At 48.7% G+C, this 71,173-nt stretch overlaps 4 protein-coding genes and 1 pseudogene across 4 annotated transcripts; 2 read left to right on the top strand and 3 right to left on the bottom strand.

Moving 5' to 3' along the window:
• Positions 1–24,199: 24,199 nt before the first annotated feature.
• Positions 24,200–25,993, bottom strand: LOC141020713 (putative F-box protein At1g32420). The gene is made up of 2 exons (XM_073495652.1): positions 24,865–25,993; positions 24,200–24,321 (listed from the first exon to the last, which is right to left on the bottom strand). Exons 1-2 carry the CDS (start codon positions 25,991–25,993, stop codon positions 24,200–24,202), a joined length of 1,251 nt encoding a protein of 416 aa, XP_073351753.1.
• A 3,469-nt stretch (positions 25,994–29,462) lies between these two features.
• Positions 29,463–32,213, bottom strand: LOC120976231 (uncharacterized). The gene is made up of 4 exons (XM_045233856.1): positions 31,895–32,213; positions 30,705–30,732; positions 30,195–30,267; positions 29,463–29,610 (listed from the first exon to the last, which is right to left on the bottom strand). Exons 1-4 carry the CDS (start codon positions 31,921–31,923, stop codon positions 29,513–29,515), a joined length of 228 nt encoding a protein of 75 aa, XP_045089791.1. The 5' UTR covers positions 31,924–32,213; the 3' UTR covers positions 29,463–29,512.
• Positions 32,214–35,877: 3,664 nt separating this feature from the next.
• LOC109770652 (UDP-glycosyltransferase 76B1) lies at positions 35,878–37,568 on the bottom strand. The gene is made up of 2 exons (XM_020329378.4): positions 37,007–37,568; positions 35,878–36,910 (listed from the first exon to the last, which is right to left on the bottom strand). The coding sequence occupies exons 1-2, from the start codon at positions 37,449–37,451 to the stop codon at positions 36,012–36,014; spliced, it is 1,344 nt and encodes a 447-aa protein (XP_020184967.1). The 5' UTR covers positions 37,452–37,568; the 3' UTR covers positions 35,878–36,011.
• Positions 37,569–60,344: 22,776 nt separating this feature from the next.
• LOC141020712 (uncharacterized) lies at positions 60,345–61,202 on the top strand. Its single transcript, XM_073495651.1, has one exon. The coding sequence runs from the start codon at positions 60,345–60,347 to the stop codon at positions 61,200–61,202; it is 858 nt and encodes a 285-aa protein (XP_073351752.1).
• An 886-nt stretch (positions 61,203–62,088) lies between these two features.
• LOC141021063 (uncharacterized) lies at positions 62,089–62,689 on the top strand (annotated as a pseudogene).
• The last annotated feature ends 8,484 nt before the right edge of the window (positions 62,690–71,173 follow it).

Below are 71,173 nucleotides of genomic sequence, written 5' to 3'. Positions count from 1 at the left end.
CTTCGTCGTCCGGCACAGAGGTGGGGAACGGTGGGGAAAGAGACGAGACGAGGGGCGATTCGATGGTTGGCGGCGAATTAGGGATTTGAGCAATCTGGGCGCGGAAGGGGACGGTGGAGAAGAGAGATTTTGCAGGGCTGGAATTGGGGCCGCCAGATATTTCAATCCGAAACGTGGAAGCGCGAACTTATATTGTCGTCATCCTTTTGGGGGGGGGGGGTGGGTGGCTGGGTGCTACGCGTCCGTCCGACACACGCGACCACCCCGACAGGACTATGCTTCGGTGCCTTAAGGCACCTGCCTTTGTGTCCATGACATGTGGGCCCAACAGGTGGCTGGCCCACATGTCAGTGACCCAAAGGAAGTTGCCTTTAAGGCACCGAAGCAGCGTCTACCCCGACACGACCCTGGTCTGCCTGGTGCGCCTACATTTGAGAATGCAAACAAATCTTCTTTCATTTGCAAACGAATCTGTATGTATTACCATGCTCGTGTTTTCCTTGCAATAATTAGTCATTCGAAACGAGATAATCCATCCGTTCACTTTTGTAAGTCGTTTCAGACAACTTAAAATGAACTGTTTTGCACATTGTCTGAAATGTCTTCAAGGTCTTATAAAAGTGAACAGAGGGAGTACTATAAATTAATTGATGAGGAGTTATTTGAAAAAAAATCGAAACGGTACCCACGCTAACGTGGATTAGAGTGTGTGTCACATAATTAGTTATTTGAATTAGAGTGTGTGTCACGTAGTTAGTTATTTGAATTAGAGTGTGTGTCACGTAGCGATCTCCAATTCTAACGTGGATTTCGCATTTCACTGTATCCACGCTACTTTTTTAATACAAATTCATATGTATATGATGAACACCATGGTAGTGAGAAAACTTTTGGATGGATTCAAACATATGACCTACAAGATAGCACAACAAACTGAGTCAATGTCAACTTTTCGAAACTTAGTATGGCACAAATTCGAAATAATTACCCGTATGCCTGGTCCTCAGTTCAAATCTTACAATGTACACCGAATTGAAACATCGATATTAAGTCTCGTACTATGTACATTCAAATGTTGTTTTTAGCCCCCCCCCCCCCCCGCACAAACGCTACATACTTCCTGTATCGGTCAATCTTCCTCTCCTAACCACCTTAGGAAGCTATCGGTTTCCAACACACGTTCATTCTTTCTCTCCATGTTTCGATCTCTAAGTCTCTCAACTACACAACCCCTTTTTCCACTCTGTTACCAAATGTATTTACCTCACACACCCGCCATTGCACCCCATGCCGAGCTCTCTCTCCCCCCCCCCCTCTCCCTCTCACCCTCTCGTGCTAAATACATGCATTGCCTATCTAGCCCCCCCAACCTCTCATGAGCACGCACGCACGTTGTATATCTAGGTCACTCCCTCGAGACTGTCTCACTCTTTCTTCCGCACGGCGCGCCACACTCGCTCAATCTCGCTCTCTTTATCTGAGTCTCGTTTAACCTCATTTTCTTTCACACACAAATGATATATCTCCCTGTTCGGTCCTCGATCGACACACTCTATACTCTCTCACGCAGATTGTCTATCTAGGTCAGTCCATCCAAGCCGCCGCCACTCTTTCGACCTCATGGTGGGCCACGCTCACTCAATCTCTCTCTCTCTCCGTATGTCTCGATTGACCTCGCTCTTTCTCGGACAAAAATGATATATCACCATGTTTGAGCCCAATTCGACCTATTCACATTGTATACTCTGTCACGCACATCTTCTATCTAGGTCACTCTCTCCAACCCGTCTCACTCTTTCGATCGCACGGTGACCCTATGTGATCGGTTGACCTTGCTTCCTCCCACGCACAAAATATATCTACACGTCTGTGACTGGATCATCTCTCAAGCTCTATCTTATAGCCCTCACCCTTGCCAAAAAGCTCAATCGGACAATATCTCTCCAGAGCATATATATTTGTTCAATGAATGTCGGACCACACTCACTTTGTCTCTCTATCTATATGTCTCTCGATTGGCCTCGCTTTCTCACACCGTATCTTCCACGCGTTAAAGCTACTACCTCTCCATCCCTCGCAAAGCCGGAGCTATTTACATTGCGAGGGGCACTCCAACCTTGGATTAATTTGTGTAGGCATTTATTCCGGTCGGTTTAGATTATATTTTCGTAGCATTCGGCCCACAACTACTCCAAACACCGTTGCAACCCATGCAACTCCCCTAGTTGATTTCCCTCTGGCTCGGTCATCGCTCTCTCGCACGTCCTTTCTCGCCTTCAACGTCGCACCATGGTATTATTGAAAAAACTATGTTGTTCTCTTTAATTATTATAAATAAGCTACAAAACTACACACCGATAGTCCACTTGGAATGGAACAAATTTTGACCCACAAATTAAAGTGCTACAAACTACACACCGAGGGGCCCACATGTCATGAAACAAATTTGGACCCATATACAAATTAAAAAATAAAGGACGAGGATCGAACATGCGGCCGGGCCTTCAAGCCGCACGTCAATAGGCAACATACGTAGAATAGCAATGTTTGTTGTACCCCCTTTGTTCACACAATGTTTTTTTATATTACCACAGCCTAATTAATGGATAACATATAATATTATTTTTAGTACTATTCGCCTTCACTTACTGGTGGGTTTCATGTGTGCTCTCTCTCTCTCCTCCCCTTCTGCGTTTAGACGCACGGGCAAACAGGAAGATCTCGCGGGCGATGTTGCCGTTGACCATATCTGGACGCGTTCACAAGTCACGGCACCAGTTTCACGTACTAGCAGCACTAGTCAGTGTCTACGTGCAATGCACGTTAATTTGGAAGTATATTAAGTGCATGCGGATATTAACTACTATGATATTATTTGCGTGTTGTCATGTGATTAGCACTATTTTTGGCATGAAATTAACTGCACGCTAAACGTGTTGAGCGCTCGACATTGAAGCAGTCTAGGTCGTTGGATGACAAGGAATACATGTGGCTTGATGACGTTTTATATTTAATTTGATACGGCTCTAAAAGAACATTCAATCGATCAAACCATACATTTCGTTCAGTCTGACTCCGACTTTAAATTATACGACGATCGATATAAAATAAATGGAAATGATAAACGTTCGGATTTTAAGCATGGCAATCCGAATGTTTTTCATGGCAAATTTAGATTACGCGGCGGCGGCGGGGGCGTCTCGCGGTGGGAAGCGGCTCCTCTGCCGTGCTCTGTGTGTCGTCGGGCCACTGACCGACGGCGACAGCGGCGTCTTGCGCCGTTGTTGGCGTACTCCTGGACGTTGGCCTAGCTTCAAGGAAGGCCAAAATGTTCTGGACTACGGAGCGAGTCAACTGACGGGAGGAGGCGACTGGCGTTGGTGCAAGGAAGCGGTCGACGGCGGCCATCCATGCCGCTGAGGGGGGCACTGGCACCCGCGCGGGGACAGGCGCTGTCAACGGCACGGCAGAGACATTCGTGTGCACGAGCACCGGCACGGGCGCGCACGTCAATGCACGCGCAGGCGCATGCGCTGGCAGGTGCACGGGCACCGGCACGGGCGTGCGCATCAGTGCATGCGCAGGCGCATGCGCTGGCAGGTGCACGGGCGCGTGAAAGTCGGCGGGGACCTTGTGGAACCCCGTGGGATCTAGCTCGGCGATAATGTGCGGCTCCCAGCCCATCAATGCCACGGGGATGGGCGTTGGCGTAGTCGGGGCGACGGGAGCCGGAACAGGAGCGGGGACAGGCGCGACGTCTTCCCGCAAGGCCAGTTCAAGCTCGTCCCAAAGCGCCTTATGTTCTTGAGACTCCGGCTGGGTATCTTCCTCAGGAAACTGGAACACTAAGGGCAGACCCTCGTGATGCGGCATGGCATACGTTTAGGTCAGGCTAGTTGGAAGTAGACGACAGGAGAATCGGAGAGGAAGAGAGAGGATTGTAGCGATACCGGGTAGTGCGGGGTTGATTTTAAACTGCGGCGCCGACATCATTAAAAGTGGGAGCAGTTGGGACGACGGTGGGCGGCGGAGCCTGGTCAAAGGGCTCGCCTCCCGGTGAGCCTGCACAACGGTCTGCTCGCACGCCTCCCTGACAGCCGGCGCAGCGGTCTGCTCGCACGCCTCCCGTCGACTCACACGCTTGCTCGGACGGCACCTGCCGATGAGAAGCGGGGACTCGTGGCGGCATGTAAACGCCCACGGTTTCAATAGTGAAAGCGTTCGCCTTAACGTGACAGGTCTTTGTTCCAAAATACCTTGGCTCTTCATTTGTGCAACTTGTCATAAGCAGCTTGTCTCAAATTGAAGAAAAAACTTACGAAGTAATATTTGTGCCATATCACGTGACCATGCTTAGTTTCAAGAATTTATGCTCACTTTTGGATTTTCTGAAATTTAAGATCCAGGATTCGAAACAATATCATAACCTGCATCATGCAATAAATTTACAAGCCGTACATCTGTCCTGTTGTATTTCTTAAGAAAGGATTTGGTCAAACATTTTGCTTAGTTAGACTTCAGACAAGTTATATATGTAGAGTAAAAGGATAATCCCTCCGTACCAGTGCATTGCCTGATATATTAACTCAAGTACTAGGCACGAACAAACGGGCTCAATTCTGTGCTCATCCTGGTGTAGTAGTAGTAGTCTAGTTACTAAAGCATCCCCCCGTTGTTCATCGGTAGTCATTATGGACCGGGGACATGAGGGGAATTTCCTAGGGCTGGAATTCTGGCTGCCAGATATTTCGACTTGAAACGCTGAGGCTCGACTGGTTGGGGTTGCCTAATGTGCGTACCACGCATGCCACCGAAGGACACGAGCCCGGTTTTTTTAGGATCAACACGAGCCAAGGTCTGGCTGGTACGCCGTTGGGTCCTACCATTCGAGAATACGAAAGGAACCTTTTAAATTGCCGAACGAATCTATGTGTATTACAATACCCGTATTTCCTTGCAAATACTAATCTCAACGTGGTAATTGATTTATGACGAGTTGTTGAATTAGAGTGAGTTTGTGATATAGTGATCTCAACATGGATTTCACATTTCATGGTATCCCTAGTAAGTTTTCCAATGCAAATTCAAATTTAAAAGATGAACAATATGGAGGTGAGAAAACTTTGTATGTATCAAGCATATGACCACACACACACACACAGAGACACACACGCACGAACACAACAACAATCCAATAAGTATAGTGCATCTATTTTTCCAAACCATGCATGTATGACACGAATTCAAAAATACTCCTTCTATTCCTAAATATTAGTCTTTTAGAGAGTTCAACAAGTGACTACATACAGAGCAAAATGAGTGAATCTAGACTCTAAAATATGTCTATATACATCCGTATGTGCCAGTCCATTTGAAGCCTCTAAAAAGACTAATATTTAGGAACGAAGGGAGTAAAATGTAAGACATCCATGGTCCTCAGTTCAATATTTAAAATGAACATGAAACTGAAACATGAATATTAAGTCTAGTACTACAGTACATGCAAATGTTGTGTTTAGGCGGAGCTATGATTGTCGGGGGTCAACCCCTCGACCTTAGATAAAATTGTGGAGCTCTGTTTAGGGTTGTTTAGATTATATTTGTCCCCACCCTCCCAACCACCGATTGGTTGTGCACCCCCACCCCTCCTCCCCGGGAGAATATCATGTGCCCCCATACCTTAGATGCTATATGCCGATACGAGTTGCTTGGAGCTTGTAGATCTGAGATATAGCAGCTCACATGATGTGTCTTAATATTTTTGCAGGAAACCTTGATGAGTTTGAGAATTGCACACAATTTGTACAAAAACTACTTAGATGCCCTTTGATCCCATATCCAACGACCTCGAAGCTCATATCACCGTAGCATCTAAGATGAAGGAGGACATCATATTCTCCTGTATGTAAGAATATCATGTGCTACCACACCTTAGATGCTTTGGTGATACAAGCTCTTCGGAGGCGTTGGATTTGTGACCCACCACCTCCTCGGTGGTTCGAATGGTTTTTTGCAGAAAAGCCCCAAAAAAGTTCGGCCACTGCTTACAAGCACAAAGACTGCTCAGATGCCATTGGATCTCAGATCAAACGACCTCCAAGCTCGTATCACCGTAGCATCCAAGCTGCGATAGCACCTTATGTTTTCTCGCACGGGAGAGTATGAGGTGCTCCCGCACCGTAGATTCTATGGTGATACGAGTTCACTGAGATCTAACGGCCCACAGTAGGAGGTTTGAATGTTTTTGCAATATACGACTGATAGAGTTTGGGAAATGCGCAGAAAGTACAAGTACTACGCATGTGCCATCTGATCACTGATCATACGACCTAGATGCTCATATCACCATAGCGGGTAATTAAGCTACGGGGAGCACCTAATACGAGCACTGGGGAGCCGTTGGATCAAAGATGCAGCGGCACACACGAGGCCTGAATGTTTTATTTGCAGAAAAAACCTTTGGAGAGTTTGGAAATTGCGCATAATTACAAAGACTACTGCCAAGCCATTGGATCTCACTTCAACGGTGTAAAAACTCTTATCACCATAGTATCTAAGCTGCGGGGTGGATGTGATATTCTATGCCGCTGTCTTTTTTGTTCGTAAACTTGCAAAATACGTGTAACTCGTGCCGTTACTTGTCTAACCGCGCAAAGTGTTTGTTCAAAAAAACCATCCTACACTGAAATATCGGAACAACACACGGGGGTCCCACTTGTCATTAATCAAATTTGGACCTAAAACTAACAAATCTGAAAGACGAGATTCGAACTGGCAACCTGGACTACAAAGCGTAAGTCGATAGCCTGAAAAAACGAACGGTTGTTGGCTTTGTCCCATAACTTGATTTTATACAGTACTTGCGTTGAGTATAGTAGAGGGAGTGCCTCGTCAACACGTGCATGACCGTTGTCTCACTTACTGGTGGGTCCCAGGTCTGCGATCTCAATCTCTCTTCTCTCCATCGTCTAACCTTTGCACGGGCACACATGAAGAGCGGCGCTAGCTTGCCGTGGTGTTATTACAACTAAAAAAAGCTTGGAAAATAGAAGAATCGCCTAGAACAAGAGACGTTGTGGCTGGTCGAGACGGAGCTAACCACATCTATCCTCCATGCCACGTTTGCATGATGAAGCTGTGTCGCTAGTGGGGTGTTTTCGACCGACTGGCTGGGTCCCGAGGTCGAACCATAGGTACTACGTCTGATACAGTATATTTTTACACGAACATTTTTCCTCCGTGTCAAGACATGGCACACCCTACCGCGCGGTTTCGGGATCCTCCCGGGTGGTGCACGCATATATTCTTCCTGACGTGGGACGCCCTACCGCGCGTTTTCTGGGTCCTCCTTGGTCGTAGTGCCGAAGCAAGTAAATGAGTCGTCAAATCACGAAAGACCACCTTTCCCGCCGAGTACATCAGTGAAGCACGGTGGCTAGCTAGTTGGGCTAGTTCGACCGATTAGCTAGGCCGCCGCCACATTTGTTTTTTCACCCCTTTTTTTATCTACTTGCCGGCAGGTAAATTTAAATATCCACCGCGGCGTTGCTCTGGTGTTTGGGTGCGGCAGGATTTTTTATTTTTTGATTGACGGGAGCAGGCGCGGCAGGATTTTTAATTTTTTGATTGACGGGAGCAGGCACGGCAGCAATTAGTCACGATGACTCCGCCTGTAAAAAACCCACTGCTCCCTGATGTGAGAAGTCGTCGACTGGTGTTTTACCGTGGTGAAAACCAAAAGATTCCCCGCTCCCCCCGCCTTCCCGTAGATTGCATTGCCTTTCAGTCGTTTCGCCCCCTTTGCTTTCTCTCCTCATTGCTTCTACCTGGTGCCATGGCGGCGCAGCAGATCACGGAGTCCGAGGTGAGGCGCCTGACACAGGAGCTCCATGTCAAGGATGCGGAGCTCAGGGCCAAGGACGTGGAGCTCCGTGAGCTCAAGGAGGAGAGGGGTGCCATGCTCCTCCGTTATGTGCGGGAGTTCACGGAGCTTCAAACGCGGCAGGCGTCCACCACAAAGATGCTCGAGGCGTCGGTGGCGTTGCTGCAGAAAGCGGGAGATACGATAGGTCGTCAAGGGAGCCGGCTGGAGCGCGAGCGGGCCGATCGTGACGAGGTCCAGGATCGCCTCAGCCACTTGGTGAACCAAGTTGCCACGCACGTGTTGCGGCTGCGCGATGCCTACCGTCGTGCCAGCGCGACGATGCCGGCCGTCGGGCTAAACCCGTTCGACCACCCGGTCGACTTCAACGAGCTGCGGCTTCCTGACCTGGTCTCCTTCTTCACCTATATCTCCGAGGAGCTGAGCGTCTCCGCGTGATGGTGGGGGCTGAGCTGGACAAGGAGGGGTTGCGGGCTGCTGTCGCCGTTGCCGGGCGAATCCTTTCAGTGCTCCGTCACCGGAATCCATTCGTGCCATTGGACGCCGTCTTTGACGAGCTGGCTCCCGTCGACCGGGAGCGGGCTCTGCGGGCGGTTGCACCCTGCATCACCAACGTCGTGCGCCTCGAGAAGCAGAGGGACTTTGGTGGTGTGTAGGCGCCCTCTGCATGGGCATGTCCATGTCTCGGCGCAACATCACCGTTGGATCAAACTCAGACGGTGCAGATCAGTCACTGTAGCACAAAGCGTGTGGGTGTGTTTGGTTGCATTCTCATCTCAATATAGTTGTTTCCTCTTCGTGTATTTTTGTCAACCTACTAGTGTGGACTCATGCACCCTTCATGCACTCTGCCAAACACCCAAAAGTGGGTCGAGAAGGGAACTTTTGCTCCCATCCCGTGCACCCTTCATACACCCTGCCTAACACTATTCGTGCTTCATATGGTTCATGTTTCGTGGAGTACTGTAGCACCATACTCTTCGTACGCTGTGGACCTAGTTCTGTTAACATTGATCTCACTGTTCATTCTCGACCGGACAGTCGAAAAAGCGGTACTATGTTACATATAGGAGTAGTTGACATGCGCACAACATCATTTGTTATCCTCATATCTTACTACACTAGCAACAAGATTGTGTAGTACTGACGTATGAACCACTGCACATGCCTAGTAGTAGGAGTACTGTGTATGTTCAAGTGGCTGCCTTGTTTCGCACTCCTCCGTCGTAAGAGTGGAAACACTTGTTGTAATCATTTTTTCTTCAGAAAAACAGTGGACACGCTCTACCGTGCAGATCCTCCTCCAGCCATGCTCTAATTACTCACTTTTGCCGACGTGTGGGACAGCCAGCACCTGGGTCCACCAGCCATGCACTAAATTACTCCGTAGTAGAGTGACGGTAGACTACCCCGATTGAACCGCCGCAGTAATGCCCAATGAGCCGTCAAATCACAAAACCCCCTCCTTTCCAGCAGTAAGTTGGACGGACGAAGCAACCATCATTTCACTCTTCTCTCTCAACTTCCTCTATTGAAGAAAACCCCCACTCGCTTCGCTTCTCCCTCATCTCGTTCCTCCTTTCACTCTTCTCTCTCAGCTTCCTCTCTTGGATGGACGCCGGAGCACCGGCCGACGTGATGTCTATGGCTCTGGCCAAAACCGTCGAGGCTCATGGTACGAAGAAGCGCAAGCACCCCGCCGAGACTACCGCAGACAAGCTCAAAGCCATCGCCCTGTCCAAGCCCCCCTCTTCGGGATCCCTCATTAAGCAAGTCTATGTAATGTCTCTTGTTGACGATCTTTTTCTCGATCTTGATCGTGTTTTTTCATCTAACACGCAGTACTAGTACTGGTAGTACAACTTTCTGGGTGATCTTGCATGTGATTTTAGTGTGCCAAATGACGGTTCTAAATTCCTCTTTTGACCAAAACATGCGAGAGGTTGACACCGATTTCTTATAGATTACTTTCAACTACTCCCTCTGTCCCAAATTTCTTGTCTTAGATTTGTCTAGATACGGATGTATCTAATACTAAAATGTGACTTGATACATCCGTATCTAGACAAATCTAAGACAAGAATTTTGGGATGGAGGGAGTACTTTATGAACATCAATGCTACCTTTTAAGAGGGTATATTTGCCTTAGTAACTTGTGTTATGGATATTGCATGTAATCCCTCTTCTCTCATGCCTTTGAAGACATGTTCTAGTGTCTTTGTTCACTCATTTCTGTGCGTATATGTAGTCATATATGGAGTATAATATCGAAAATCATCTTACATTTCCGAGCGGAGGTAGTAATAAAATATGGTTTCTGTTTGAATTAGAACCAGGTCCGCGGTGGAGATGAAGTTCTCAAAGTCATGCCGTGTGAACTGGAAGACCTGATGATGAGTTCTACTGCTGAACTATCCAGCTGCTGTGTCCTTGTCGCCACGTGTCCTGAACTAGTGTTTTCCTGTAGCATTGTTGTCAGGCGTGTTCTCGAGGCTGTACTTGACCACAACAATTTTCTGGCTGTGCCTTCGATTACGAATGGTGTGGTTCTTGTAAAGTTTCCCAACAAATCTGATGCGGCATGTCTTCATCATCATGTTTATGAGTGGAAAGACCACTGTGTTATGTTCTCGAAGGTTGACAAGATGGTGATGGTGCATGTAGACATCTCACACGAAGTCCATGGCCTAGTCAGTTATGCAAGGTTCATCCCGTAGGTCGGTGGCAAGAAATAGTCTGCAGAGTTTAGTTAGTGCACTTTGCTTGTCTGTAGTAAGTACTATTGTTCAGTACTTGATTTGTGTTTGTGAACCCTGTATTGTTTATTAGTACTGCCGCTTTTGGTGTGTGAACGGTCTATGTTAATGTCTGTCCACTCAATTCAGTCTGTATATTTTTTCAAGTATCCAGATCATATTTTTTGTGAGGACGGTTTATCAATTATGGTTACACTCCAATATCTGTATGCATTGCAGGGTTTATCGCACCCACCAGGATTTCCAGTCCCATGGATGTTCGGTCCATACGATTTGTCACGACCTTTGGACTGTCCTGCTTGTGGGAGTAGGCGGGGCCCCTGCATGCCACGCGTAGTTGGACGATCAATCTTCTGTTTAGTACTTCAACATAGTGATTTCCTGGTAAGGATTCACTCGTGTCACATCAAGTAAATCTTATTGATTTACTGTCTAAATCTTATTGATTTAATGTCATGTTTTCTTTCTTTTCCTGCAATTTTACGATGCAGGTTTTGCCATGTGACATTCATCACAGAATAAACCGTTTGGTTTGCTCTACGATGGCTATTTTTGCAGGTTTCACTTCTTATGTCGTGTCAGTAACGAAGGCACTGTCCAACACTTATATTACTGGAAAAAATTGGATCAGTCTGTTGTCTGAGTACAAGCTGAATCCCTATGATGAACTGCAGTTTGGTTTAACAAAAACGCCACAATTAGTCCTTCTCGCGTTTAAAAGAAATGAAGAAAAAAACTTGATCACGGTCACGGATCCAAGTCAAGTTAGAAAGCTGATCCTAGCAGACCAGACACGATCGTCGCTGTCTCGCACAGATCGAGCACCGGCAGTTGCTCTAGCACTGACAGCGGCAGCAGCTCAGTCTGATCCAGCTGAGGATTGGGCACCGACCGCGTCAGCGGATCAGTCTGATCTACGGAGGATCGGGCATCGACACCGGCACCTGCTCCGACACCGGCACCAGCTCTACAAGGAGCACCATCTCCGGCAGCAGCAGCGGCTTCGACACCTGCACCAACACTTGCACTTGCATCTGCTTCGGCCCGTGCAGTTGCACCGGCAACAGACTGGGCTGCAGTTCGCACTTCATATACCAAAGTCCTTACAAAAACCGACATGTCCACCTTCTTGGTAAGCATTGGCCGCCCAAGTGCTTCGTTCTTTTTTCTTTCCATGTTGTTTCACATGATTCACTGTGTTGATCTAACTGTTTGGGTATGTCTTCTTGTTTGCAAATAGAGAATTCCTAGAGCAACGAGGGAGTCATTCAACAATCCGGGCGACCGCGGCCAAGTTTCTCTTACCATGCGCAGCCTTGGTGTGAATGAACCTGCTCAATATATCGTAAGTACAAAGGATGGTCGCATGATGATTGATGCTAAAGGATGGTCAAGGTTCAAATCTAAATCATATCTTGCGGTAGGGGATGATGTCAAAATCGAACTTTCTCGGCAAGGAGAGCTGGTCCAAATCAACTTTGAAATTCTTCAGTAGCAGCACGCAACTGCCGAACTGATCTATCCTCCGAAAAAATTGATGTAATAATCTGGCATGGTGAAACAAGTGTCCTGTGTGTATAAGTAGTACGACAGTATTATTTATCACATGGTATATCATTGATATAATTGCAACTCTGATTGCTGGTTAGAAACTGTCGTTCGATTTCATTCCAACAGCTGCCATGCTTTATTCAATTTTGTGTATTCGCCTTGCGACAGCATCTAAAACCAGCGTCGTACCGATCGCTTGCAATATGAAAAGCGCTGAGGTAGAACACATGGGCCCCCAAACATGCAGGGTTGGCCTGCGGCCCAAAGTCCAGAACCGTGAGCCTATCTGAGTATTATATTCTCAGCTGAACCCCCATAAAAAAAGCTGAACCCCCATAATGCCCGTGCGTTGCAGAGGGAGTATATTTCTCGGCAAGGTGAGCCTGTGATATAAAAGATTTGTATATTTCTTTACAGAGGGAGTATCTCTCTGTCAAAAAATATATTTATGTGTAACTAGTTACTCCTGTCTTTCTATTTCCTTTCGCTGATATGTGGGGCAACCGGCAACGGGGTCCACGTGCCATATGCACAAATTAGAGTGCACAACTTCACGGTAGACACACCCCGGTCGTAGCGCCGCAGTAATGCCCAATGAGCCGTCAAATCACAACCCCCCCCCTTTCCAGCTTTAGCAGTAAGCTGGACAGACGAAGCGGCAATATTTCACTGGGCCTGAATCCCCTTCTCCCTCGTCTGCTTGTTCAGAGAAAACCCCCTCTCGGCGATTGCATATGGTTTTCTCATGGAGAACCAGGTACGAATTCTTCATCCATCCCTGATAAATCCAAGTCCCTTGGTCGCAGGTAATCCTAGGATGGCAGCCGCCGCCGTTGATGCATTTTTCTTCCTACTGAATCTAGTGTGTTTCATTTGCAGTGCCCAAAGTGCGAGTACCCTACAGGTTTCTGCGCCCTCGGCGAGACGTCACACTTGTTCCTTCTCATCCTAACACAGCATTTTGAAACGCACACAGTATGTTCCTAGAATCCTCTTTTCTATCCGGGAGGGTGGGGTTTTTTTGAACATGTTGTGTTCTCATATTATTTTTCCTGCAGTGTATTATTTGCTCTGCCAGAACACATGTACTCAAGATGCTCGGCCTTGCCATAACTGAATACACTATTTTAATGGTCACAGTGAAGACAAGCCATGGATATAAGTTCTGATTTGGGTTCATGAACCAAGAAGATCGCTGCTTTTTTTATGGCCGAACTTGGATAAACTTTCACAAGTGTTACGGACTGAAAGTTGGCGCATGAATGTTGATGGAAATAGCAGAACCTGGTCTCATCTTCACTGCGATCTTCCACCCCGACATCGTTCCAATTGTTCATCCATGTTAGTTTTGTATCTGGTTCTTGCTTGATGCCTCGATTACTTCTTAATCCACCTATTCTGTCTAACTAATCACAATTTAACTTTAGAAGTAGCAACGAATCTCTCACGAAGATGCTACTTCTAACTAATATTTTCTTATAATTGGTGGCACGTGTAGGTTTTTTCAGAGTTAAGCAGTCTGCTCGTTTGTTACTCTGTAATAACTCGGCTATTACTAATGGCACTGAAGTTGACTGGATCGACATCCACAAGTTCCTACACTTTATTTATCGTCTTGAGGTCCTTGTGGGGCGTTTCAATGGTGGAAGGCCACGTGGGATATGTGTGCCACTGCTGCACTCGTTGAACAGGTCCAACTGTGTCGAGAAACTTATGGTACGAGCTGTTTTCTGTTATATATGTTGTTCATAAACTATTGCTTATACACAGTTTTACAGCTGTGATCTTCTTGAAACAGGAACTGCCGAGTTCTATTGTTCCTATACAGATGCCTGACCATGGTCGGGTCAGACTTGCGCTTGGTCACAACATGATGTTTATGTCAACCTACTCAATTCCCCTTGGAGGTGAAAAGATATTTATTCATGGGTGGTCTCAAATAATGAAGGCCCGTCCATCTTGGAGAATAGGACAGAAGATTATGTTCATGCTTTTCCATGGCTCTAAAGAGAATATCCTGTTTATTGACCACGTTGCTTTCAGCTTTGGTTGTTAAGTGCCCCTGCTGGTTTCAGTTAAGGTTGTTAAGTACTCCTGCTACTTTTACAATCTGTCGTGTTTCTTCAGTCCTGTCTTCCTCCAGCCGCCAAAACCAAACCAGCGCCGGCTGGGCCGCCTGCTTCCGCCTCCCACGGCTGGCTGCGCCTCAGCGCACGCCCACTGTCTCCTAAATCGTTAACGCCGACCTCCTCCGCGCGCTTTGGTGCGCTCGCCGCGGCGCCGCCCTCTCGCGTTGTCAACATGGTCAACAAACAACAGGAATCGGCAGAAGTACGTGGGGAGGATGACAGTTGGGGCCCACCACGTTAGCGTATGAAAAAATAAAATACTTCCTCCTAGTGTTTTCCTGACATCTGGGACCCACGACATTGTGAGCGTATATAGTCAATAGACAAGAGAACAACACAAGATCGGCTGACACCTGGGACGTAGCTACTCGAGAAGTATTTGTTTTGTTTGGTATTGTTGAGACGGAGCAGGGTTTGAACTGGGCTGTGGCCCGTCTAGCCCAGGCTTATATTTTATGTTCACCATGTGACCAGCCCAGCTATTTTTTCTTTGTGAAAATGAGCCAAGTTTATTTTTTCTGAAGAATACCCAATCCAGGCCTACTTATTTTTCTACGCCCTGATGCTCTGCAACTCTTTCAAGACGCCTGCAAATCTTAAAAGTAATATGAAATGGGTTGTAAATATAAAAACAGATGACAAATTGGCAATTACTTTATAATTTCTGAATTTTTCACATTTTCAGATTCCTATTTCACAGGGCATTAACCTAATTTAAATATATCTTCAAAGTACTTTAAATCTGGCTCGACATTTCGGTATTAAAAATAGTTTGGAACCCACAGAAATATGCGAAATTGGCCCTGGCCAACCAAAAAACGACTGCAATAAATTGCATAAGAAGTTGCCATGAGCTATATATAAATTATTAAAAAAAGAGGGAGTGGTCTGACTTGTGGGCCTGTTTAGTTGACGCGTATGCAAGATTTTTTTAGTTATTACATACGTCAACAAACGATTCTAGCAGACGTAACCGTTGGATGTCAATCCAACGGCCGTCGTGTTTGTTCAATCTCTGATCTTCTTGCTCCAGCCGCCAAAGCAGCGCCGGCGGGACCGCCTACTCCCGCCTCCCGTGGCCGGCTGTGCTGCCGCGCAGGCCTCAGCGCCCCCTACTACTCCCACCGCTGGCCAGGGCATCCCTCTACTCACCCACACCCCTGTTATTCTGCGGCGACGGCAGCCTCACACCGCAGCCGAACCGGTGAACCCTCGTACTCCTCTCCGCGCCGGCTTCCACTGTCGCGTCTTCCCCGGCTCCGCGTCGTCCCCTTCCTAGGCCTCGCCGTCGTCCACCGCCGTGGTGCTCTCGGCGCGGCGTGGTCAATGTGGTCAACGACCGACTTCCATCGGAAGAGTACTGTACGTGGAGAGGCTGACAGCTGGGTCCACGGCAGCCGCAAGGAAGTGCCTCCTTATTACGTGGAAAATAATTATTCCTTCGCCTGACAACAGGGACCCACCGAACGGGCCACCAGTATTTCGCGAAAAAAAACGTTTCCCCCTGACTGCTGGGACCCACAGGACGGGCCACCGTATTTCGCAAAAAAATGTTCCCCCCGCTGTCAGCTCGGACCCACCGGAAGTGCCTCCTTATTACGCACAAAAAAATGAATACCCCCTGCTAGCTGGGACCCACCTTGGTGGGAGGCTGACTTGTGGGCCTACTAAGTTGACTGGGACGGAGGCCTTTGTCAACTTTAGTCAATATATGAACGATTCTATCTCTAGTGACCGTACGATGTCCATCCAACGGCCGTAGTGCTTCTTCAACCTCTGGTCTTCTTGCTCCAGCCGCCCAAAGCAGCGCCGGTCGTGCCGCCTGCTCCTACCGCCCGTGGCCAGCTGTAATGCCGCGGAGGCCTCACCGCCCCCTATTACTCCCACCGCTGGCCAGGCCATCCCTCTACGCACCCACACCCCCTGTTATTCTGCGGCGACGGCAGCCTCACACCGCAGCCGAACGAGTGAACCCTCATACTCCTCTACGCGTGGGCATCCACTGCCGCGTCTTCCCCGGCTCCGCGTCGTCCCCTTCCTAGGCCTCGCCGTCGTCCACCGCCCTGGTGCTCTCGGCGCGGCATGGTCAACGTGGTCAAGGAATGGCTTCCATCAGACGTGGACTGTACGTGGAGAGGCTGACAGCTAGGTCCACGGCCGCAGCAAGGAAGTGCCTTCTTATTACGCGCAAAATAATTATTCCTCCACCTGACAGCGGGGACCCACCGGACGGGCCACCGTATTTGGCGAAAAAAACATTTCCCCCTGACTGCTGGGACCCACCAGCTACATCTTCGCACGCAAGGAAGTGCGTCTGAAAAAAAAACGATTCGCCCCCCTGACGGCTGGGACCCACCAGCTACATCTTCGCACGCAAGGAAGTGCGTCTGGGCAAAAAAAACGATTCCCCCTGACTGCTGGGACCCAGCAGCTACACCTTCGCACGCAAGGAAGTGCGTCCGGGCAAAAAAAACGATTCGCCCCCCTGACTGTTGGGACCCACCAGCTACATCTTCGCAGGCAAGGAAGTGCCTGACAGTCGGGACCCACCTGGTCAAAGCGTACGTAGCGTTGTCATTCTGGTCGCGAACGTGTACATACATATATACTGGTCGATGTAGAGGCGCGCACGTGTCATAGTAGAGGCGCGTGCGTGTCATAGTAGAGGCGCGCACGTAGCATGTACACGTACGTACAGCGGCCAGGGTGCAAGAAAGAAAATAAGGCCACGTACATACATATGGGCAGGGTCTCGAACGCCTACTCGCGCATACGTACGGCCAGGGCTCGTGTACATGGCTGGGTCAGAACGGAGAAACAGCGTCGTCGTCGTGTTCATGGGGAGGCAACGGAATGCGTCGTGTTCATGTGGAGGCAACGGAATGCGTCGTGTTCATCGGGAGGCAACGGAACACGTGGGAGCCAACCGGCTGGGTCGGAACGGAATGCGTGGTCGTGTTCATCGGGAGGGCTTGGACGGAACAGGCGATGGAAACGAGGCCTGGCGTACCGCAAAACGGAGGAAACGGCCTTGTGTTCGACCGGCCACGTTCGAAACGGGATCCTGTTCATCGGGAGGGGTCTGGCGTACCGCAAAACGGAGGAAACGGACCTCCTACGGTCGAAACGGGGGACCTGTTGATCGGGAGGGGTGTGGCGTAACGCAAAACGGAGGAAACGGACTTGTGTTGGAGCGCTACGGTCGAAACGGGGGTCCTGTTGATCGGAAGGGGTGTGGCGTACCGCAAAACGGGACTCCACGGGATACTGTTCATCCCCACCGTCGACCTCCTCCAGCCTCCACGGGCTACCGTCGACCTCCTCCAGCCTCCACGGGCTCCTGTTCATCCAGCCTCCACCGCGCGCTACTCCCCCGGCTACTGTTCAACCACCCCTCCACCGTCTACTGTTCATCCAGCCATCCACACAACGGGGACCTGTTCAACCACCCCTCCACGGGCACCCCTCCACTGTCTACTGTTCATCCAGCCCTCCACACCACGGGGTCCTGTTCAACCACCCCTCCACGGGCACCCCTCCACCGTCTACTGTTCATCCAGCCCTCCACACCACGGGGTCCTGTTCATCCAGAGGCAACGCCACCGCTCACTGTTCATCCAATCGATCGGCTTCAGTTAGCAGCAGTAGCGAAGGAATCGCTCGATCGGGTTCAGTTAACAGCCATCGATCGATCGCTCGGGTTCAGTAACGCGTAGCCTGCAGTGCAATCGCTCGGGTTCAGTTAGAGCCCAACGCCTCGCTCGGGTTCAGTTAGAGCCAACGCCTCGCACGCACGCGCGTACGTGTACGAGAGAAACGTGCATCGCTCGGCCCCCGACCTCCCACCGTAACCGGGAACTCCCCGAAATTTTCCTCCCCCTCGCTTCTACCACGGTTTTTTCCGTCATGGACGGCCCAAAGAATGTCATGCAGCTGCGTCTCGGGCCCGCCCAGGACGAAAAGCCCATTTTCTATCATGATTTTTTGTCATAGAAGTAGGAGCCCACCACATCTATGATGATACCGGGTTTTGTCACAATTATCGTCATAGAAGTGTCATATGTATGACAGAAAAAAATTTCGTTCGGCCCAAAATGTCACGGATGTGTCTTTTTTTGTAGTGGAGCACGTAGCCTCAGCAAGGTATGAACATCAACACCCCACCTACCCAATTAGCGTCGGGTGTCGAGTTGGGTGATAGCGGACGGGGTAAGGAAGAGGCTCCATTAGTCACTGATGACGTCGCCATGGATGAGGATGAGGATGACGAGGGCACTCAACAATATGTCTATATTGGCGCCTACTCAGGGATTGAGCGTCATGAGTCGGTGCCTGAATTGCCGCCTCCGGAGGCTCAACATATTATAGACGACCTTCCGGCAAAGAAGCCTAGGAAGAGACCGAGGAAAGGCAAGAAAGCTGATTCTATGATCCAGCCGCCTCAGCAGCCTCGGGTTCAAGACCGTATAGATATCCCCAGTGCAGATAAATGGCATATCCCCGATCAACCAATCCTACATGCAACAGCGCTAGGGGCCAGATTCGGCGATCTAAGGAGACTTCATGGCGATGTGCTGCGGATAGAGAAAGGCCTCATCGCCTCGAAAGATCCAGGATACCCACTCTACGTGGTTAACGTTCCGCGGCAATTGTCGTACGTCGACTTCTTCCCTGCGGATAAGTTCTTCCTTCGATTCGATTACATATTCGACATGTTTCACGTGAAGAAGCTGGATTTTACGTTTGTCCGCCTTTATGCCTTGCACATGAACTGCATCATCGGGGTTGAGCAGATACCTCATATCTGTGTCGCTGACCCGTACTTCATGCACGAGGGCTTCTCGGGAGTCTGCGCAAAGCACCGTGAATACGCGAGGGAATACATCATCAATTTCATGCTCGCCAATAAGGACAAGGAGGCGATTCTCGTGCCTTATCATCCCCTGTAAGTCATCCGCGTGGATATCCTTCCTTCGATTTCAATCATTCATTTGCACGGTGGAGGATAATTAATTTGGGGTGTACTTATTTTGCGCAGCGGCGGGCGCGCTGTCCTCATCATCCTCTACCCCCGATACTCCCACGCTCTTTACTTGGACTCGTCGAAGAACATTAACAAAAAGGATTACACCCCCATCAAGGATGTTCTCGACAGTGCTATGTTTTACTACGACGCACGGGGTGGAGAGGTCAAGGACAAGAAGAGAAGGGCGGTAGGCCCGCCTTCGGCCATAAGACCGACTTCTGCTGCATCCAGCAACCGAGTGATTCTCTTAATGATGGATTCTATGTCCTACACCACATGCTAGAGTACAGACGGGATCATCAGAACCTTCGCATGTCACCTACATCCGGCGATGCCCATATTCTGCAATGGGCAAAGAACGTAGGAGATATCGAGGATCATCGACTTCGAGCTGAGTTCTATCACATCCAGCCCGAACTTGCCCAAATCATCATGAAGGAGGTCGTCGGAAAAACAAGGATGTTCTACGAAGAAGGAGAAATGTCGCGGGAAGACGTCCGAACACGGGTAGCCTCTCAGCGTCTCGACCTGAAGCCTTTCACTAGGCTCGGGGACTATCTCCCTGACTTGGATGGATGGCACGACATGTTGGAGTGATTGTCGAGATATGACAATGTGTCCGTTTAGTCCATACTTACTGTATGACGAAACTTTGAGTTATGCACAACGAAACTTTATTTGTGATGTAATTAAACCGTCCTCCTCGATTAGCGACGATCACTCTAGTTAGGGCATTTTGGGTACGATCAACTTTGTTATTTATGCTTATGATATGTTGCTTCTATTTTTGCCAAGTCTGTCTCTTTCTGTTGCTCAACTATATATGTTGCATATCATCGACTCATGTGACGATGCAGGTGCATAGATCATCGATGGGGAAGAAGTGCTACGCCAGGAGTATATATACGACGAGTGGTCGTAGTGTCAGGCCCAGGTGTACCGGTTTCCGGTTTCCGAGCGACAGGCAGTAGTTAGTTTAGGTTCACGCTAATGCGAGAGAGGGATACGAACTCATGTACTGCATAGTTCCGCTCTCACTCAAAGTGATAGCTCTTCTCGCGTATATCATTGTTTAGATATGGATGACGATGTAGTTGCAAGTATCGAGACTTGTATCGCTATTTTTGAGATGATGACGAGAGACCACTTTGTGTTGGATGATGATTATGATGATGACATGATTTGATGAGACTAGTTGTATGTATATGCTATGATTACATTTGTATGTGTATGATATGCTAAAGATTATTGTATAAAGCCTATTCAAATACAAAACAAATATGCAGAAAAAAAAACTAGCAGTAGCGAGTGGAACAAAGTTAGCAGTAGCGCTGCCTTACCAGTAGCGCTTCCTTCTAAAAAGCGATGCAGATATTAGCAGTAGCGCTCTTCACCAAAGTGCGCTACTGCTATCCATGTATAGCAGTAGCGTGGGAAGACAGGCGCTACTGCTACACGTTAACTGTAGCGCCTTATCAGTAGCACATCGTCCCGCGCTACTGATAGGCAAAATACCCGTGCTACTGATAGGGTTTTCTCTAGTAGTGTATGTGTAGTGCAATCATGATGATACATAGATAATGTGTTTGCCATATCCGTTGCATATGGTAAAGAGAAGATATTCCTCTTTGTTGTCATCATAAGTTTCGCTATGGAAACTATTCTGACGGATATATCTATAGTTTAGTAGGATACGAGTTGACCCAGACACGATAATGCATCCTTGATCCTACTCGAGTACCCATAGGGATAGTAAATATGGCTCGAGTTGAGCCAACAATATCATCGTGTCTACCGATTTTAAAATATCTCCTTTTCACCAACAAGAATGGAAACATTTCACTTCCCTGAGTATAGAGTTGGTGGCAGTCACATATTATCTTTCATCAGATTGACCCCCGTAGAAATCTATATATAGACTTGAAGATTCCTAGTATGAAAATCTTTATCAGATATATAGAATACATACAAATGTATTTGTATCAAAGTGCTGATACAATATATTGTGATATACAATATATGATGACAACAATACTTATGTTCTTATTACAACATCACAAGTGGACATAGATAAATAGATCACTAAGGAGATTGAGAGACTAACCGAAGTCTCCAAACATATCGATTTAGGTATGCTCAACCAACATGTTCTCCGTGTGAGCAAGGTCCTCTGGCTGATGGAAAGTCATGGTGTTGCTCGGTCCGAGTGGAACATCGTGCGAACAACCAATTCCATTTGCAATGTGTGGGTGAAGGTTGAAGTTGGATTCAAACCTTTTCCCTTGGGATCCTTGGCACCTTGGGATTGCTCGCGCTATCCCACAGGACAAGACGGATCTTGATGTCCATGACCCACATAGCGTAGTTGTGGCCATTAAGGGCGAGTGTCTCAAATTCTTTAGCCATCGGTTACTTATATGGACAAACCAGAGATAATTAATTTACAGATGATAAATTAAGGACCATCATGGTTGATGTTGTAATGAACTTTGCCAAATTAATGAAAATTTCAAGAAGTTGGCTTGAAATCATTAGTGTGAACTTCAAATTGTTAAGCATGACACTTTGTAGATAATCTCGGAAAGAAAATTTCGGAGTAGATCTAGCAGCTTTAAAGGAGTATAATCCGATGAAGTCCGTAGATACTCATACTTCAAATGCCTTATGTCATGACTTAATAAAATGTATGCGAGAGCACTTTGGCAATCATAATGTCAAAAATAACAAAATGTAGGCTTAAACAATAAAGATAGATAATCTGCAATGCAATAGATCTACACTCTACCACGCGATCCCAAAACATTAATTTGAAGAGATCACTTAGAATTTTGCATATAATTCTTACTCATATTAAGCCAAAAAGGCCCAATTAAGATTAATTGAGTTTTATTTGCAAGAAACTAAAATCTCAATTGCAAATAATAAATGTAAATATTCTGCAAAATTGATGCTCAAGTGAAAAACTTGAATTGTGTAGACATCAAAATATTGAGCATTACGCTTCATTATGCTTCAAATTTCGCAAATATATTGTCGTTGCATCGAAAGAATAAAAAAACATGTTATCGGGATTGCCAAAAGCAAACGAATTGAACATGTGACATATTCTAGAAAATATGTCTTAAATAACCCTTTACGAAATGTAAACATGAAATGTGGAGAAGTTAGATCATCTAATGTAAATTTGCAGTAGAGATCAGAGTCTAAACCGCAATATATGTCAGACTCCAATGCTCATGCATAAACAGCAATGAGCCTGACCGCACATATGCAGGTTACAAGTACTGTTACGAGAAATCGAAACAATCAAACTGTTTTGCTCTTCGCGTCAGTTTGGAGGGCTAACCCGTTAAGTAAATGACTTACTCACGACTCACGAGTAACAGAAACTAGAAAGACTGCAATGTAAAATATCCTGTAGGCCTAACTATCCGTGAGATTTCCATGGGGAAAAACAGTAACCACCGCTGGCCGCGGAGGGCCTGTGCGCGTTGCTGTCCAGGAAGAAAGAAAGAAAAATCGCGCGGGGAGGCAGCGATAATCGGCGTAGCCAAACCGCCGTCGAGGTCCACGGATCGATGTGCTTCCGCAGCCGGGAGGTTACGACGGAAGACGCTGATGCACCACGCTCCAGACCAAGCGCCATGGCTGGGTTGCTCGCCCGCGACGTGTGCGCTGCCGTTTGCCGGAAGGGCGCTATCTATCTCCGGGGTGGGGAGGGTCGCGCGTCGGCTGAGGGTGCTGTAGTGTCGCACCGGGGCAAACTCCGTTGCGCGAGCGCCGGGGGAAGCCGCCTCGCCGTGAAAGGGCGAGCCGCGTCAGGGCCAGGTGTGGCAGAGGCGAAGCCGGTGTCATGGTCCAGCGGGGTCGAATCCAGACGTAGCCGTGCCCATCGTCGGCGCCGCTACCGGGCGCTTTTGCCGAGACCCGAGAGTCACGGCCGATGGCTAGGAGCGCGCGTGTCCCCTTGCGCTGTTCAGCGCCGGGTCCGGGCTCACCACGCCGGCCGCTTGGGTCCAGTCTGGAGTTCGACCGTTGGCCGGGGCTGCCTCCCCCTCGTCCTACCGCCGATGATGGCCGGGCTACCTCCGACTCGTCCTATTGCTCTCTGTAAGAGCGTGCTGATAACGTGTTAGAGTAAAACGAGATTGAAAGCGAAAGGACCATCAGTCCTGGTTTTCATTGATTCTCAAATATATATACATCTGGAATAGGTGGGAAGAAGAGGTATCTGTTCGGAGGCATTCCTCCAGAACAGGTGCCTATTGGCAATAGAAAGATAGAAGGGACATGACTGTTCGGGGTTGGACACACCCCTTTGCTAATGACTATTCATTAATTAGCATGTGCTAATTCATCTACTAATTAATTCCTAACAGATACTTCCATTCATGGAAATCACTCAAAACCTGAATACTGAGACAGTAACTCGCTGAGATGCTGAGTGAAGAATTTCACATCTACGATCAGCTCCCGACTCCAAGCTTGGGAGTGTCTTTACTGAACTACCAATAAGCAAAAAAAAAAACTAATATAAATATTAACTACTTTGCCGCGAAAAAAATACGAATGTCAAAATACTTCAACAGGAAAATATGGAAGGAAAAACAGGCCCTTCCCATTTAATCTGTCAAGGGATCGACCAATGTTGCACCAGGCAAACCGTTGCTAACTTGATAGTACATCAGGTTTTTTCCTAGAAAAATATATACTATAATGGTGAGCCTAGTATCCATACTTAACCTGATACAATGAATTCATAAAGGAAAATTGACTGATGCGGTTTTTCAATTAAATGAGTAGTGCTCCAGCTCTTCTAAAAATAAGGTGAATGTGCTCCAAGCTCGTCTAGAAATCAGGTGAACAAATGTGCAATCTGCCACATTTTGTCGTTAGCTGGAAGAGAACCAAGAACATGAAGCACATGTAGATTACTGAACAGGAGGCCACTAGATAATCTCCCAGAAAAAAGAAGACCTAGATAAAAACGAACAGTCAATTATTCGTTTCAATGAAAAACAGATTGCTAACTAGTACCTACTAGTGAAGACCCCTAGAGTGCTCGATTAAAAAAACAAACCGGACGGTCCAGTTCAAGGAAATAGACACGGGCAGATTAGTTAGCCCATCTTTCAGACCCACACCAAAATGACTTGTGATTTTGGCATCGACACACACAATAATCCCTTCATTCCAAAGGGTATGGACACAAACATAGATTCATGCAACTATGTAACTGTCAGAGATTCTTGATTATAATTTTATGCATCAACAAAGAAGCTAGTAGGCTCATAGTGGATCCAATTCACCCATACTCCAGCTCATGAGGATAAAAACATCTAGGACATTACGACGCACGAGCTCACTTAACTGTCTTCAAATCACCGGGAGCAGAAAAACTAGTCTCCTTCACAAAATAACCCTCTAGTGTTGGAAAGAAGGTATGTTTAACAAGAGTTTGTTTGAGACGAAATTTAGTAGGAATGACATCCTTGCGATGAAAAGTGGTGACCAACTTGCCATCCATGTCAACCTGAATCAGCCACTCTTTAAATTTGACAAGCACGAGCAACTCACCATCCCCAGGCATGACCACCACATGACAAAATATGTCATCGTCATGATTTCCACACCGTGTCTTGATCTGTGTAACCGGCAATTCGATCCGGCACTTGAAGGTCCAGATCTCGTTTTGACAGTCCTGCAATACCCAAATATCAATTTTTGTTGCTGCACCGTTAAAGCTGGAGATGCCGAGCATGCCATCCATCTCAAACAGGTCACCCCAGCCAGAAACAACCGGAGCACCCATCTTCCGGAACGACTCGGCTGTGGTGTCAAACACGATTATCGTGCTGTTTTCGATCCAATGGTCCATTTGGTACCAATGCAAGCAACCACGTAATAGCACTGAACGGTTGCCCAGTTCATTGGCGTCGGCATACTCAATGTGCCTCGGCGGCTGGCCAGAGCCCAACGATAAGACATAGCAGAAAACTTGACTCTTAGGTTCAATTCCATATTGCCACCTCTGGCGAGGGTTCATGAGTAGTCTGTACTCGCCGGTAGCGGGGTGAGGATACATTCCGAAAATCCTGTAGCCTGAAAGCATCCAGAGAGGAGCATACTGACGAGTTGCCGGGTTGTAAATTGCCCAGAATATCCTGTTGACGGCGAGGATGAAGAGGCCGTCGCAGCAGGCCACCAGACCGTAGGAGGTGCCGCGAAATCGCGCGACGGATTGGAACTGGTCAGCGTCAGCGGCCCGGTGGTCGAAGGGGATTATATCTAGGGAGTAGCCTTTCTTGTCGAGGAGTTTGGAGTCGCAGAGGATGGGGAGGGTGGGCTGGCGGGCGTGGTGGGCGAGGAGGAAGTCGCGGGTGGATGTGGCGCAGCGCCAGGCGCGGCAGACGGCGCGGCAGCGGAGGAGTGATCTTGGGGGCAGGCGGACGAGGATCTCCCAGATGGAGATCTCGCCGGAAGGCCGCGGCTGGGAGGGACCGCTCCTGCTGTTGCGGCCGCCGCCATGGTCGCCGGCTGGGAGCTCGACCTGGTTTCTGGATCCGTCCGAGGGAACCAGGCGGCGGCGGAGGGGTGGAGTCGTGGAAAAATGGACATCGAATGGGCTTAAACCGTTTACAATGTGCATGTAGACCTCTGAAACGGACGGGCTTTATTTTTTTTGCGAGCTGGGCTTAGCCCAGTAGATTGCTGTTAACTACTGTAATTTTTTTTTTGAGGGAAGGCCATCATGGGAGCTCCTGTCTGATGACGCTCGTTAGCGTCAAGCAAAGTTTCGCTCAAGGTAGATGTAGATGGGCCGGCACATTTAGAGGTCAGGAGCTCGAGCGTGAAGAAATTTGCCAAAAATACACTGCACAGCGAGAGAACGAACCGGCCAAGTCCCGCTAGGGAATTCTACGACCTAACCAGTCGACCTGAATTGCACGAGATCATAAAGAACCGAACAAATTTTGAAATTTTTCGAACAATTCTCATAAATAGAGAACAAAAAATAGAAAATTCTAAACAAAATTTGACAAACGCCAAACCTTTTTAAAACAGTGAACAATTTTTTAAATGCGAACAAACTTTTTAAAACAGTGAACAATTATTGAAAAATTGAACAAACATTTCAAAATTTCAAAAAATATGAACAGTTTTTAAAATATACATTAACGTTTTTGTATTATACGCTGAACAATTTTAAATACACACTGAACATTTTTGGGATATATGCTGAACAATTTAAAAATATACATTGGACATTTCTGTAACGTACGCTGAACAAATTTTGAATTGTGAACAAAATTTAAAAACCGTGATTTTTTTTATGAAATTATGAAGAAAATATGGAATTTCAAACTTTTTTGTAAACAAAAGATGAAAATAATAAAAAAAAAGGTTGAAATAAAAGGAGAAGGAAAAAAGAAACAGAAACAGAATTAAAAAACAGAAAAAGAAAAAAATCAGGAAACCAGCAAAGAGAAAAAAGAAGAAGAAAGAAACCGGTTTAGGGAACCTTCTAAAAGGTTCCCAAAACTGGTTTGGCTGGCACTGGTTTAACTCGTGAAGTGGGCCGGCCCGTCGTGCGCAGCCGCTCCCGCGCTTCAGCGAAGGCGCGTTTCCTGGACGCACACAAGCGTCGGATAGGATCCACCACTGTGCAGGTAGGGGTGGGGGCCGACGCTCCAGGATTACATGCGCCAGGCACGCGTGCTGCGCTCTCTGGCCCAGACACGGCCCCTGTGCTACACGGGCCGGCACATCGGCCCGTTTGGCACGCCGGCATGTTAGACAGTGGTGGCCCATCTGCCGCATTCGTCGTTCGCACAGGGCACTGCCTCGACAGGGCCGTCCCAACCATGCTTCAAGCTGTAAAAAATTGACAAGGCTACGCAGCACCCATGCGCTGGTTGAGGCACTCGAGCAGACTTACCACATTAAGAAATATATGACCCATGCGAGCTGAGCCTGCCCAAAAAAGGAATCCTCCATGGGTCTAATGTATTCCTGGTATCTATCCCATCTGCATTTATTACAGGGATCAAAAAATTTAAAAAGTTGTAGCTTTTGATTCGAGTGCCAAAATTCAGATCCGTTTTCACCGTTGAGTTTCTCGCGGCGAGTTCTTCAAAACTAGATCCCATATGAACAGGTTTCGGTGAACTTTTTTTCCGAGCAACTTTATGTGCAACAAAGGCAACTTTAGTGCTATAGAAAAGTAACTCCTTTTTTCCCCTAGTATGACACTATGACTACCTATCAGCGGAGGATCCTTCTAAATTAGTATTAACTAGCTTCATCTCTAAGTTGTCCACCATAAGGACAACTCCAACGCGAATCACCAAATTGCCCCGAAATGTCAGGATCAACCTTTCTAGACACTTTTAACCATCCAATGGCAGTCACATAATTTGTTTGAACAAGTCAATACGTCCGAAACCCTCCAAGCCGAATGTCCAGGGGCGTTCTCAGGGCCCCTTGACGTCCATTGCTCCCTTTGGCGTCAAGTCGGATCCCATCTCCTTAGATGACAAGAGGAGAAAAAGCCGCCCCTCCTAGCCGAGGCCCCCGTGATTGAAAAGAGTCCACACTACAAATGGAGATACTAAACCAACGGTCAACCTTCGACCGTTGTCTGACGATGCCCTCTCTGCTGCTCCCGAGCAAACACAACGTCCAAAACTAGATGCCACGTAAAGGAGGAGACGTCGTTCCCACTGCGCCAACCATTTCGGTTGTAATAAGGAGGTGGCAACAACAACTTCGAATATTGATAAATGTAGCTACATATAAAAAAGACTAAGGGCCAGTTCTTTTGGTGGCTTCTAGAATAAGCTGCAAAAAGCTGCCCCTACCCAGCTTATTCTAGAAGCCCAACCAAATTTATTTTTTTAGAAGCCTAGTAGTTAAGACTTGACTAATAGGCTTCTAAAAAGAAAATTTTGGTTGGGCTTTTAGAATAAGCTGGGTAGGGAGCAGCTTATTCTGTAAGCCCAAAAAAACTAGCAAAAGAACTGGCCCTAAGTTCACCCAACTAAGCCCGTTTGGGGAAGAAAATAAAAACAATTATGTGACTTATATGATTGTACTTAAAAAAGGCAGCAACTTTTGGGGTGTTTTTGTGCAACTCCAATGTATTCATCAGACAACTCGTGTGTAATCCCAGTAGCAGAGGAGAAAACACACACACGCAGACACGCGCGTGCCCCCACACACACAGTCATGTGCCTCGTATCTCCAGCTAGGAAACCTAACCTGTTCCACCCGCTCCTCTCTACAGTCGTACGAAGGGATCCCACCTGAGAAGAGGAAAAATCTTGACTCCACTTATATGACCCAAACTTAATTACAGGTATCTAAAACCTTTAGATATTTACCAAATAATTGTGAGGATCAGGCAACTAGATACATGGTTTTAGGCAACTATTTGTTGATTGTGGGCAATTGGATACTTGGTTTTAGGCAATTGTATGATTGATTGTGGGCAACTATGACACCTGAAAAAGGGATAAAGAACATACACATGTTTATATTTGGAGGGTTCACAGATAAATTCAATCCCCTAAAATCACGTCCCCATGACCAACTCCAGCCTGCCCCCCCCCCCCTCTAATTATTCGCCAAGTATTTACGATCATACCAAAGGATCCCACCCCGACGAGAAAATTCTTGACGCATCTCTTCGACACAAAATTGAAAGGTATCTAAAACCATTACATATTAGGCAAATTATGGTCTTGGTAATGTTTCTGTTCATGAGGATTGGGTAACTGGATACATGGTTTTAGACAATTGTATGGTTGATTGTGGGCAACTAGATACATGGTTTTAGACAACTGTACGGTTGATTGTGGGCAACTGGATACATGGTTTTAGGCAACATTATGGTTGATTGTAAGCCACCATGACACCTAAAAAAGGGATAAAGAACATACACATGTTCATTTTTGGAGGGGGGTCACAAATAAACTTAATCCGCTAGAAACACTTCGTGGTTTTAGTTATGTCCCCATGACCAGCTCCACACCGCTCCCTCTCTATGATCAAACGCCTAGGTATTTATGATCATACCAAGGGATCCAACCCCAAGGAGATGAAATTCTTGATCGATCTTTATGAAAAAATCTTAGTTAAAAGGTATCTAAAACCTTTACACATAGGCCTAATTATGGTCTTGGTAATGTTTCTGTTCATGAGGATTGGACAGCTGGATACATGGTTCTAGACAACTGTATAGTTGATTGTGGGCAACTATGACACCTGAAAAAGGGATAAAGACCATACACATGTTAGCTTATTAGGGGTTCACTGATAAACTTAATCTCATAAAAAAACTTCATGGTTTTAGTTATGTCCCCATGACCAGCTCCACCCCGCCACCCTCTATGCTCCACCCCGCTACGCTCTATGATCATTCGCCAAGTGTATACGATCATGCCAAAGGATCCCACCAGAAGAGAAGAAATTCTTAACGCGTCACCATGACACAAACTTCATGAGATTGAGCAATTGGATTTATGGTTTTAGGCAACTGTATGGTTAATTGTGGGCAACTATGTTATCTTTCATGTGTTGTGCATAAAAAAGGGATGGAAACTATATAGGGAAACTATGTATCTTTTTGTGTGTGTTTTTGTTGTGTGATAGTTTCTCCGAAATCACACAATATTTTACGTATTCAACAACTACACGCAAAAAAAATGGAAGACCTATGTGGCCATGTGCTAGATGCAGCTAGGACAAAGGGAGGAATTTAGAAATAGCTACTTTCCGAATTGCAATAGCTACATCTCTACATCACCAGCTACATCTTTACTTTCAAGAAAATGACTAATGGTGTCTACCTGCTAACCAGCTAAAAAGGAGTCTTCCACTGCTCACCGGGACCTCGGCTCGTTTGCTCCATCTGCACTCTAGCTACAACCAATGGATTTCAGAAGCCTGTTAGGAATAAAACTACCCAATCAATTTGCAATGGTAATAAGTTAGGTCCATAAATCACCATTTCCTGCATCACTAAAAAACCGAAGCAACTCTAATTGTAATTGTAGGCAACTCGTGATAAAAACAGGAGCAACTAGTTGCGAACAGTTCCCTAACAGTAAGAATCAGTCTGGGAATGATACAAAATAAAGATGGTAGACTGAAGATAACTGGAAGAAGCCCCTATCAATTCTGTAAAACTTAAAGCATCTTTCCCTGTAATTCTAGGCAACCATGTTAAAAACTGGAGCAACCTTCCATAAAATTCCATTTTGCTTGTCTTCCTTATTTAACTTCATCAACTTCATCTTTTGTGCGCTCTTATACGTGTGTGCCACGGTTCGAGTTTCGTTCCCTTCGACAACACTTACATCCAACAGTGCTGGTCGATGGAGCAGCCTGGTTTTTGAATAACAAAGTGTCAAAAAAACATGCATGATATCTGAATGAAATCAAAAGAAAAGCATTTCATCAAAAAGGATATCTAAAAAAACCACGGGTACCCATTGGTGGAACTAAATGTCTTTTTGGGTGTATGTACAAATGTACACCCATTAATTTTGCAAAAACGTTGACGACGCATGTATAGTATCCTATATGCATCAAATAAATTTAAAACTCTAGTATTCTGAATTTTAGGGAAATAGGTACACCCATTGTCTCGGGGCTGGCTAAGCCACTGCGGCTACCTCCTGTTGCGTGAGATATGTCAAAAACAAAAACTGTCTGAAAAAATAGCAGCGAGGAATAGTGTCGATTTCTATGGTGAGGACTAATTCATCCTTCCGCCTGGCACCAAGCAGATGGCATGTAGTACAAATCTCTCTCTCCCTCATTAATTTGTCCAATGCTGGTTAATAGCTTTTGTGCCTCATTACGCTTACACAATTTCAAACTTGAGATGCTGATTTCTACCAGTAACCTTTTTTTTTTTGCGGGTGAAAGAAATTACCAGTAACCTGCAACTGCAACAAATGGACTGTTCTGAACTTCCAATCCTGCATATTTTTTATGAATTTTTACCACTCTTGATTTTCAGGAAAACAAGTGGGTTTCATACATTATAGTTTGGAACAACACAACAAAGTCAGAACATCAAAAGGATTTGTCACAAACGTAGAAGAGACTAATAACTAGGCTGATGATGGAGACTGTTGTTCCTCCAATCCCAGCTGGAAGACGAAGCAATGGAAACAAGCAGCTGGCCCATTATTGTTTGGAACTATTCTCTACGTTACTCGCCAAGGAATAGTGGCGAGGAAGCTCCTCCCGGCCACGGCGCTCACAGCGAAGGAGCCCAGCTCTGGCTGTACCACAATTGACCCACGGCCTCTTCGCAACCACCCACACCCTCAATTTCAGCACACATCTCTCACAGGGGCCGCTCGTCCGGAGTGGATGCCGTACGGGTCAATCGTCCACCTCCCATGCTCGTGCGCATCACCGGCGACACCACCGGAACACCCCGCGTCGAAAACGTAGATCCCAATTGCCCCGCTCTGTGCCATGAAATAACGTCGAAATCGAATGCGAAAAAAGTAGCCGGTGGTGCGGTGGTTACCTCCGTGGTCGCCGGCGAGCTGCGCCCATGATTGGCCTTCCTTTGACGGTGAATCAGGGCCGCAATTGCCCCGCCTCGCTCCCGTCGCCTGCGAAAAGAATGGGGAGGAAGGGGAGCGGAGGTGCGGGGTGATTTTTTCCCTGGAATTACTATTCACATGGCCCCACCAGAACTCCTGTCGGCACATGCATCGTGTCTCCCTGGCAGTTCGCTCCATCGCGAGAATCGAACGGTGTAGGAGCGTGCGCTCGATCCTCCCAAATAGTGCAGCTGCACTAATAAGTATTTATTAGGGTAAAAAATTAGAGAAAACACATCATATAAGCTGGGATTCGAGCTCGCAATCGCGCTCTGGTAAAGAGAGGCCGCAAGCCAGAGCGGCTGGTTCGTACTCATGGTTAAAGGACAGCGCGAACTGTTTACAACTAACCACTTCGGTAGATTGGATTATTTTTCCCTCTTTAATCATTTCTTGAAAATTCGAAATATTTTTTTAGAAAACTTCCAAACATTTTGAAAACCCACACGGGTTTTAAAAAAATGAGAACAAATTTTCGGATTTGTAACCAAATTTAAAAAGAGGAACAATTTTAAAGTTGTGGACAAGTTTTGAAAAACACGAATATTTTTTAAAATTTCGACCAATTTTCATAAAGACGAATTCTTTTTTGTATAATTGTGATTTTCAAAAAGAAGTCAGGAACATTAATTTTCGACTTTGCGAAATAATCTTGAAAAACGGAACATTTTTTAAAATCCCAAATAGTTTATAAAATAAGGAGCATTTTTTAATTTGTGAACAAATTTTGCGAACCGATTTTTTTCAAAAAATTGTGAAGAAACTTAGGAATGCGGAAAAAAATTCAAACGTAAAACATTTTTTGAGAATCACGAATTTGAACAAATTTTGAAAACACGAACATATTTAGAAATTCCATATTTCTTTTTAAAATTGAACAATTTTTTTAAACATGAACAAAATTTAAACCTCAAAACTTTTTTTGAAAAACACAAATATATTTTCGTACTCCGAACTGTTTATTCAAAAGATGAACGAATTTTTTTGGAAAATAAGCACATTTTTTTAATATGTGAACAAAATTTTGAAACGACGGACATTTTTGGGAAGATGTGATCAAATTTTGAAAACAAGATATTGTTTCAAAATTCGAAATAAAAATTGGAAAAATATCGTAAAAGCTTCAAAAGTAAAATAAACATTAAAAACAAAAAATGTTAATGTAATAAACGAAAAAGGGAAATTAATAGAAACACAAAAAAGAATTGAAAAACCTCAGAAAACTTCCAAAGACCTTTTAAAATAAGAAGATTTGAAAATTATGAACAATTTTTTAAAACATGAATATTTTTGAAAAATTTAATGTTTTTTAAGAACACGATTTTTTTTGAAATTTTCAAACAATTTAAGAAAGATGATAATAAACCTGGGAAATAGCAAACAAGCAAAAAACAAACATAAAATAATAATAGAAAGAAGAAACAGAAATAGAAAAGCAGAAAAAAGAAAAAGAAAAGGAAAGGAGAAACCAAAAAAGAAAATAGATAGGAAAGAGAATTGAAAAATGAAAAAATGAAAAAGAGAGAAAAGAAAAAAAAATTAAAATAAAATAGAAACAGAAAAACCGATTCAGGAACCTTCTAGAATGTTCCCAAAACCCGGCTGAAACCTTCTCCCAAAATCAGGATACGTGGAACACACACCTCGCTTCTAAACGGGTCGTCCCATCCCTTGTCGATCGCTTCGATCTCGCGTGTGCGGCGCCCCAACGTTTTGATGCAGAGTGCGTCGAATAGGGAAACCCGGCCATCATGGCTAGTTTTATTAAGATCAAATAATCAGTACATCAGCAACTAGTTTAGTGGCGAGGCAACCCGTGGTTCCTCCGACCACCTACTCGAAGTCTTATTACAAAAACAATACTGAGCTAGAGCCGCTTGATTAGCGGACCAATAACAATGTTTAAACTTAACCTTTCCAATAGAAACACTAATATCCACACACTCCGCGAAGATTGCTGAGGCAGCATCCCACCAACATGATTGACTAGCGCAGAAGTCTATAACGATAATAGAATCCGACTCCGCTTCTACACGGTGAAATCCCAAATTATTTGCGAGGATTAATCCACCCGCATTGCCATTGCCTCCATAGTTACCACATTGGCTGCGAAGAGGAGCCCCACGCTGCCGCCTTGCTCGGCCATGGATCCGGGCCCTCTGCAGCAGCCGCCGCTGGATCTGGTCTACCGCCACTCTTCCGCACCTCCTGCACCCCCTGCCGGCGCTAGATCAAACCATTGCTACCATTGACAGCACGCACGGGATCGAGAATTTTTTTTTGTTTTTGAAATTAATACTAGTAGCGCGGGTAGCACCCACGCTACTACTAACAGGCGTAGTAGTAGCGCGGATGCACCCGCGCTACTACTACAAGTTAGCTGTAGTGTCGTAGTAGTAGCGCCGGCACCCGCGCTACTACTAGGCTTTTTCCTAGTAGTACGACTCCGGTCACGGAGGACGATGGTGGCGTCTACGTCATTACCTTTATGAAGGCATCGTCAAGCAACTATCGTCAACCTGCTCGTGCCGCTCCGGGAGAAATCCAAAGATCACCGGATCGGACGATGGCAGCGCTGCGGTGTCATGTTCCCTATTGGGGGCATCGTTTATGGAGCGGCGCCGGATGGAAGAGGCATGAGGTGGTGTAGCATGCCTTCTCTCGCGTCGACGATGGCGGGTCTCGGCGGTATGGAGCAGCGGGGTCTCGCCGGTGGGCGTCTGAGGATGGACGAGCGCAGGATGGTGGCGTTGTTTGGCGTCGTGGTGGCGTCGACGGCAGCTAGACCAGGCAAGGTAGATGCAGCAGTACATCACTGAAGATGGATTAGTGGCAGGTGGCTGCGGCGGCCTCATACCCGGCAGGCGTCCTGGTTGAGGAGTGCACCAGATTGGTTGGTGCCCCATACCCGACAGGCGTCCTGGTTGAGATCTCAGGTCTTAGATGTTAGGTTTGGCTGTGAGGTCTGTTTGGTATTAGGCCCAGACTATCAGCATCCCTACGGATAAGAGCAGCGACAGATGTTGCCTAGACGGTGACTTTAATCTTACTGTTGTATGACTTTGTAATGTCTTGTGTGAATAATTAATAAAATGGCTGCCTGCATCGTCCAGATGCAGAGGCCGGGGGTCCTCCTCCTTTTCTAAAGAAAAACCTACAACATCATTTACATGGAAGTCTAAAGCTCCGTTGGAGTGTCACTTCTTTTGTTGTCTGGCCATCAAGAATCGCTGCTAGACATCCGCTAGGCTTGCTTGACGTGGGCGACCCCATCAAGTCTCCTTCCTGTTCTGTGACCAGAGTGAAGAGACATAATGATCATCTGTGTCTTGGCGAAGGAGATATGGCACCACATCGCTATCACAAGTGGAAGACCGAAGTTTGAATCGAGGATCAACGAGACCTTGCCCGATTGGTGTGTCAGATGGGAACTGAGCTGAGGGACGAGAACAAGAAGTACGCACGGGCTTTATGCCTTCTAGGCATGTGAAAAATCTGAAAACACCGGAATGACATCATCTTCAACGACGCGTCTCCATCTCTAGCCCATGTCATCCGGAGGATTGAGAACGAGGGAAGGGTATGGGGGACGACGGGGCTGATCAGCAAGGCTCTTGAGGGGTTAGTAGTGGAGGCCTCACCACGGGTAATTCAGGAGTAGTCGGTCATGTAGCTCATGGGGTGGAGATGGCTTCGATGAGCCATTTGTAAATTATGTCCTGCATGACCCATTGAGAGTCTCTCTCCCGTTTCTTCTATAATGAATGATACACCCTCTCATACATATTTGAGAAAGAAAAGCTTTTTTTATAGAAAATGCTATGCTTGCCAAGTCAGTAAAGAAGTACTCCATGTGAAAAGAATATAAGATCGTTTAGATCACTACGGTGACATATTTCCTTCATCCTCAGAATAAATGATTCAACTTTGTACTTTAGTGAGGGAGTAGCAGTCTTTGTAGACCATCACGTACAAATATTATTGTTTGCATGCCGTAGCCACACACGTTCTGACAGACTGCACCATGTATACTTTGACTCATAGGGACAGTATGTGATCTATCAACTTGTCTACCGCCAGCTGAGTTGACCCGGCGCTGCTCAGAGCCTCCATTGCTTTGATCTGAAGCTCCTTCGCTCTCTCCCTCATGGCCGCGCCATCTTCCCCGTCCATGAACCTCGCGATCGCCTCCTCAACCTTGCCCCGTTCCAGCTTGCCCACCAGCAAGGCTCCCGTCCGCCACACCTCCTCCACGTACCTCCCGTTGGCCAGCTGGTCGCCGAAGAGCGGCCTGCACAGCATCGGCACCCCCTCGCAGATGCCCTCCAGCGTCGAGTTCCAGCCGCTGTGCGTCCAGAACCCGCCCACCGCACGGTGGCCGAGCACCTCCTGCTGTGGCGCCCACCGCACCACCTTGCCCCTGCCCTCCGCCGCCCGCTGGAACCCCTCCGGCAGCTCTATGTCCTCGGCGCCGGAGCCGATGACGAGGCCGCGCCGGACGACCCACAGGAAGGGCCTGCCGCTGTTGGCGAGGCCCCACGCGACCTCCTCGAAGTCTTCCCGGCTCACCGGGGCCACGCTCCCGAAGCTCACGTACAGCACGGACCCTGCGGCCTGCGCGTCCAGCCACTCGATGCAGCTCCGGTCCTCCTTCAGCAGGCTGCTGCCGGCGCCGCCGATGGTGGAGAGCTTGTGGAGCGGGCCGATGGCGAACACCCTGACGCCGCTGGCGGCGAGCTCGGAGCGGATCGCCTCCAGCTCGGGGGTCTCGAGCGCTTCGAACGTGTTGATCACGACCCCGGAGGAGTTGTCTGTGACCTCGGTGGCCGTGTCCAGGAGCCTGTTCGCCATTTCCGGGTTGGGGTATTTGCTGGGGTCGAACAGGTCCGACACCCGGATCGGCGCCAGCTCCTTCACCGGCTTGTCCAGCTCGTGCTCTGAGCAGAGTATTCCATCCAGAGATCTCAGCAACTAATTGTGATTACGATTAACAACACACAAAAAATTAGTAGTGAGTAGTGACTGTAACTAACCTTGCGCCGGCAGGTATGCCTTGTCGTGGAGCATGGCGTAGGACCTGAACAAGCGGATGGCGGCGGCGCTGCCGGTGTGCAGCACGACCGTCGGCATGTCCAGCTCGGCCGCCGCCTTCTGCGCGGCGGGGAGGCTGGTGTCGATGACGAGGCACGCCGGGCGGGGCGCCAAGGCCGCGAGCGCGTCGCGGACGCACCCTGACGCCTCCATGGCATCGTTCATGGCGAGGATCTTGCCGATGCCGTCCTTGGCGTCCGGCATGCCGCCGTCGGCCACGGCGACGAAGCCGAACTCCGGGTGGGCGGCCGGGTCGGGGGCGTTGAAGGTGGCGTGGAGGACGGTGATGGCGAGGCCTCGGCCGTAGAGCGCGTCGGCGAGCTGCAGCGCCGGGCTGAGGTGGCCCTGGAACGGCAGCGGGAACAGCGCCACGTGACCCCTGGCCATTGTTGCGGAGCAGCTGAGTATTTCGCCGGTAAGAGACTAAAGTACGACTATTTATATATATCCTGTGCTCACCATACAGTATCTGTGGTGCAGAATGTTATAGTCAGCGCACCAAGCTTCCAGGAAATTTCGTTGTACTAAAATGGTAGAGTAGCTCGCAAGGCTCTGGACTGACATTAGAAGATTCTTTAATTACAAGATTGGGTTTCTTGGGTGACAGGGATTGATGTAGCGGGCCTTATCTATAAGTTTCAAACCAGAGATATTTTGTTTTCGGGTAAAACTTATATGTAGATTAAAAAAGACCGAAGGAAGATTTGCGATTACATCAACATGCGGAAATTTCGAGAAGAAATACACTTTGTAAAATGGTAGAGTAGCTCCCAAGGCTCTTGGCTGACATTAGAAGATTCTTCACAAGATTGGTTTCGTTTCTTGGGCGAGAAGGAGTGATGTAGCGGGCTTTGACTTGTCAGGGTAATTAAGTCACTACAACTAAATAAATAGTGAAAATGGACAGCACATAATTAAGAGGGTGTTTGTTTCGAGGGACTTATTGGTTTACGGGTCCTGTCGTGGAATTGTCACGGCAGATGTCCTTGAGCTAGGACTTAGTCGTGGAGCCATCGCTACTAGGAAGCTTGAAGGGGTTAAGCGGGACAAGGAATTTACGAGGGTTTATACTGGTTCGGCCCCTTACGGTGAAGGTAAAAGCCTACGTCCAGTTTGCGGTGGTATTGATTAGGGTTTCGATGACCAGGGAGCTTAACTGCTATGCCTGGCTTTCGTTGAGATTGTTCTTGTCCCTAAACCGCTGCCGGGCCGTCCCTTTATATAGGGAGGCTGACGCCCAGCAGCTCTCAGAGTCCCGGCCGGCTCATAAGAGTGTCCGGCTCGGACTCTTAACTATTCTTGCCTTACACTACAAGTTCTACCATAATAATGATTGTAACTATGGGCCTTAAGCCATATCCGGGTCTTAAGCCCATCTCTGGCCCATCGTCTTCAAGCTTGGCTCCGGGCTTCTGGCAACGACCATATGAGTAACCCGGCCCCTCCTGGCGGGTGACTCTAAGGTCTATATCCTCAACATTAGGCCCCAGATTGATTTGAGCCGGCTCATGTCAATCTTCAATCCCTTCGACAGAAAATCGCCGGCTTACAATTGTGTGAAGACCATAACCCGGCGTGACGTCATCCTCTGGACTCCGGATAATCCGCTGTGACGTCATCTTCCATTAAGCCCTTTTTTACTCCGCCAGATCCGCAACGGATCTTTACATTTACTGTCATCCCGAAAATCGAGGCGTCTCGTGAGGAGATAACCACGCCGTGGTCTCCTTGATTCTCGCGCCCACTTATGAGCTCTCCCTTATAAATAGGCCGGCCCGACGGGCTTTCAGCCACTTCTCTCTTCTTCGTCTTCTTCCTTGCGCCACTGCTCCCCTGCTCAAGCTCTGCTGCTGCCGCCGCCGCGGGTCTTCTCGTCGTCACCAACTCAGGCCGCTGCATCACCCTGATTTGACCAGAGAAACGCGACGACCTCCGCGACTCACCAGCCCCTGTAAGTTTCTTCTGCCCTGTAGAACAGATCTGCAGTAGGGTTCGAGTAGTTCATTCGTGTTCCTCATAGTTCATCGCGGGCCTCAGTAGATTTGATTTTTACTGCCTCCTTTTGATCTTAGGCCTACATAGAACTATTGCGGTGACTGTTTAGCACCCATTTTACATGCAAGCAGCCCTCTTTTTACTACATAAGAGCCTTGTTCGAGCCCAAGAACTCCCTCGCTTCTGTTTCTAGGTCCAGAAACTTTTCTTTTGCCCGACCATTTTGATCCGAAATAGTTACTGCAAAGTGTGAAACCTGTTTTACCACACTTAGTAAAAAACTGCAACCATTGAATCACGGCGGTTTACATTTCCGGCTTAAAGAAACCACACGCCATAGAACCTTCCGGGTTAAAGAAAACCATGCTCCGTAGAATCCTCCGGCTTAGCTGTGGTAAGGCCGTAGACAATCAAATTATTCTGAATACCCCTGTGGCTTAAATAACCCGTTGTACTTAGGTATATACCATTAGTCCCCTTCATAAGCCGCCACCTTGGCTTTGAACTGTAGATCTCCTCCGGCTTATAATTAATCCGGACGTTTTCCTTTTTGTCATAGACTGCCGACTTTCACCATGCCTCCCAAAGCTCCCAAAGCCTCCATCACTTGCAACTGGATGAGGTCCAATGTCACCAGTGAGACACTAGCAGATTTTGTTAAGTCTGGATATCTGCCCAAGAAGGACGTCATGTCCTACCGTGCCCCCGACCCGTCAGAAGAGAGACCACAACCAAAGTTTTTTAGAGACGTTCTAAACTTCTTCGACTTGCGGCCTCAGGACATAGGACCCAACTCAGTGTCCAACATCTGCAACTTCCAAGTATTCTGCGAGGTTTAACTTGGAGAAGAACCTAGTTTGCTGCTCTTCAGAGAGCTTTTTTACTTGAACCGTCAGAATGAGTGCGCCAATGGGCCAAGTCTGGAGTTAGGTGGTATCTCCATCCAGCGGCGTAGGGACTGCCTTTTCCCTTACGCAGAGCCGCCCAGCCACCCCAAGGACTGGAATCTGACGTGGTTTTACTGCCAAGACACGTCGCCGGCTGATGAGAGTCCGTTGCCCGGTTTTCGCCCCTCGCGTCTGGAGCCGACTCACCCACTGTCAGACAAGCTGACTCAAGCGGAGCGCCAACCTCTGCTCCCCACCATCAACAAGATCAAGGCTCTCCTGGGCAATGGTCTCAACGGAATCGATCTGGTCCGGGTCTGGATTTCCTGGCGGGTGATCCCATTAAGCCGTCGCCCCGGTTTAATGTGCGAGTACACAGGACGAAAGGATGACCCCCAGAGACACAGCCGCAATGATCTTCCAGAAGATGTTGCAGAGGAGATGACCAAGGCTCTCTTGAACGAGAGCCTGGCAGACTGCGGGAGGACCGGGCTAGCCCCCTTCTGCAAGACCAACCCAGCCCCAGCGGTAAGCCACTGCTTTAAACATTTTGTCTTTGACCATAGATAACCTTCATCTGGATCTTCAAGAAATCATCATTGTATTTTTCAGGCTGACGACAAGTTCTGGCGGGTTAAGTATGACCATGATGCGGCCAAGAAGGCCAGAAAGGCGAAGAAAGCCGCCAAGAAAGCCGCCCCCGTAAGAAGGGAAGTAGGCCCACTGCTTCGGAGCTGTTACAGCTAAGTGACAGCTCTGAGTCTGAGGTAATTCCTAGACTTGTAAGCTCTTGTTATATTTGTTGTTTTAGCTCTGTCCGCCTTATCAATACTGTTTATCAACAGGAGGACACCGGAGCCAGTAACCCGGTGGTTGAAGAGGTAACAATACTTTCCTCCGACTCGGAGCCCTTGCCACGGCTGAAAACCCGAAGAGTAACCCGGAAAGTAAGCTTTTCCCATCCTTTAGCTTACCAAGATCCTCAATTTATTTTGAAGTGACAGGTTCATGAAAGCCGGCGGCATACCCGGACCAACAAGGACACTGACCTCTCCTCCGGGTTACCTGATGCATCAAGGAAACGCCGTACCGAGGTGACCACAAAATTGTACCCTTTTCATCCTTTTGCGGGTGTTATACGCCAACCGCTTAATTCCTCTGATTCAAATTATCAGGAGACTTCCCCTTCTTCCGGCGATTCTATGCAGTCGAATCTGCCAACTTTCAAGACCGTGCCCGGGTAATGATAACCATCTCATGTTGTTCTGATCTTTGCTCATACTTTTTGTACTAACCTTTATTGTTCTTTCAGTGCCCAGGCAAAGCTCACCAAGAGGGCGAAGAAAACCAAGTCGGCCGGAGAGCCGGATTTGCCTGAACCGGAGGTGACGGTTCAAGAACCGCCAGCTGCCTCCGCCCCCGAAGCCACCGCTCCAATCGACAAGGCACCTGTAGAACCTTCTGCTGACCCGGAGGCCTCCGGCTCGGCTCAGCCAACAAATGACCCGGACGGAATTTGTTGAGCCGGGGAGGCCTACGGCACTGGCCAAGTGCTCTGCCAAGGGGGAAGTACTGCAGCCCCACCGGGTCAGTCTGGATCTAACTGACTATGCCAACCTGAGCATCGGAGAGCTTGTCTCTGGCTACATCAACCAAGTGCACAAGAGCCGGGACGCAGAGGTTGCCATGGTGACCCAGATCCAGCAGAAATCTGAGGTATTATCCTTCTGTCCTCTTACTTACTGCCTAGTTACTTTTACCATGCTAGCCCTCAAGTCAACGACTTATGATTGAATATGTTGTGGACTGAAGTTCCGGCTTAGCCAATTAAACCGGTAATTTGTATATAAGAACCTTCGATACACATTAGCCCCCAAGTGCCAAGTATCTTTGCTTGGAAAACACTTGGGACTTATCTTCCGGCTTATTCGCATGAACCGGAAAGTTGTAAATAGAAATGTTGAACATGCATTAGCCCCCAAGTGCCAAGTGTCTTTGCTTGGAAAACACTTGGGACTTGAAATTTGTATAGTAACTGTTCATGCCATAACCCGGACATTTATACAGGCTGTTGGCAAGAAGCTTGAGGCTGACCTTGCCGATCTTAAGAACCGGCTGAAGATGCAAGAGATGGAGACCCGGAAGGCAAATGCCAAGTTCGTGTCCAACATCGCCTCACAAGAGAAGCTGAAGACAGAGTTTGACGCTGAACGAAAAGCGTGGGCCGAAGAAAAGGCCGCATTGGTGAACCGGGCTGAACAGGCGGAGAGGGCCCTATCAGAGAAGACGGCCGAACTCTCCGGCTTAAAGCGCCAAGTGTCTCAAATGGTTGCTGCAATCTTCGGTAAGTCATCCGCCGGCTTTCATTCAGTTTAAAATTTTAATGCCTCCTAACTCACCCTGGTTGGCGGCTTGTCCTGCTCTATGAAACAGATTCCAGGAGTGCCAACCTCAACCAGAGTGTGGTAACCAAGCTAAAGGCCGTATACACCCTGGTGGAGCAACTCTACACCGGGTCACAACGTGCCTTAGCTGTGGTAGCCTTATCCAACGAGGTTCCGACTCACTTGGCGGAGGTTCTTCGTCGGCTCGCCGTCCTCCCGCAACGTATCCAAGAGCTGCGACGGGCCTCTGCGAAGTCCGGAGCGATCGCCGCGCTGAGCCGGGCCAAGGCTTTCCTGCCGGAGCTAGACCCGGCAGACATCGCCCTCGGCTATCCAAGTCTGAAGGAGGATGGCACGACTTTCGACCAAAAAGACTTCGCCGCCTGCGTGAAGATCGTGTGCCCGGTGGCAACTCTTATTGGAAACGACACGGATCTGACCAAGTACCAGCCGGGTTATAATGCGGAAAATCAGAGGATTCCAACCCTCGCTATGAAGCTCTGAGTTTAATTCCGCCGGCTCGTCAGCACACCTTTGCCCCGGAGATTGACCCGGCCGGGTTAATTGATGAGGAAGCCCAATTCGAAGCGCTGAGCGGCATCGACTGGAAGTCGTCGACCTTCCAGACCTTGGGGACAGCCGGAGGAGAAGAAAGAGATGAGCCGGAGACTTCCACCCAGCAAGCGTCTTAACTTCTGCAGCCGGTTTACCAAACAATGCTCCACCCTTTTGGACTCGATGAGTCTTGTAATAGAGTAGGTGCAACAGTTTATCTTTGCCGTGCCATCGTGCACATATTGAATGCTGAAATCTATTGAAGTTGTCTCTTGATATTTCTCCGGGTCATTCATTCTCCTTAGTCTCAAATAATTGCCTTGAACTATCCTGCATACAAGGACAAATCACAAGTCTCTGGGCGGCTTACCGCGCTGAAAATCGTCGGTTTTAGATATATAACCCGGATATGAATCAAAAAGATTGACCCTTAATCATGTCTTTAATATAGCCGTGATAACACACTTAGCGGCCTGTCAGCGCATTTCCGGTTTAGATAACCCGGGTAATAAGGTTGGTACCTTAACTCCGGTGTATCTGTTTTAATGACACCTATTGTGCTGAACCAACACTAGAAATCAAGATTTAAACCAGCCAAGCGAGACCTGGATGTACACACTTTGACATAATCAGAGAAAACTTGTGATAAAGCAGAAGAACTTGGGGGCTTCCGGTTCGAATTCGACCAGAGACCCGGCCCAAAGGGGTTAAGCTAAGATTCGGATACGAGCATATAGCCCCCAGTGGGTGTGGCGATGCCAATCAAGAGGGTACCGACAACTATGTTCTCTTTGGTTCGAATACGACCCATGTTTGAATAGGAAGCCCCCAAGTGATTTTAAGAATTGTTTAACGACGCTGATTCGAATACGATCCACGTCGGTTCTCAAAGGGGTTAAACTATGATTCAAATATGATCAGAGAAAACCTCCCAATGAGCTCGGCACTTTGCCAATCAAATGGGTATCGACATCTATGTTCTCTTTGGTTCGAATACGACCCATGTTTGAACAGGAAGCCCCCAAGTGACCTTATTACCTGCGGCTAGATTCGAATACGATCATAAGCCGGATCCTCCTTCAAGTTACCATGTTGATCTTGCAAAGAAAACACATGCACATTTGGAGGAGAAAAAGGACAGAGGTCCTGCTTTATTGCTTTATCATAATATATACATGGCTGAGAGAAATATGTACATTATGAGAGCCGGTGGCTCAAGTGTAGTAAGGCCGAAGCTGAGCTATGTTCCACGGCTGACGGGTCTCTTCCTCCGACTTACGTGAATCTTTGTGCTCCCGGACGTCAATGAGGTAATATGACCCGTTGTACAAGTTCTTGCTGACCACAAAGGGCCCTTCCCAAGGCGGGGATAGTTTGTGCGTATCAGTTTGATCTTGGATAAGCCGGAGCACGAGATCCCCTTCCTGAAAGACCCGGGATTTAACCCGGTGGCTATGATAACGGCGCAGGTCTTGTTGGTAAATCGCTGAACGGGCTGCTGCCACATCACGCTGTTCGTCCAGCAAGTCAAGAGCATCTTGGCGCGCCTGCTCATTATCCGCCTCAACATAAGCCGCCACTCGTGGTGAGTCATGACGGATGTCACTGGGGAGGACTGCTTCTGCCCCGTAAACCATGAAGAAAGGTGTAAAACCTGTAGACCTGTTAGGAGTAGTGTTGATGCTCCATAACACGGAGGGCAACTCCTCCACCCAACAACCCGACGTCCGTTGCAAAGGGACCAAAAGCCGGGGCTTGATGCCCTTCAGAATCTCCTGATTAGCTCTCTCAGCTTGACCATTGGATTGAGGATGAGCTACTGAGGAAACATCAAGTCGGATATGCTCTCGTTGACAAAATTCTTCCATGGCGCCTTTGGAGAGATTGGTGCCATTGTCAGTGATAATACTGTGCGGAAAACCAAAGCGAAAGATCACCTTTTTCATAAACTGAACCGCCGTGGCTGCATCACACTTGCTAACGGGCTCCGCTTCAACCCACTTGGTAAACTTGTCAACTGCCACCAAAAGGTGGGTCTTCTTATCCTTGGACCTTTTGAAAGGCCCAACCATATCAAGCCCCCAGACCGCAAAGGGCCAAGTAATTCGGATCATCCTCAGCTCTTGAGCCGGTATGTGAGCCCGTCGCGAGAACCTTTGGCAACCATCACACTTACTGACCAAGTCCTCTGCATCAGCATGAGCCGTCAACCAATAGAAACCATGACGAAAAGCCTTGGCCACAAGAGACTTTGAGCCGGCGTGATGGCCACAATCCCCTTCATGGATCTCACGCAAGATTTCTTGACCTTCCTCAGGGGAAACACAACGCTGAAACGCTCCCGTCACACTGCGGTGATGCAATTCCCCATTGATAACAATCATTGACTTAGCCCGCCGGGTTATTTGCCTGGCAAAAGTTTCATCCTCAGGCAACTCGCCCCGGGTCATGTAAGCCAGATACGGCATTGTCCAGTCTGGTATGATATGGAGAGCCGCCACCAGTCGTGCCTCCGGGTCAGGGACAGCCAAGCCTTCCTCTGTAGGCAACTTAACAGAAGGGCTATACAGGACGTCCAGGAAAGTGTTAGGCGGCACCGGCTTTCGCTGAGAGCCTAGCCGGCTTAAAGCATCCGCCGCCTCGTTCTTCCTGCGATCGATGTGTTCCACTTGGTAACCCTGAAAGTGCCCAGCAATGGCATCAACCTTGCGGCGATAAGCCGCCATGAGAGGGTCCTTGGAATCCCACTTTCCTGATACTTGTTGAGCCACCAAGTCTGAGTCGCCGAAGCACCTTACCCGGCTTAAGCTCATCTCTTTAGCCATCCGAAGACCATGGAGCAAGGCCTCGTACTCAGCAGCGTTGTTAGTGCAAGGAAACAGCAACTGTAGCACATAATGGAACTTGTCACCTTTAGGGGAAGCCAACACGACTCCAGCCCCCGAGCCCTCTAACTGCCTGGACCCATCAAAGTAAATAGTCCAATATGTGGTATCCGGCTTCTGCTCGGGCACCTGTGACTCTGTCCAATCATTGATGAAATCCAGCAAGGCCTGAGATTTAACAGCAGTGCGTGGCACGTATTTGAGACCATGAGGTCCAAGTTCTATAGCCCACTTAGCAATTCTCCCTGTGGCCTCTCTGTTTTGAATGATATCACCAAGAGGGGCAGAACTGACGATAGTGATGGGATGACCCTGAAAATAATGCTTAAGTTTCCGGCTCGCCATGAACACACCATACACAAGCTTCTGCCAATGCGGGTACCGCTGCTTGGACTCAATGAGCACCTCGCTGACATAATAAACCGGCCGCTGAACCGGATGCTCCTTACCCTCCTCCTTGCGCTCCACCACAATAGCCACACTGACGGCTCGTGTGTTCGCCGCTACATATAATAATAAGGGCTCCTTATCAACCGGAGCAGCAGGGACTGGAGGCTCTGCCAGCTGCTTCTTCAAATCCTCGAAGGCAGTATTAGCTGCATCATTCCAGACAAAGTTATCAGTCTTTTTCATCAACTGATATAATGGCATGGCCTTCTCACCCAGACGGCTTACAAACCGGCTTAATGCAGCGATGCGACCCGCCAAGCGCTGAACGTCATTTATACACGCCGGCTTAGCCAGGGAGGTGATGGCCTTGATCTTCTCTGGGTTAGCTTCAATGCCTCTGTCAGAAACCAAAAAACCCAAGAGTTTGCCTGCAGGAACACCAAAGACACACTTGGCCGGGTTAAGCATCATCTTGTAGACCCGGAGATTAAGCTCAGCATGATGCGGAGGTGGCACAGTTAAAATTGGATCTAGTGAAAGCTAAGGAGGACCTCGCAGCGGAAGGGATCAGGATGGCTGCGGAGAGGGCGGCTCTCGATGCCCAAACTCAGTTGATCTAGGCGCAGTCCTTCCAACTCACGATGGATCAGAACGCGTCCAATGAGGTCATGAGAAGGAGGTATCAAAAGACCCAATCTCGGCTCCCGCCGGTTTACGATCCACGCAACCTCTTCAGCACGCCAGGTGCAGGGTTTAGTAACCCGCCAGGGGTCATATAGCACGTGCCAACCCGGAGGGTGCAATTGCGCTATTATGTTTACGACTGTGCCCTCATAGGGGATCTTCTCACTGCAGTCGCGCTTAAGCCGCCCGAGTTTCATCTTCAGGGGCACAAAACGACAATTCTGCTCCAGCATTAAAACTGTTGAGCCGGCATCCATCTTTTCTGACGAGTGTATGATCTCTTTAACCCGGCGAACCCAATGTGTCGTAGACTCACCCTCCTGCTGCTTACAGTTAGTCAAATCCACAATTGACATAGACTGCCTACAGGTATCTTTGAAGTTTTGGATGAACCGGGCTTTCAGCTTAGCCCAAGACCCGATGGAATTTGGTGGTAGCCCTTTTAACCAAGTGCGGGCAGTCCCATCCAACATCATGGTGAAGTACTTGGCCATTGCCGCCTCACTGACCTCCAGTAGCTCCATGGCCATCTCATAACTCTCGATCCAGGCTGCGGGTTGTAAGTCAGCCGTGTAGTTGGGCACCTTCCTAGGGCCTTTGAAGTCCTTGGGTAAACGTTCATTGCGGATAGCCGACACTAAACAGGGGACACCTCCCGTCCTGGTAGGGATACCCACGTCGACGGAAGTCGTCGGATAAGCCGGGGGGGGGGTCTGGTAAGCCGTCAATTGAGGCACCTGCTCCGCCTCTTGCCGCGCTCTGTCTTGGTCCGCTGCGTGACAGGCTCCGTTATAAGCCGGGCCATGGCCAGGGGGTGGGTCATGGCGTCGGACGTTGCTTGAGCCGGTCGCTGAGACCATGTGCCTGCTGTAACTCGGGCTCCGGCCCGGACGAGGGGTCGAGTGGATCCTATCCCGGCTGTAGGAGTACGCCTCTTGCTGCGCCAGTGCTGTCTGAAGGAGTTCCCTGACCCGCCGGGTTTCAATAGCCGTCGGAGAGTCGCCGTCAACTGGGAGAGCCGCCAGCCGTGCTGCCGCAGCAACCATGTTCTCCAGCGGGTTATTATAATGACCCGGGGGTGTTGGCACATACTGAGGTGGGGCAGGGGGCACCTGGGGAGGCCCCATCACTCGTGGCTGAATAGGGGGCCCAGACCCGGGCGCTATGACCCCTGGCGGGTTACTAGACCCTGCACCTGGCGTGCTGAAGAGGTTGCGTGGATCGTAAACCGGTGGGAGCCGAGATTGGGTCTTTTGATACCTCCTTCTCATGACCTCATTGGACGCGTTCTGATCCATCGTGAGTTGGAAGGACTGCGCCTGGATCAACTGAGTTTGGGCATCGAGAGCCGCCCTCTCCGCAGCCATCCTGATCCCTTCCGCTGCGAGGTCCTCCTTAGCTTTCACTAGATCCAATTTTAACTGTGCCACCTCCGCATCATGCTGAGCTTGATCCGCCGGGTCAACCGTGGCGGTTAACAGGGCCGTCATCTTGTCCGTGAGATCCATCAGTACCTGAGCCGGAGAAGGCACCGGGTTTCCTACTCCAGCCGCGGGGTTCTGAACAGGCTGTGCACCGGCCATAAAGATTCCCACCCGGCTTGGCGGCTCAAATAGGTCCGGAATACTGTCACCATCGGAACAACCCATGAGCCTGCCATCTTGAAGTTGATACAACGAGTTTGACTCACCGGTGGCCGACTCGCCGTCAGAGCCGGCGGCCGTCTCATCACCAGATCCAGAACGATCAGAGAGTCCTCCGTGGATACACCCCACAAAAGCATGCCTTAAGGCAGGCCGGGCCCGGGCGGGTCGTGCGCGCTGAGCCACCTGGATGAGATCGGTGCAGAGATCCGGCTCAGGGCCTGGCACACCAATCTTGCCGATGAAAACATGAATTCCGCCGAAGGGGACCCGGTACCCGTACTCAATTGAGCCGGCGTCGGGGCCCCAGTCTGCATCGTCGATGTAAAGCTTGCCGCGACGACTCTTGGTCATCCGGCCCACAGCGTATCCCTTGAGCCCTTCGAAGCTGCCCTTCAAGAATTCAAATCCACCGTGCGCTGGCCCCACGGTGGGCGCCAACTGTCGTGGAATTGTCACGGCAGATGTCCTTGAGCTAGGACTTAGTCGTGGAGCCATCGCTACTAGGAAGCTTGAAGGGGTTAAGCGGGACAAGGAATACGAGGGTTTATACTGGTTCGGCCCCTTACGGTGAAGGTAAAAGCCTACGTCCAGTTTGTGGTGGTATTGATTAGGGTTTCGATGACCAGGGAGCTTAACTGCTATGCCTGGCTTTCGTTGAGATTGTTCTTGTCCCTAAACCGCTGCCGGGTCGTCCCTTTATATAGGGAGGCTGACGCCCAGCAGCTCTCAGAGTCCCGGCCGGCTCATAAGAGTGTCCGGCTCGGACTCTTAACTATTCTTGACTTACACTACAAGTTCTACCTTAATAATGATTGTAACTACGGGCCTTAAGCTATATCCGGGTCTTAAGCCCATCTCTGGCCCATCGTCTTCAAGCTTGGCTCCGGGCTTCTGGCAACGACCATATGAGTAACCCGGCCCCTCCTGGCGGGTGACTCTAAGGTCTATATCCTCAACAGGTCCCTATAAGTCCCATCTAAACCAAACATGAGGGATTTATAGAGACTTAAATGGGCATTTGAGACTTATGAAATAAGATTCTCAAGGAGGGACTTATAGGGACTTATAGTTGTAATATGGTCTTCTAGTCCATGTTAAGTCCCAGGAACCAAACAGGTAGGGACTTTTTAGAGACTTGGGACTAAAAAAGTCCTAAGACTTATGAACCAAATAGGGCCTAAGTAGCCACGCGGCAAGGATAGAGGTCACGTGGTCTGATAAGGTGGACAGGGTGATCGTCGACGGTGATGTGCTGACGGGCGTACTTGAAACGGTCAAATGGTTGAACTCCTCCCACACTAGCAAAGTAACCTTGCACGCGAAGCTCGAGTGCTCGCAGCCAAGATTTTGGATGAGATTAAGGATTGGAAACCCGCACTCAACGGAGCAGGAGGTTTACAACTTTTTTTTTGCGAGAGAGGTTTACAACGTTTTGTTAGAGAATAGCCTAGTTTTGAGTGGACTGGGTGTTGTCTTCGAGTTGTTCGCAACTTGCTAGTAGACTTCTTGCAAATATTTATGCTCTTCTATAAAAAATATGATACGTGTTTTGCGTACTAAAAAAAACATGCATGCGAAGCGACTGGTAACTACTCAGGTTTGTGTGTATAGAAAGAATACATCAGTAACTTTTCTAAACTGGAAGGATATGACAGCCTCTTTTCTAAAAAAAATCTAAATTACCTAGTTGGAGCTGCTTTTTTTTTTTTGTGGGTCACCTAGTTGGAGCTGCTTTTTTTTTGCGGGTCACCTAGTTGGAGCTGTTGTGTTTATTTGAATACTCCCTCTGTATCTATCAACGATGAGATTAAAAAGAGTAGACATGAGAAGAACGCATGGAAGCTGTAGAAGTACTGCATTTATAGTGCTAACAAGTTCCAGTGAAAGAAGAAAAATACATCTCCAAGTTGGATATTTGCTACACCTGTATTTGGCCAGCCTCCACCAAAATCCATGGCACCAAAGACAGATTGTGTTGTCCTTCAGGAAACGATCAAAGCGAATTTCAACTACTTTGAGCTCAAATCCATAGACCCACAGGAAAAAAGTTGCTTGGCAATGGGTGCTGACTGTAGGACATTCAGATGGTTTACTCTTGGGCATCGACAAAAATCAGTAATTTGTCTCAAATTGAAGTTTTGGCCGTTTTTCCTCGGCACCTCTATCCAAAGAGTTGCCACGCAAGCTACTTGGGAGTTGTGTGTGGTTTATTGCCCTGCTGATCATGCCCGTTCTGTTGATTTTCTCGACGAGACGAGGACTAAGATTGCCACTATTTCCTCCATTGTTATCATCAGATGTGATTTCCACTTCACCCGTGAAGCTGGCGACAAGTATAGCTCCTATATGTTGGAGCAGAGTCAATCTGTTTAATGCCCACAATGATGTGGCGCTGAGAGAAATTGCTCGAGTAGGAGCTCATTTTACTTGGACTAACAGACAAGTATAGCTCCTATATGTTCTGTGCTGGATTGTGTCTTCCCCTCTGACACTGGGAACTAATTAGCCTACCCCATGTCTGCTCTCGAAGCTGAAACCAGGATAGACAAAAACCACACTCCCGTCTTCTTCACTTCCGCTGAGCAGTTACTTAAATGCAACCCTAGATTCTTCTTTGAATTAGGATGGTTCAAAGAAGAGGGCTTCCTTGACCAAATCATCACCAAGTGCGATTAATCTTCAGAAATGGAAGACGTCAACCACATAGTATTTCTCAGTATATAAAATTGGGGAGGGAGATCGGAATTAGTAGTTGATAAAAAGGAATTATCGATTATTCATGGCACCATGGTTACGACGTACGTGTCGTCGAGCAGAGATGGTTGACCTCCGACGTGTGTGACGATGTCTTGAAGCATTGACCACCATGGAGGCCTGTGAGGTGATAATTCAAGGACAGTGTAGAGTAAAAACACTATATATAGGAGGCATATTGATCTCGTGTCTGGAGGTAGGGGTGGACTAACAAGCAGCTTGGCTCGTTAAGCTCGTACTCGTTAAGCTCGTGCTCATTAAGACTCGGCTCGTTAAGCTTGTTATGATTAATAAGCAGAAAACCCGGCTCGGCTCAGCTCGTTTGAAGCTCATTAAGCTCGTGAGCGCTATAATGTGTTATGATATACATGATGAATGTGTAGGTGTGGTTTTTAAGATGAAATATGGTGACTATAAAAAGAAATGCACTAGTTTGTTGCCTCATATGTCGATTAGACTGAATTGATGGGCTGAGGTGCTACAAAAAGTTTGACACGTAAGATGAAAAGATGTGTTATGTTGTTACTAACGAGCTTAACGAGCTATTCGTGAAACTCGTTAGCTCGTTCGTTAAGCTCGTTAATCTTAACAAGCTAAAATCAATGATTGACCCTGTTCATTAAGAAGCAAGCTCCGAGCTTAACGAGCCGAACTATCGAGCGCTTATTAAGCTCGCGAGCTACGAGCTTTTGGTCCAGCCATATCTGAAGGATCTGGACACGTCTGATTATGTGGTTTGGTCCTTTTCGATATGTTTAAACCAAATTATGCCCGCATGACCCCAATTAGCGTCGGTCTGTCATCCGGGGAATCATCCGATGTTGTAAGTTGTAACCGGTTGGTTCTTTTTGCAAGTATGTATATTTTGGGTCTAGCATTTAGGTAGATGAAAAAATAGCTAATTTTGTTGTCCGTCTTGATTATCATTTTACTATATTTTTTCATACAAGGTGAAAGAGTGCTTGTAGTCGTCTCTAGATGGTTCACGGACATGGTTGTAATTTTATTATCTCTGTTGTTCTTTGTACTGCCATGATTGAAGATGAATAGATTAAAAGTTTTTTGAAAAAAAAAGAATAGTTTGAACTTTTGAACATGATTTATATGTTAATTTTTGTGTTGCTAACGGAAGTTTTTTTTTACATGGAACTAGACCCGAACCGAACGCTGCCAACACATGCGCTGGATTTACACTCACGTTGTGTATGCACTACACTAGCTTGGATAAAACATGTAGCAAGCTTAAACTTGAGTTCTCTGAAGGCTTGTCCAAGAGAAGACAGATCGTAAGCATCAGTAGACACAGCTTGTTGCAGTACTAGACAATCGGTCTCAAACTCAACTCTGCCCACACCCATTTGATCAGCAAGATTGACTGCAGTTAGCAGGGCTGTCTTCTCAGAATGAAGAGCACTGCCCATGGATGAGGATGAACCACCAGCAGCAAATAGGATCTCTCGGGTAGCATCTCTACATATGAGTCTCCATCCGCCACCCCCAGCTTGATCTGAATAAGCACCATCAATATTAATCTTCAGTGTTAAGCGGTGGTGGCACCCAAGAGCAGTCAGCAGTGGTATTAAGGACTGCAGGCTTGCTACCAAGGAACTCCTTCCGTCCATTCACATGAAACCGAACAGCATATTGGAACTCCTCCGTTGTGGCTCTGCGTTCACCATTTTGTTGCTAACGGAAGTTTCGGTTACATGGTATTGCTCTTTTTTTCCTTCTTAAAAAGGCAATTCTCTGGCGTGAGTCCAAACTAAGTACTTTCTCCTGCTAAGCAGTTGCAGTAGTACATTTTTTCCATGAATTTTATTACTTTCAAAATTTATAGGAAAATCTGTTGTACTATCAAGTTTTTTTTCTTCACAAAGTTGCACTATGAAGGTTTTTTTTTTTTAGGATACGGAAGAGAGTAAGGTAACAGTGATCTCGTTCTGGGCTATAAACCTAGCCCGTTTTAGAGCTACCACGCGGTGGGTAGAATTCCAGAACGAACCCCACGTCCGCCGATTCCCTGCCCGGTCAGGGCGCGTTCGCGGGCGTTTGAGGACCCGGATTTGCAGGTCACGGCTATAGATGCTTTTATGGCCCTCTCTCCATCCTCTTCGGCGTTTGCTAATTGAAAATTTACCTAAAAAAAAGCCAATTGAGAATCTAAAAAGAACCATTAAAAAAAGGAAGTTCTATGCATGTGCCATGCAACGCAAGATGTCTTCAAACGCTCATGTAAAGGGCTAGCTTGACTTAACGCGGCTGTCTTGCCCTCGCCGCCCGCGCATCTTCGAGCTTGGACGGGTGACGCTGCCGTCGCCGCCGCAGCGTCCTCTCGCCCGTCTGATGCACGTGCACCGCCGAACGAGGCCTCCGTACTCACCGACGCTTAACGAGCTAGCCACATGCACACATAGGATTTCTATCATACTAACACGTACGTGATTTGTGTCCATGCATAACTCTTTTGCATGCATCCGTACAAACTACTATACTATGTGAGCATGTGCTAGTTAATCCGGTTGACTAGATCAGGTATGAGTGGGCATATAAATAATTAAATGCTCCATGGTCTTGATGACTCTCTTGGTGTAAATCAACATATTATTCTTGATCATGTACATGCTTGCACATATACATATTAACACCATAACTTTTTATATTTCATAAAAAAAAATCCGCCAAAACGACGTCCAACAGCTGAACCAGAGTTTGTTTGAGCTGAATCTGAGTATGCCGGACTTCTTTGCGATGGAAAGTTTTACCACCTTGCCGTCCATGTCAACCTGTATTAGCCACTCAAAGAATTTGACCAACACGAGCAACTTGCTATCCCTAGACATGAGCACCACATCACAACCGTCATCGTGATCCTCACACTTTGCACTGATCTCTCCATTACCGGCAATTTAATCTGGCACTTGAAGGTCGAGGCCTCGCTTTCGTAGACCTGCAACACCTAGATATCAATGATTGTCGCTGCATCATTGAAACTAGTCATGCCGAGCATGCCATCCATCTCAAACAAATCAGCTTTTCCAGGAACAACTGGAGTGTGCATGTTCCGGAACGACTTATTCATTGTGTAGAACACCACTATAATGTTCTTTTCCCTCCCAAGACGCAGTCGGTACCAGTGCAAGCAAACACGGAACAATAGTGCTCTGTGTGATATCAACTTCGGTCTGCCCGGCTACTCTACGTGCCTCGGCAGCTGCCCGGCTCCCAATGTGAATATATAGCACCAATTTTGACTGGCAGCTACAGGATCCCAATGCTGCCTGTACTCGCGGATAGGAGCATGTGGGTACATGCCCATGAGCGTAAATCCAGAAATGCCCCATAGAGGATTATACTGCCCCGGGTTAGCAGATTGCAGACGCCAAAATGCTCACTGCGGAAAGACACGATGAGGAGTCCATCGCAGGAGACCTCCAAGAAGATCTCCGAGAAGCCGTGCCGCAGATGCGAATGTCCACCCTCTCTCGCGGCCTCCGCCATGGTCGCCGGTCGGAAGCTCCAAAATTTTATATTTAACTTTTATATTTTTGTAATCAACTATTTATTAAACTATAGTATAAATAAGTACACTTCTAAATTACTTAGTTGGCATAGTTATCCATAAAACAATAATTCTAAATATTAATTATTGTCCATTATTATTATTATATTATAATATATCACTAAAATGGTTTTTGCTAAATTTAAGTCTTTTTAATGAAAATTCGTTTTGAAATAAATTTGGGTAATAGTACAATTTCTATAATGTATACATATGTATTTATATATTTTTGTGTATCTATGTATATTTTAATATCGTTAAATATCATCGTAGAAATCTCTGAAATATATTGTTTAACAAATATCTTAATAGTGGTTTCTAGTGTATTATTAAATAACTAAGTTCATAGAAAGTGATAGTGTATAAACTGAGTCGCTGCCAAATGGATCTTCTGAGTTTGGTTTTATCATAAGTTGATAATATGCGCATGCTATTATAATTTGCCAAAAAGTACTGAGATCTTTTAAACAAAACAATAGTACAAATAACGTTGGAAAATAAAGAAAATTATGCATATTTTTATTGAAGTAGTATCACTGATAGTAATCACCGATGAGCACAGAAATTACGTCAATTTACTTGGCATCTATACAATTTTAATGTTTGATATGTTTTCCGAGATGTACTTAATTTTATTATCTAAAATCGTTGGAGCTTCAAAAACTCATGTTGCTTATGCACTACACATATACTAGACATTGTTACATGTTTTTCAAGAATGAGCGTATTTACATAATAAAATAACAACTCATCTGGCTTAAGCACCACAAGACACATAACGTAAATTATTCTCCAATCCAGCACAGGATTTCAAAATAAAGGTATATTCCATGAGGAAAAATATTTGCATATCAATATATTTTCCATAAGATACGATGATCGAAGGTTCTGAATAGAATGTTAATGTGCCCATCCAAAGCTACATGATAAAAAAAGGAAGTTAAAACAAGATTTAAAAAAATAAGTATGCAATTAATTGGTGTTGTTAATTTATTGTTTTGCCCTCCTTAAAAAAAGTACAAACCGCTGGTCACGTGAGAAGTGCTTCAGGTCCATTGGTTGATACGAGTGTCCGATGAATAACCTTGCAATCTCGACTGATTGGGTGGACACAATGATCTAGATGCCAATCTTGTCTCTCAAAGTAAGGTCCTCACAACATCGAAATTTGGCTCAATATTAAGGGGCCAAACCTGTTCCTGGCTCAATGCCATTGCCTTGGAGACTGGAAGCGAGTAATGGGTGGAGGACCTTGGCAATTCCGTAAAGATCCGATTGTGTTGGTGGAGTATGATGGTTTTACCAATGTCTCAGAGTATGCACTGGACGTGTACCCGCTCTGGGCAACGACCAAGGGACTCCCGGATGGTCTAACCAGGAAAAAAAGAACTAGCTGAAAAGGCTGCGAAGAAGGTTGGTGAGCCGCCATTTACAGTGATTGTCAATGAAGGAAAGATCAACCCATCAAGTTACCTGCGTGTTAGAGTTTTTTTTAATGTCAATAAACCTCTTGTGAGATTCGTCCCCATAATGCTATAGGAGAGGAAGAAATATCCTGTTAGTTATGAGAAACTGCCGGACTTTTGCTTCTTCTGTGGCTGCATGGGACATGTCGTTGAGGAGTGCGGAGATGGTGTTCATGAGCCTAGTTCATGTGAATGGGGGGATTGGCTTCATTGGAATAATGATTCTGGGGGTGGAGGAGCTGGAGGAGGTAGAGGTGGCTGGATGGGAGGGAGAGGAGGGGGAGGTGGAGCTGCAGGTGTTGGCCGAGGAGGAAGGAGTGGTGGGGGTGGTAGAGGTCCGAGAGGAGGGGCAACGTTTCCAGCTGGAGGTCCTGGGCGTGGCTCTGGTCCTGGTGACGCAGATGCAAGAACTTCTCATGAGTGTGATATGGAAAATGCTGATGATGGCAATAGGGTGCGGAAGAGGCTGATTAGTGATGATGGCACAATAAACGTGAGGGGCCAGGCGGTTCCAAACTTGGCTGGTAAGGTGTCAAATACTATTCTGATGCTTGAGAATGGTGCACCGGCAGATGGCTTAGCTGCTCCTGGCCCAGCTAATACTACCCCGGGGAAAAATCCCATTGTTAAGAGGAGAAGGCAAGGTGGCGGGAAGGGAGCGAAACTGAAGTTGATACTGATATGTCACTTGAGGCGGCCTCCGAGCGGGAGGGCCGCCAGTCCCAATGAACCTCTTAAGTTGGAACTGTCGGGGAGGGGGGAATACCCGCACAGTTCATGAATTAGCGACGTTGACACAGTCGCATTCCCCCGCTTTTGTGTTTTTGTGTGAGACTAGACAAAAGGAAGCAAAGATGAAGAAGATACGTGGTCGACTAGGATTAAAGGGATTTGCGTGTGTTGATAGTAATGGAATGAGCGGCGGCCTAGCTCTCTATTGGCATGAGGCCTGCTTAGTGGAAATTGTTGACACGGATGAGCGCTATATTGATGCTTTGGTTCGGATGCATGAGGCTGCTCCACAGTGGCGAATAATCTGTGTGTATGGTGAGCCCCGAACTGAAAATCGTCACCTCATGTGGGCAAAGTTACAGAACCTCAAAAACACTAGCGACCTGCCATGGCTAGTGATCGGGGATTTTAATTGAGCTTCAAACATATTTCCGCAACACCAAGAGCGGATGCACAAATGCTGGCCTTTAGGGATACACTCGAGATGTTGTGGATTGACTGATCTGGGATTCAGTGCAGTCCCTTTCACATATGACAACCAACGAAGTGGACATGCAAATGTAAGGGTCAGACTTGACAGGGCGGTTGCTACAAATTCTTGGCGAAATCTTTTCTCCTTTGCATCGGTTTTACATGTGCCCACACCATGCTTTGACCACATTATGGTTGTTCTTAAAGGAGTACCTGAAAGTGGACCTCCGAAATCGAGTGCACGCCGTTATGAATTGATCTGGGAAAGAGATCCAGTGCTACCGGAGATTGTCAAGGAAGCCTGGGATTAGGTGGGCTCTGTTGGTAACATGTCAGAATTGCATCAAGCCCTAAGTAAAACAATGTTAGCTATCAAGTCGTGGGGTAAAAAGTTTGGCAATATTACGAGAGAGCTAGCAAAATCCAGAAGTCAACTGGAAGAACTAATGAACATGAATGCCAACAGACAAGATATCGGGAAAGTGACTAATAAGATGAATGAATTGTTGTACCAAGAAGAGATGATGTGGCTGCAAAGGTCTCGAATCACGTGGCTTAAGGAAAGAGACAGAAATACAAAATGCTTCCAAAACAAAGCTGTTTGGGGAGCTAGAAAGAACATGATACGTGAGTTGACTGACAGTATAGGTGTGGTACATTCAGATTTGGCGTCGATGGGGAAAGTGGCCAATGAATATTTCTAGGGGATATTTTCTGCGGACAACTCACTTGATTCTGCTCCTATATTGGATCTGCTTACTCCCTTGGTGTCGGCTGATGACAACACTAAACTTTGTGCTCCATTCAATGATAAAGAAATATCAGATGCATTGTTTCAAATTGGCCCCTTGAAGGCCCCCGGACCGGATGGGTTTTCGGCTCGTTTTCTCCAATGTAATTGGAGTGTTCTAAAGGATAGTGTTCTGGCATCGGTAAAGGAATTTTTTTCGTTCTGGTATAATGCCGGAAGGTGTTAACTCTACCTCCATTATACTTATCCCAAAAATTTCTAACCCCGTCAGAATTTCTGATTACAGGCCAATAAGCTTATGTAATGTTACATATAAGGTGATCTCGAAGTGTTTAGTAAACCGGCTGCGGCCGTTGTTGGATGATATTATTTCTCCGGAACAAAGTGCGTTTATCCCTGGGAGACTGATCACAGATAATGCACTACTCGCTTTTGAATGTATGCATCATATCAAGCAGGAGAAAGGCCCTTCGAAGAGCTTTTGTGCTTATAAGCTAGACCTCTCAAAAGCTTATGACAGGGTGGATTGGGTTTTCTTGAGGCAGGTGATGCAAAAGATGGGCTTCTCACACCGATGGGTGGACTGGATTATGTCATGTGTCACATCGGTGAGGTACTCTGTTAAATTAAATGGGACCCTCTTGGATTCGTTTGCACCGACGCGTGGGCTTCGGCAAGGTGACCCTTTATCACCGTATCTTGTCTTGTTCGTGGCGGATGGCTTGTCAGCTATTTTAAAGCACAGAGTGACAGCTGGAACTATTACCCCGGTGAAGGTGTGTAGAAGAGCTCTATTTTTCGAAGCTTCTCAAGCACAAGCTGTCCAAGTTAAGGAGGTCTTGGAAGTATATGGTAGTGCTACAGGCCAGACTTTGAATCATGATAAATGCTCTCTTTTTTGGAACTACTTGTCCAGATGCTACACAAGATCAAGTAAGGGCTGTTCTGAATGTTACAAGTACTGTTTTTGAAGAGAAATACTTGGGGCTCCCAACCCTGGAGGGGCGTATGTCGAAAGGCCGTTTTCAGAATTTGCAAACTAGCTTGACAAAGCGTTTGATTCAGTGGGGGGATGGATACCTAGCTCAACCTGGGAGGGAAGTTCTCATTAAATCTGTGGCTCAATCGCTCCCAACCTATATAATGGGGGTGTTCAAATTACCATATTCACTATATGATGATCTAACGCGAATGGTGAGGAACTTTTATTGGGGCTCATCTAAAGGGAGAAGGAAAGTTCATTGGAAAGGATGGGACCATCTCCTACAGCCAAAGGATAGAGGAGGGGTTGGTTTTCGTGATTTCCGAATGTTTAATCAAGCTCTATTGGCACGACAACCGTGGAGATTGTTAGTTAAACCTGAAAGTTTGTGTGCCCAGGTTTTGAAAGCCAGGTACTATCCCAATGGGAAACTTGAAGATACAGTTTTTTTCAGGGAATGCCTCATCCTCTTGGCAGGCGATCAGCCATGGCTTGGACCTACTGAAGAAGGGCTGCTATGGAGGGTTGGTAATGTTGGAATAAAGAGCCACGGCCAGAGCATGGTGGCCGCGTGATCGCGCGTTCGGCGCGACGGGCGCGGACCGGATCGTGCTGGGTCCGTGGGTCAGGGGTGTGTGCGTGCGTGCGTGAGTCAGGCTGGTGCGTGCGTGTGTGTGCGCGGACCCAGCTAGCGTGCGTTGGTAGACCAGGAGGTTACGGGGACCGAGAGTTAGGCGTGATCGCTGCGGGCTCGTCGCGAGCTGCACGCGTACGTGCGCGAGGTGGGCGCGAGCTGAGCGGGCCGATCGGGGCGCCAGGAGGGGGTGGGTGCGTGTGGGTCGTGCCCAACGCAGGCCCGTCAATATAAGCCCCTGGTCGATCATTGTAACGGTGTGGTCTAGGGCATCGAGTTCGAGCTCGAGGAAATATATACGCCGTACGTGCGGCGGCGGGCATTCAAGCGCCCGGGAAAAACTTGTGTCTATGTCCTTCTTCCTTCTCCTTCCTTCTTCTTCCTCTGGTGATCTAGTTCAGAGAGAGAGAAAGGTGCAGCGAGAGAGAGATAGGTAGAGCTAGGGCATAGCCACGGTTCCAACAATTGGTATACAGAGCTTCGGTTCGGGCGATCACCGGCGACCATGGCGTTGGTTCCTCACGGGGGTGGCGCGGGCGGATCGGCATCGATGGCAATGCCGATGCTCACGGTGGACAACTACACTGTCTGGGCGATCAAGGCGCATGCCATCCTCGACGTGCACATCGTGTGGGAGGCGGTGGCGCCGGGCGATGCCGCGGTGAACGCGCGGAAGGACAAGACGGCGCGCGCGTTGCTGCTCGTTGCGCTGCCGGAGGACGTGTTGCTGCAGGTGTCGACGAAGCTCACCGCCAGGGAGGTATGGGACTCCTTGAAGGTGAGGTTCATCGGCGCCGATCGGGTCCGCGCGGCGAGGATGGCGACGCTGCACGGCGAATTCGACCGCATGAAGATGGCGGACGGCGAGGAGCTCGATGTGTACGGCGGGAGGCTCGCGGCGATGGCGGCGAGGTATGCCAACCTCGGGGAGACGCTGGGCGACGCAGCACTTTTCAAGAAGTTGCTGGATACGGTGCCGGATCGCCTCTTCCCCGTCGTCGCCGGCATCGAGCAGTTCCACGACATGACGACGATGGCGTTTGACGAAGCGCTCGGGAGGCTGCGCGCGTTTGACGAGCGGGTTCGACGCCGTGGACAAGACGGTGGCGAGCGCGGGGGTGAGCAACTGCTCATGACGGCGGCGCAGTGGGCTGCGCGGGAGCGTCGACACGGCGGTGCTCGGGACGACGACGACGGCAAGAGCATGGCGTCGAGCAGCGGCGGGAACCGGCGCGGGCGCTGCTACAAGTGCGGCGAGCGCGGCCACTTCAAGAGGGACTGCCCCAAGCTGCGGAGGGAGCCGGCGGCGGAGCACGCGCTGCTGGCGGACGTCATCAGAGTTGAAGACGGCGGACTCCTCTGAGCCGTGGCTCAGGGGGTGAGTGTTGGAATAAAGAGCCACGGCCAGAGCGTGGCGGCCGCGTGATCGCGCGCAGGGCGCGACGGGCGTGGACCGGATCGTGCTGGGTCCGTGGGTCAGGGGTGTGTGTGCGTGCGTGCGTGAGTCAGGCTGGTGCGTGCGTGTGTGTGCGCGGACCCAGCTAGCGTGCGTTGGTAGACCAGGAGGTTACGGGGACCGAGAGTTAGGCGTGATCGCTGCGGGCTCGTCGCGAGCTGCACGCGTACGTGCGCGAGGTGGGCGCGAGCTGAGCGGGCCGATCGGGGCGCCAGGAGGGGGTGGGTGCGTGTGGGTCGTGCCCAACGCAGGCCCGTCAATATAAGCCCCTGGTCGATCATTGTAACGGTGTGGTCTAGGGCATCGAGTTCGAGCTCGAGGAAATATATATGCCGTACGTGCGGCGGCGGGCGTTCAAGCGCCCGGGAAAAACTTGTGTCTATGTCCTTCTTCCTTCTCCTTCCTTCTTCTTCCTCTGGTAATCTAGTTCAGAGAGAGAGAAAGGTGCAGCGAGAGAGAGATAGGTAGAGCTAGGGCAAAGCCACGGTTCCAACAATTGGTATACAGAGCTTCGGTTCGGGCGATCACCGGCGACCATGGCGTTGGTTCCTCACGGCGGTGGCGTGGGCGGATCGGCATCGATGGCAATGCCGATGCTCACGGTGGACAACTACACTGTCTGGGCGATCAAGGCGCATGCCATCCTCGACGTGCACACCGTGTGGGAGGCGGTGGCGCCGGGCGATGCCGCGGTGAACGCGCGGAAGGACAAGACGGCGCGCGCGTTGCTGCTCGTTGCGCTGCCGGAGGACGTGTTGCTGCAGGTGTCGACGAAGCTCACCGCCAGGGAGGTATGGGACTCCTTGAAGGTGAGGTTCATCGGCGCCGATCGGGTCTGCGCGGCGAGGATGGCGACGCTGCGCGGCGAATTCGACCGCATGAAGATGGCGGACGGCGAGGAGCTCGATGTGTACGGCGGGAGGCTCGCGGCGATGGCGGCGAGGTATGCCAACCTCGGGGAGACGCTGGGCGACGCAGCACTTTTCAAGAAGTTGCTGGATACGGTGCCGGATCGCCTCTTCCCCGTCGTCGCCGGCATCGAGCAGTTCCACGACGTGACGACGATGGCGTTTGACGAAGCGCTCGGGAGGCTGCGCGTGTTTGACGAGCGGGTTCGACGCCGTGGACAAGACGGTGGCGAGCGCGGGGGTGAGCAACTGCTCATGACGGCGGCGCAGTGGGCTGCGCGGGAGCGTCGACACGGCGGTGCTCAGGACGACGACGACGGCAAGAGCATGGCGTCGAGCAGCGGCGGGAACCGGCGCGGGCGCTGCTACAAGTGCGGCGAGCGCGGCCACTTCAAGAGGGACTGCCCCAAGCTGCGGAGGGAGCCGGCGGCGGAGCACGCGCTGCTGGCGGACGTCATCAGAGTTGAAGACGGCGGACTCCTCTGAGCCGTGGCTCAGGGGTGAGTGTTGGAATAAAGAGCCACGGCCAGAGCGTGGCGGCCGCATGATCGCGCGCAGGGCGCGACGGGCGTGGACCGGATCGTGCTGGGTCCGTGGGTCAGGGGTGTGTGCGTGCGTGCGTGAGTCAGGCTGGTGCGTGCGTGTGTGTGCGCGGACCCAGCTAGCGTGCGTTGGTAGACCAGGAGGTTACGGGGATCGAGAGTTAGGCGTGATCGCTGCGGGCTCGTCGCGAGCTGCACGCGTACGTGCGCGAGGTGGGCGCGAGCTGAGCGGGCCGATCGGGGCGCCAGGAGGGGTGGGTGCGTGTGGGTCGTGCCCAACGCAGGCCCGTCAATATAAGCCCCTGGTCGATCATTGTAACGGTGTGGTCTAGGGCATCGAGTTCGAGCTCGAGGAAATATATACGCCGTACGTGCGGCGGCGGGCGTTCGAGCGCCCGGGAAAAACTTGTGTCTATGTCCTTCTTCCTTTTCCTTCCTTCTTCTTCCTCTGGTGATCTAGTTCAGAGAGAGAGAAAGGTGCAGCGAGAGAGAGAGGTAGAGCTAGGGCATAGCTACGGTTCCAACAGGTAATGGTAGAAGTATATGGATACGGAGAGATAATTGGATCCCGAGACCTTATTCATACAAGCCAATCACACTTCAAGGGAGGTGTCGTATCCGTTTTGTCTCTCATTTGTTGAATGAGAATGGTTCTTGGAACGCTAACCTCCTGTCAGAATATTTTAATCCTGCGGACATGTCTGAAATTATGAAGATCCGTGCATCTCCAAGACAAGAGGAAGATGTTCTAGCATGGGGACCTGGTCGCTTTGGTCTCTTTTCAGTAAAAAGTGCTTATGATATGGCTTTTGAGGAAGCTCACCGGGATAGTGCTGTTTCATCGAGTAGTAGCCCAAATGGTAGTAGATCTTTGTGGAAACTAATATGGTCAGCTGGTGTTCCCCCGACAGTTCGGAACTTTGCATGGAGGCCTTGAAGTTTCAAGTATGTGTCCGATCTGTGGGATGGAAACTGAGGACAATTTTCACCCAATGTTGAACTGCCCATTGTTAGGATTAATCTTGATTATGTATCTTCATTGTATTTTCGTTTAGCATGTAGTATAGTGTAGGTTGATGTTTATCCCGTGAAGCTTCAGCTCAGCGTGCGAAGGAGGCGAGATGCCGGGCTGCCGTGCGATGCGGCGACGTCGTGAGAAGCGGCAAAACACCATGGAGGCCGAAGCGTGACGGACTGCATCATGTTGAGTCAGGTCGAGCCGTGTGAGACGGTGCTGTGTGAACAAGTCCTGGAGCCGCCGTTGTGTAGCGAGCTAGATAAGCAAGTAACTTGGTGAGTCAGTTTAGTGCATGCAGGTTTGTTAGCTGTTGCATGCAAATGGATAGGGTCATACGGATTGGCTGTTGAGAAGTTGGCGCAAGTGATGAAGATAGACGCGCATGCAATTAGTGATTAGGTAGTGCATGGAGTTAGTGGCCGGGTGATGCGTGATTGCATGGGTTAGTGGTGTGTGTGGCCGCTGGGTCGTGTGCGTGCGTGAGTCCATTCTTGTGTGTATATATGTGTTCTCTGAGTCAATGAGAAGGAGGCTGTGAGGGCTGGAAAAACACGCTGTAGCCACGGCTCACCAAGGAAGGTGTCTCTCGGCAAAGCTATTGCATCCTTCCTTGGCCCATGTGTGTGCGTGTGTGTATGTGTTTTCTTGTGTTCTTGTGAGAAACCATGAGAGAGAGAAGAGAGAGTAGTGTAAGCTGTGAGACGCAGCTCGAGGTAGAAGAAGAGCGGCGCTGCGAGGAGGCGGCGCCAACACCCATTGGCTCGCCAACTATACCTGACGATGACAAAGGTGTGGGAGCTGGCTGACATTAAGTCAATTCTGAATACCGGAAGAGAGTGGCTGTTCCAGGTCTTAGAGCCGCTGGATGATATAAGGCGATGTATGGTGCTGTTCACTTTTTGGAGATGCTGGTACATTCGGAATGAAATTATGCACCTGAAACCAGTCCCTCCGATGGATGCATCACGCAGGTTCCTACAGAGTTACTTGGACTCGCTCATGGGATTCAAGACAAACATGCATGCTGATCCTAGGAAAGGGAAGATGATTCTATCTTATGACCCAGAAGTGCGGCAAGCTGGCGCTGTAGCTCCGGCCTTGGCATGGACTCCGCCGAGGCTCGGCTGGGTCAAACTGAGTACTGACGGGTCATTTGCAGAGGACGGTTCAGCCGGCGCGGGAATGATCTTACACACTGAAGCTGGTGGTGTTATTTTTTCTACGTGTAGACAGTTGTTTACTTGTGATGATGCGCTGGAGGTGGAACTTTGTGCATGCATGGAAGGGCTATCCTTTGCTATCCAAAGAAGTGAGCTACCAATTGAGATCGAGAGCTGACGACGGTTGGCATGATTCAGAAGCATGAAGAGGACAGATCCGTCTATGCCTCTCTCATGAAAGAAGTTAAGTATTTCTTACTTCTTCGAGAAACTTGTATTACTCATGTTAGTCGTAGTCAAAATAAGGCTAGCTAGATTTGCAAAAACCGAAGGTAGAACCATGACGTGGATCGGTTCGGGTCCGTCTATGGTCTTAGATTTGGTGAAGGAGGATTGTAAGAACTTTGTGATTGAGTAATACATTTTTCTCCCCTGCAAAGAAAACATCGAAATCTGGCATTGGTTCTGAGCTTGTCCAAGACAGGTAAGTCTTGGTGTTGACGAGATGCAAGACCTCTCCGAGGAGATGCTTTTTCTTGGCCTTCATTTTCGTGTAGTTCATCGGCTTCGCCAGCGTCCGCCGTTTAGGCATGAACCATGCAACACCCCAGGAAGTCACCGGGCTTGAAATTTGAAAGGATGCGTGTGTTTGACCCATGCATGGCAGGTGAACTTCTGTCGGATTTCTAAATCATGTACATCTTCCTGATGATGGAGGTCGTCCCGAGCCGCCGGAGGCCCCTTGTATATACTTCCAAATAATCTATTAGAAAAAACACTTAACATGTTTTTTTGTAAAATTTTAATGCCGATGTATACCAAAAATGTATGCAAAAAATATACAATGTGTAGGAAAAAAGGTTGACATAAAAAATTATAAGTTTTAAAAAATGTTAATTGTATTTTTGAAAAATGTTAAACGTGTATAAAAAAAGATAGACACCAAAAATATATGTTTAATCAATATTAATCATGTATTTCAAAATGTTAAACATGTATATATAAAATGGTAGACATGTACAAAAAAGTATCGGGTGTATTAAAAATGCATGTTGTGTACGAAGAAAACTAGACATCAAAACATATATTTGAGAAATTGTTATTCATATACATAATTATATATACTAGATGATACCCCGCGCATTGCGGCGAAACTGGTTGCAATGTATTGAGATTGGTTGTAGAGCACAAATATGTGAATTAATAATATAATGTGATTATTGCATAGTGTAAAACTTTTTTTATGCATGATTGTGTATTGAGGTAGACATTTTCATTTATTTGGAAAGTTTTTACTACCTTGTTGTCCACGTCAACCTGAATTAGCCACTTAGAGAATTTGACCAACACGAGCAACTTGCCATCGCTAGGCACGACCACCACATCAGAATCGTCATCGTGATTCTCACACTTTGCACTGATCTCCATTATCGGCAATTTAATCTGGCACTTGAAAGTCCAGGCCTCGCTTTCGTAATCCTGCAACACCCTGATATCAATGCTTGTCGCAGCATCATTGAAATTGGTCATGCCGAGCATGCCATCCATCTCAAACAAATCGGCTATGCTAGGAACAACTGGAGCGAGCATGTTTCGGAAGGACTCATTCATTGTGTAGAATACCACTATAATGTTCCTTTCCCTCCCAGGTGCAGTCAGTACTCGGTACCAGTGCAAGCAAACACGGAATAGCAGTGCTCTGTGGGATATCAACTTCACTCTGCCCACCTACTCTACGCGCATCGGCGGCTGCCTGGCTCCGAATGTGAATATATAGCACCCATTTTGACTGGCAGCTACCGGATCCCGATGCTGATATATTAGCTTGTACTCACCGGTAGGAGCATGTGGGTACATGCAAATGAGCGTAAATCCATAAATGCCCCATAGAGGAATATATTGTCGGGTCGCCGGATGGTAGACGCCGCGGAAAGACACGACGAGGAGGCCTCCAGGAAGATCTCCTCTGAGAAGCCGTGGCATAGATGCGATGGTACACCCTCTATCGCGGCCTCCGCCATGGTCGTTTGCCGGAAGCTCGTGAGTCCTGGTCACTAGCGGAGTTATGTTGAGGCCGAGGGGGCCATTGCCCCCCCCCCCCCCCCCCCCCCCCCCCCACCACAACCTTGGACCAAACTCTAAAGAATTTTTTTGAGGGAGAGCTTAGATGAGAAACTTTTTAGCCGCTCCCAAATAGTCATGTTTTGGCCTTGCCCCCCAACAGTTTCTACCAAGCTCCGCCACTGGTGTAGGTTGTCGATCGATCTGTCGCCGAGCCCGAGCAGAAAGGGCAATGCGATGGGGGAAGTGGTGGGCTGACTCGACTTGTGGTTGTGAGGGACTGACGACGGGGTATCGGACGGAGAAAGCAGGAATTGCTCCACCTGGTTGCCATGAACAAGTCTGTTGAGCGGAAGTCCATCGCCCTACTCTAGTGCTCCCCGACCCAGCAGTGGCGGCCGGTTGGAAGCTGTCAGCAGGCTAGTGGCGCAAGGTGAGCATTGGGCATCACAGTTCAGGGGCCAACTGTCAATTTGGATGTGATTTGGTGCTCTAATAGGGTTAGCGACTTAAATCGAACCGTTTTCTTTAGCGAGACTGCTAAGAACCGTGGGAATCATGGTTGGGAACCGATTTTCCAATAGACTACCGATCCTGGTGATTCTCATTAGGGAATCGTTTCTGGCTGGGGCACCGGCCGAACCGTTCCACCGGTTTCGTCCACGCGCGCGCTGTAGCAAGTCAAGTCGCGACACGTGGGGTGGTGGGTCCCAATCACACGACCTTATCCCCTTCCAACTTTCTCTTCAACTGCTCGTCTTCTCTCTCTTCCCACCTTGCAGATCCTGCTCGCCGGCGTTCTCCTGAGCTGCCGTCCCCTCGCGGCACCAGCAGCTACCCTTCTTCCTTCTCCCTCTCTTCCCTTTCCTCCCCCTCTCTTCCCTTTTTTGCTGCAACCGGCGACAGGCCAAACGCGGGGAGGACCGAGGTGCCCGTGCTACAACCATGGCCACGGGGAGGAGCTGCAACCACCGTACTGGGAGAGTTGCAAACGGCGTTTTCCCGTGCTACAACCATGGACACAAAAAGCTACATCCAGTAGATAAAAAAGCTTCAACCAGACAACGAAATACAGGAAAAGTTACAGCCGTTTTGACAAAAAGCTTCAACCCGTAGATGAAAAAGCTTCAAACAGAGATTGAGAAAATCCTCCTCGACGACGACCATGGCGTCTCTCTATGTTTTTGTTGCAATCCCAGAGTAAAAAGCTGCAACCCTTTGTGAAAAAAGCTTCAAGCTCAGGTGAAAAAAGCTTCAATTAGCACGGTGGAAAGCTTCAATCCGCGAGAAAAGCTTCAACAGGCATAGAGAAAAGTTTCAACCGATGAGATAAAAAGCTTCAACCTGACTCGCCAATGGCAGCGAACGGCGACGCTGAGAGCTGCGTCGGCGACACGACAGTGCAGCGACAATGGCAGCTGCTAGGTGCTGCAACGACAGGGGGTGCCGGCGTGCTTCAAGGCGGCGCCATTTTTTGCTACGAGGGGGCGACGGGCTTTCTGCTGGACCGGGGGGTGAATATGGATGCTGCGACAGCGACAGGGACAGCGACCGGCGGCGACAGGGATGGAGAGCGCATCCAGCAGTGTGGGACTAGGGGGGAGGAGGTCCAGGCGAGGGGGCTAGTCGCCGGCGGCAGGAGCGGCTGGGGTGGGGGCGCAGTGAAGAAGAAGAAGAGGAAGAAGAAGTCAACGCGGGGGGAAGGAGGCGCGAGGAACAGATCTGACGGCTCGAGCTTGCGGATCGGACGGCTGGGGCTTGACCGGCCCAACGATTGGGCCGGTGCGCCGGCGCAGATCGCTGCCCTTCTCATTAGACTACTGCGGATTATGATGATTCTCAGACGGTATTGGAGAAGCATATCGAGTTCTATTTCGATTGTTGATTCTCCACACATGATTGTTGAGAATCAGCTCAAAAGAATTGGCCCTTAACATGGAGCCAACAACAAATGCTCATGTAGAAGGAACAATGCTAAATTGGACTCTTTAGGGTACATGTGCAATATCTTATTTGGGAGTGACGTGAACAGAGTCCAACGAGTGACATATAGCTATAAACACAAATAACCTTTACATACTCCCTAGGGACAAGGATCCAAGAGCCATGTACATAAACGTTCGACGATGAAGACGAAGACGAAGAAGATGAGGGCGGGCGCGTCTTGCCAGCGACTAATGACGTCAAGACCAAGGTGTCCATGCATCGGTATGAATCGTGCTTGGTGCTCGATCCGGCCAAGGGGCACCATGACAAGAACGTTTTGGATCAAAAATCGGAGGGACTCGGTAAACCCTCATCGATGAAGATCAAGCCGTGGAAAGGACCTATACCCAAGGTAACTTTGCCGCCTCACACTTTGTCAGATTATTTCTCCTTGGATGGATGGACGAGGGTTACGCGGAAGAAAAAGAAACAAGGTCCGGCAGCAATTCAATCTCCGCCGGATTCATGGACTTTGGTGAAGAGAAAGAATGCCTGCCGGAAAAGCTCTCGATCGGCGCTGGAGGTGACCGCGGCAGCGTCGCCGGCGGTCACGGCGATCCAGATCCGAGACGCTTGCCAAGAGCGTTTGAATTTGCACCTGGCCCGAGCCGAGCTGCAAGCTGTTGGGCCGGTTGGTATTATTGGGCCGAGGTCCTGTGGGTATGAGGCCCAGCCGGAATCGGTTCCAATCGATACTGAGGGGAGGGGCGCATGCACGTGCCGATCGTTGTCGCCTACTCCGTTGCCGCGCCCTAGGGTTTTGTTGTGTCGAGCGCCGCATTTGCGTACTGCGGGGCCTGGCCGGGCTCGCCGCATTCCTCCTCTCGGCGCGATGGCTGGTACTGGTGGTGCGCCTCCTCCCGGAAAGCGGCCGCCTCAGCCTAGCGGGGCAACTCGTGCTAATGGGGCGCCGCCGCCGGGCCAGGGCTATGGCTGGGGCGCGCTGCCGGCGCCGGCGTTAGGTGCAGGGCGTGGCGCTCCCCAAGGCCGCAGCGGGACGCGGGTCGGGTGGCCCTGGTATGACGCACTTTGCTGGCGGGGCGCCCGCTGGGAGGCCGCCGGCACCGGTCTTGCAGTCGGGCAGGCGAGGCGGACCGGGCTCCGGTCCTCGGCCGGTGGCTTCCGGCGGTGCTGAGGTGGCCGCTGCGGGCCGGGGGGCTGCGCCACCAAGGCCACCTGTGTCTTCGGGTCCGCAGCCTAGACCGGCCCCTCCACCCCACGTCGTTGCTCGCCCGTCTCCGCCGTCGCAGTCCAACGTTGGTGGGACTGTGGCTGCGCCCCGGGGTCAATGGGGGGATGACGGCTTCGATGCCTATGGGGCTGGCCAGCACCGTGGTTCTTCATCCACGGGTGGAGGTCATGGTTATGCTTGGCAAAGCGACGGTTCGGCTGAGAGACCGTTCTTGGGTCCTTCCGGTGGCTTCGTTGAGGGGCCTTCTGGTCTGGGTAATCGGCAACGGGTAGGTTTCCGTGGCCATCGTGGTGGTCGGGGCGGTCGAGGGGGCAGGTACCGTCCACGACAACCGCCCCACCTGTTGTTGTCGAGTAGATGACAGATAACGGGGCTGCCGAGGAGCCAGTGTTGACCGGTCACGCTATGGTGGTGGTGACGGCTCTTGCTACTGTTCAGGTTCCTGAGAACGAGGTTATGGCTGATGTGTCTGTGGAGATGACGCATAGGGCTGACTCTGATAGGGTGTCCAAATGGGCGCGCAAGAAGGAAAAGATGCTTTGTTATCGATGTAGTGACAAGGGCCACTTCATTGCGGAGTGTGTGGCTCTGTTATGTGATACCTGCGGTAAGCCGGCACACGACTCTGGGGACTGTCCGATTCTGCAAGATCAGGCACCATCGCTTATGATGTATGGAGTATACTGTGCTGAGCTAACGTTTTTCGAGTCTCCGAATGGGCGAGAGGTTACTGATGAGACCCCGAGTATGACTACGGGGATTGTCAAGGTCACCAGAGGGGAGGTCTCTGAGACACAGATCGTGCAGAGGCTTCGGGAGCTGGCCCCTGGGGATTTCCAGTGGGACCTCGTCAGCCTCGCTGATAAGATGTTCAGAGTTGAGTTTCCTTCGGTGGAGGATCTGCAGAGGTTGCTGAGTTTTGGGATGTGTAAAGTGCCGGGAACTGATTGCATCCTTGAGTTTCAGGAGTGGAAGCAGGTGGAGCCTCAGGGTAAGCCGCTTACTCAGGCG

Source organism: Aegilops tauschii, chromosome 3 (assembly GCF_002575655.3).
Source record: "Aegilops tauschii subsp. strangulata cultivar AL8/78 chromosome 3, Aet v6.0, whole genome shotgun sequence".
Lineage (NCBI taxonomy): Eukaryota > Viridiplantae > Streptophyta > Magnoliopsida > Poales > Poaceae > Aegilops > Aegilops tauschii.
This window is presented reverse-complemented; position numbering and strand designations above follow the sequence as displayed.

Excerpts from the sequence above, each read along its gene's own strand:
- LOC141020712 (XM_073495651.1), top strand. The coding sequence starts at position 60,345 with ATGGCGTTGGTTCCTCACGGGGGTGGCGCGGGCGGATCGGCATCGATG.
- LOC109770652 (XM_020329378.4), bottom strand. The coding sequence starts at position 37,451 with ATGGCCAGGGGTCACGTGGCGCTGTTCCCGCTGCCGTTCCAGGGCCAC. Across the intron at positions 36,911-37,006 it reads GGCATACCTGCCGGCGCAAG|AGCACGAGCTGGACAAGCCG; the intron begins GTTAGTTACAGT and ends TACTCTGCTCAG.
- LOC120976231 (XM_045233856.1), bottom strand. The coding sequence starts at position 31,923 with ATGGGCGCAGCTCGCCGGCGACCACGGAG. Across the intron at positions 30,733-31,894 it reads GCTCGCCGGCGACCACGGAG|GCTGCTCCATCGACCAGCAC; the intron begins GTAACCACCGCA and ends TTCAAAAACCAG. Across the intron at positions 30,268-30,704 it reads ATCGACCAGCACTGTTGGAT|CTAGAGTGCAGATGGAGCAA; the intron begins GTAAGTGTTGTC and ends CATTGGTTGTAG.
- LOC141020713 (XM_073495652.1), bottom strand. The coding sequence starts at position 25,993 with ATGCACATTGTAAACGGTTTAAGCCCATTCGATGTCCATTTTTCCACG. Across the intron at positions 24,322-24,864 it reads GATTCAGGTTGACATGGATG|GTCTTCTTTTTTCTGGGAGA; the intron begins GCAAGTTGGTCA and ends GTTTTTATCTAG.